This window comes from Nycticebus coucang, chromosome 20 (genome assembly GCF_027406575.1).
Source record: "Nycticebus coucang isolate mNycCou1 chromosome 20, mNycCou1.pri, whole genome shotgun sequence".
Classification (NCBI taxonomy): Eukaryota; Metazoa; Chordata; class Mammalia; order Primates; family Lorisidae; genus Nycticebus; species Nycticebus coucang.
Genome location: NC_069799.1, coordinates 13,778,176 through 13,850,264, shown reverse-complemented (window position 1 = coordinate 13,850,264; position 72,089 = coordinate 13,778,176). Strand labels below are relative to the sequence as shown.

General features: G+C 39.4%; 2 protein-coding genes and 2 pseudogenes across 3 annotated transcripts in view; 1 reads left to right on the top strand and 3 right to left on the bottom strand.

Moving 5' to 3' along the window:
- Nucleotides 1–6,371, bottom strand: part of LOC128572921 (zinc finger protein 729-like) — a 25,922-nt gene extending 19,551 nt beyond the window's left edge. The window contains exons 1-2 of one of the 2 annotated variants that reach the window (XM_053573079.1): nt 6,250–6,371; nt 1,781–1,985 (exon numbers count right to left, since the gene is read on the bottom strand). In XM_053573079.1, the coding sequence (XP_053429054.1) occupies nt 1,781–1,783 (3 nt within the window). In that variant the 5' untranslated portion in view covers nt 1,784–1,985; nt 6,250–6,371. Of the gene's footprint in view, nt 1–1,780; nt 2,215–6,249 lie in introns of those variants that run through there. The other variant, XM_053573078.1, reaches the window with a different exon arrangement.
- A 4,627-nt stretch (nt 6,372–10,998) lies between these two features.
- LOC128572941 (ribosomal protein L18-like) lies at nt 10,999–11,565 on the bottom strand (annotated as a pseudogene).
- A 33,185-nt stretch (nt 11,566–44,750) lies between these two features.
- LOC128572460 (olfactory receptor 2G2-like) lies at nt 44,751–45,716 on the bottom strand. Its single transcript, XM_053572522.1, is given in 1 exon segment — nt 44,751–45,716. A coding segment is annotated over 1 exon segment (966 nt).
- A 95-nt stretch (nt 45,717–45,811) lies between these two features.
- Nucleotides 45,812–61,620, top strand: LOC128572459 (tyrosine-protein phosphatase non-receptor type 2-like; annotated as a pseudogene).
- Nucleotides 61,621–72,089: the final 10,469 nt, after the last annotated feature.

Sequence of the window (72,089 nt, the reverse complement as noted above, 5' to 3'; positions counted from 1 at the left end):
AAAAAAGTGTCTTAATATGTTACAAAATGCAATCATACCATTCATATGTACCTGCCGTTTCACAAATTTCCTCCTTTATTTTATTTTATTTTATTTTAGACAGAGTCTCACTTCGTCATCATTTGTGGAGTGCCTGGCATCACAGCTCACAGTAGCCTCAAACTCTTGGGCTTATGGGATTCTCTTACTTCAGACACCAAAGTAGTTGGTACTACAGGTGCTGGCTACAATGCGGGCTTTTTTTTATTTTTAGAAATTAGGTGTCTCTCCGGCTAAGGATGGTCTTAAACTCATGAGCTCAGGCAATCAGACTGCCTCGGCCTGCCAGAGTGCTAGCATTACAGGCCTGAGCCACCATGCTCAGCTATGTTTCACAAATGTCAGAAACAAAAGTAACCAACACAGCCCACATATCAATTTAACTAACCATAACTAAGTTAAAATTATGTAAAATTATTTTCATTTTAAATCAATTTCATAGATGTGAAAATAAAATAAATAAAAGTAGAGAATGTGGTAGACAGAGACAACCCCACAGCCTTTCTTAGCTATTTCTGAAGTGCGAATTCACCTTAAAACATAGGAAGAGTAAGTCAATCAAACTGGCCAAACCAGAAATAGGAAATAAAGATAATAATCTTGAAAAAAAAACAACAAGAAAATGCTTGTGAAATTATTCCCTATATAAATTATTAAAATTTGTTACACAGAAAAAACAGCATTTAAAAAATTAACTCTTGGGTGGCACCTGTGGCTCTGGGAGCAGGGCGCCTGCCCCATATACAAAGAGTGGCGGGTTCAAACCTGGCCCAGGCCAAACTGCAACAAAAAAAACAGCCAGGTCTTGTGGCGGGCACCTATAGTCCCAGCTACCCGGGAGGCTGAGGCAAGGGAATCGCCTAAGCCAGGAGGTGGAGGTTGCTGTGAGCTGTATGATGCCACGGCACTGTACTGTGAGCGATAAAGTGAAACTCTGTCTCTAAAAAAAAAAAATAACTCTCTAGATGTTCTCCAGAATTGCTAGCCTGTCTTATAATGAAGTCCTTTTGCGCATCAACTCCCGGTGTTTAACTTCAACAGGCAACTAAGCCACCTCCAGTTCTGCAACAGAGTGAGCTACCAAGTGCAGACTTCAGTTTGTTTAACAAAAGAATAGAGGGAAGGTCCCACACACCATAGCCCATCTCAGTAACAAGCCCCACACACTCAATTGAGATTCTTCCCTGAGGACCTTTTTTTTTTTTTTTTTTTTTGTAGGGACAGAGTCTCACTTTACCACCTTCGGTAGGGTGCCATGACATCACAGGACTCACAGCAACCTCCAGCTCTTGGGCTTCCAGGATTCTCCTGCCTCAGCCTCCAGAGCAGCTGGGACTACAGGCGCCTGCTACAACACCCGGCTATTTTTTCGTTGCAGTTCGGCGGGGCTGGATTTGAACCCGCCACCTTCAGTATATGGAGCCGACGCCCTACTCACTGAGCCACAGGTGCCACCCAACATCACAAGGGAGGGATGCCAGGTACAGCAGGCACACAGCTGCTCAGAGAGCTCTGGGGTGTGGTGCAAGTAACAGCTTCAGAAACGCTTGGAGCAACAGGGTCCCAACTCGCTGCCCCACTCCACCTTTTGCCAAGTGGGGTCTGTGGGCCAAGGGGTACCAGTGGCAAACTTTAGTCTGAAGACTCTAAAACTGAAGGGAAATTGCTTGTCCCGCCACAGCCACTTCTGGCTCCAACCACGCCCCTCCCCCTCTCAGGATACCCAGTCTCTTATACTCACCATTTTTCAGCTCTAGGATGTCCTGATATCCTCCTCACAGATCTCTCAGTACAAGCAGGTCGCAGGATGACAGAGTCTGCTGTAGAGACACATGAGATCTAGAGGAATGAAACCGGTGGAGAGGAGTCCTCTGTTCCCAGTCCAGCTCCAGAGACAAATGCTTCTCAGAATCCCCGGTGTTGCGTTCTTCTTTCTGACTGTGCGTCTGATTGAACACAGTTCATATTGGAGCATCCCTGATTGGATAGGACCTAAGAGCCCACCTCTCTGACTTTGAGTGACAGGAATGCAATCCAACAAGAGGCTGGAAGAGGCCAGAATGCTAATAGTTTCTTCCCCACAACACTTTTTTCATTTTTTTTTTTTTTTTTTTTAATTTAAGGGCCGGGATCATGACTATATCTTGATATTCCAGGGCCACTGTGCTTGCCAATTTCGACAAAAGGAATGAAACTATTTACTGAGTAAAAAAATTTATGCAAGGCTTGGGGACCTATTATTTAAATAGGAGTTACACTCTGCTGTGAAGGTGTTTTCAATTCACCATGTGATGTCTAGGTAAAAACATTCACATAAAGCACTCAGGAACTGGGCGGCGCCTGTGGCTCAGTAGGTTGGGCACCGGGTGACAGTTCCATCCCACCCAGCCAGGCCAGCTAAAAAAGCAGTGATAACTGCAACAAAAAAATGACCCATCTCACCTGTTCTAGTGGGTGAGGCAAGAGAATCGCCTAAGCCCCAGAATTAGGAGGGTGCTGTGAGCTGGGACGTCATGACACTCTATGGAGAAGGTTAAAGTGAGATTCTGTCTCAAAAAAATAAAAAAGAATTCAGTAACCTTACATACAGATGAACATCACTGGGTGTGGCAAAGCTGTCTATGCCAGTTGAGAGAAGGGTGAAATTAACCTGTCATCTCCAGGGCCTTGGCATTGCAGGAAGGTTCATGCAGGAGGTGGTGTTTAAGCTCCCAACTAACAGTCACTACATAGGATTATGTTGTACAACTCTTGAGTGGAAGGGCTGAGCTACAACATGGACTTTTCCTAAAAAACTCTGTAGATCTTTTTACACAGGGCTTTGCTCCTTCCCTGGCACGCAGCTCTGCCTGAGCGATATTTGTATTTAGTGCTGAATAGAAATTATATCATTTTATTAATTTCAGTTATAGATGCATACATATGTGTTTATATATCAACAGAAAGTAAATACATGTTTTCCACTCAGGGAAACGACAGGTTAACAATTTTATATATATATATATATATATATATGTAATGGTAAAAAGATATATAAAGAGTGGATATAAAGCTCGTGTGCAATTTACTATAGTTTACTATTTAAACTTAAAATTTCAGAGTGGGCTGGGCACCCATAGCTCAGAGGTTAGGGCGTGGTCCACAGGCACTGAGGCTGGTGGGTTCAAACTGGAACAGGACCTGCTAAACAAAACAAACAAAAAAATAGCCCAGTGTTTGGAGGACGAGGGGGGGCTGTAGTCCCAACTACTAGGTAGGCTGAAGCAAGAGAATTTTTTGAGCCCAGGAGGTTGATGTTCCTGTGATCTGTTGATACAGGATTCCATCACTCAGGGCTAGACAGGGAGCCCCCCATTCTCTAGGCCCAGGTCAGCACAGAAGTCAGACCCCCATCTCCAGGCACAAGCAGACTGCCTTTTTTCAGGACACACCCTCTGGGCTCTGATAAGATCATGAACAAAGCAGCCTGTGATGGTTTTTTGGGTGGTTCCACCTTGGATAAGAGCACATACCCTAATCCCTTCAAAGGGACAAATACAGTAAAGAACCAACTGCCAGCCTTGTGTAATCCTCTGGACTTAAGACTCCTAGATTAAAGAGCCCACGTGGAGACTCCCTAGAGAGTTCTTCAGTTCTTTCCCCCTTCTAGAGGCTCTGGTGCTTTTCTGTATTCCTTTCTAACTTCTAATAAAAGTCCTATCTTACCATTGATCTCTGGTCCGTGGGTTCATTCTTCCAATCCCCGAGACCAAGGACCTACTGAAGAGTGAAATTCCGGTATCACTGTGACACCACAGCACAGTACTGAGTGTGACAAAGTGAGGCTCTGTCTCCAAAAAATAAATAAATAAATCAACTTGAAACTTCACTATTTCAATTTTAATTAAAATACTTTACTACTTCTATTGCACACATACTTTATATCCACACGACATTTCAATTAGCCACCTGGACTTTGTATTTTATTTGAGGGGACAACCTGAGCTTTAAAACGGGAGGCAGTCCTCTGACTCAGCTTGTCCAATAGAAATAAAATGTAAGCTGTATGTATCGCTTCCACTTTTCTAGTGGTCACGTAGCAAAAAAGGATACTGAAATACACAGCCATGCTGAATATTCAAACATTAAAACATATGCCCAGCCTGATGTACATAATTCTTTCAGTAACCAGCACCACAACCAATCTGAGTAAATTTAAAAAACGACCTATTTTTTAAAATAAAACTCACACCTACCTTAGAAGAAAAGTCTCCCTGTTTCAGCCTATAGAATAGTTTATAAAGATGAACCAAGCGGTAATCACATAAGTCTCAAAGATCAGAAGATGAGTTTCTGTTCCAGAAAGCTTTGTATTCCAAGTATGCTTCAAAGTCTTTATTTGAAGCAGAGCTCCAAATGTGTAATGGGAACTATATAAAATCACTGCTTGAGGGTGGCGCCTGTGGCTAAAACGGGTAGGGCACCAGCCCCACATGCCTGAGATCGCGGGTTCAAACCCAGCCCTGGGCCAAAAATGCAAAAAAAAAAAAAAAATCACTCCTTCAGTCTCTCAATTTTGTTATGAGATATTTACGCCTTTTAAAAGACAAGTTCTAAGGTAGTTTAAAGAACATTATGTGTCACTTCCTGGTCTGTAGTATCAGCACTCTTCCCAAGGTTGTAGATCAGAATGCAGAATTGGAAGTTACACCTCACTCTACAGGTTTCTAAGCCACTCCTATAAGAGGAGGACAGGTAAACAGCCTTTACTTAAAGGGACAGTTCTCAATTTTTTACTGTTCTACACACAGATTAGAAACAACAAAATGAAAATGAAGATGCCTTACTTATGCTCAGTTAAAGTGAAACACCTATTGCAAATATTATTTTAATCTCCTTATTCAAATGAACTAGATTAGGGTTAAATTACCTTCTCTGTGCCAGTACTTTGTATTCGGTTCTGGCAAGGTCATTTCGACTTCTTTACATGCCATTTCCCTAAAACGGATGCAGCACCCCCCTCAGACTCCTGCACTAACCACCAAGGATTCTCTTTGTAGATGGAACAGCAGGAAACAGCAGGAAGAGCCAGATGTTCAGGTAAAGCAATTCCAACAAACACTGGGCAGATCTTTCATCACTTAAAATCTTAAGCTGGTAACATCATGGTTACCCCAAAATTCTTGTTTTTGAAAATATTTCTGACTTTATAGCCGGGCGTTGTGGTGGGCGCCTGTAGTCCCAGCTACTCGGGAGTCTGAGGCAAGAGAATCGCTTAAGCCCAGGAGTTGGAGGTTGCTGTGAGCTGTGTGAGGCCACGGCACTCTACCAAGGGCCATAAAGTGAAACTCTGTCTCTTAAAAAAAAAAAAAAAAAAAAGGGGAAAAAAGAAAATATTTCTGACTTTAGTTTGATCGGAATAATTTCCTGGAGACCGCGCCTGTGGCTCAGTGGGTAGGGCGCCGGCTCTATACACGGAGAGTGGTGGGTTCAAACCCGCCCCGGCCAAACTGCAACAAAAACACGGCCTAGCGTTGTGTCGGGCCCCTGTAGTCCCAACTACTCCGGAGGCTGAGGCAAGGGAATCGCCTAAGCCCAGGAAGTGGAGGTTGCTGTGAGCTGTGTGACGCCGCAGCACTCTACCGTGGGTGATAATGTGAAACTCTGTCTCAAAAAAAAAAAAAAAATTACTCTCTCGACATTCTCCAGAATTGCTAGCCTGTCTTACAATAAAGTCTTTTTGCACATCAACTCCCTGTCCTGGTGTTTATCTACAACAGGCTACTGAGCCACTTCCGGTTCAGCAACCGAGTGAGCTACTGCGTCCAGACTTCAGTTTGTTTAACAAAAGAATGGAGGGTTGAGGGCCTCACTGACCACAGCCCCTCTCAATAACAAGCGCCACACACCAGTTGGGATTCTTCCCTGAGGACCTTTCTAAGGTCACCACGACGGAGGGATGCCGGGCGCTGCAGGCGTACAGCTGCTCAGAGAGCTCTGGGGTGTGGTGCAAGTAACAGCCTCAGAAACGCTTAGAGCAACAGGGTCCCAACTCCCTGCCCCACTCCACCTTTTGCCAAGTGGGGTCCGTGGTCCAAAGGGTGCCAGCTGCAAACTATGGTCTGAAGACTTTAAAACTGAAGGGAAATTGCCGGTTCTGGCAAAGCCAAAGCCACTTCTGGCTCCAACCACGCCCCTCCCCCTCTCAGGACACCCGGTTTCTATACTCACCATTTCCCAGGTCCGGGAATGTCCCGGTGTCCTCCCTACAGATGTCCCAGTTCCTGCAGGTCACATAGTGACAGACGGTGCTGCACAGACACTTGGAATCTCCAGGAGATGGAACAGCTGAAGAGGAGGCCGCAGCTCTGAGCCCAACTCAAGAGACAAACGCTGCTCAGAATCCCGGGTGCCGCCTTCTTCTTTCTGGCTGTGCATATGATTGGATAGTTCATATTGGAGCATCCCTGATTGGATAGGGCCTAAGGCTGTGAGAGGGCGGAATGCTAATAGTTTCATCCCCACAGCACTTATTTCTTTCTTTTTTTTTAATTTAAGGGCAGGGATCATGACTTTATTCCAGGGGCAGCATGCTTGCCAGACAGTTAACTGTTTAACAAATTTCTTCAAAAGGAATGAAACTATTTACTGAGTGTTTAGTCTGTGCGAGGCTTGGGCACCTATTATTTAAAGAGGTGTTAGACTTTGCTGTGAAGGTGTTTTCAATTTACATGGTGATGTCTAAGTAGAAATAAGCAAGTAAGGAACTCAGGAACCGGCGGGGCCTGTGACTCAGTGAGTAGGGCACCGGCCCCATATAAGGAGGGTGATGGGTTCCAACTCGCCCCGCCAGCTAAAACAGCCGTGCCACCGGCAACAAAAAATGGCCCAGCGTTCTGGAGGGGGAGGGAAAGAGAAGCGCCTAAGCCCCAGAGTTGGAGGGTTGCTGTGAGCTGGGACGTCATCGCACTCGATGGAGGGGGACAAAGTGAGATTCTGTCTCAAAATAAGTAACTCAGTAACCTTACAGACAGATGAACGCCATTGGGAGTTAAAGCAAAGACTGTCTATGCCAGTTCAGAGAAGAGTGAAATCACCTGTCATCTCCAGGGCCTTGGCATTGCAGGAGGCTTGATGCAGGAGGTGGTATTTAAGTTCTCAACTAACATAGGACTATGCGGTACAGCTCTTGGGGGGAAGGGCTGAGCTACAACGTGGACTTTTCCTAACAAACTCGGTAGCTCTTTTTACACAGGGCTTTGTTCCTGCTCTGACATGCAGCTCTGCCTGAGTGATATTTGTATTGACCCCTGAATAGAAATTGCATCCTTTTATTAATTTCAATTATAGATGCATACATATGTGTTTATATATAAACAGAAAGTAAATATATGTTTTCCACTCAGGGAAACAACAAGTTAACAATTACATATATATTGGGCGGCGCCTGTGGCTCAGTGAGCAGGGCGCCGGCCCCATATACCAAGGGTGGCGGGTTCAAACCTAGCCCCGGCCAAACTGCAATAAAAAAATAGCCGGGCGTTATGGCGGGCGCCTGTAGTCCCAGCTACTCGGGAGGCTGAGGCAGGAGAATCGCCTAAGCCCAGGAGTTGGAGGTTGCTGTGAGCTGTGTGACGCCACCGCACTCTACCAAGGGCAATAAAGTGAAACTCTGTCTCTACAAAAAAAAAAAAAAAATTACATATATATTATGGTGAAAAGTTATATAAAGGGTGGACACAAAGCTTGTGTGCAATTTACTATAGTTTACTATTTAAACTTAAAATTTCAGGTGGGCTGGGCACCCATAACTCAGTGGTTAGGGCACCGGCCACATGCAATGAGGCTGGAGGGTTCCAACTGGAACAGGGCCTGCTAAACCAAACAAACAAATGAAAAAAATAGCCCAGTGTTGGGGGGTGGGCTGTAGTCCCAGCTACTAGGTAGGCTGAAGCAAGAGAATCTTTTGAGGCTAGGAGGTTGATGTTCCTGTGAGCTGTTGATACAGGATTCCACCACTCAGGGCTAGACAGGGAGCCCCCCATTCTCTAGGCCCAGGTCAGCTCAGAAGTCAGACCCCCATCTCCAGGCACAAGCAGACTGCCTTTTTCGGGACACACCCTCTGGGCTCTGATAAGGTCATGAGCAAAGCAGCCTGTGATGGTTCTTTGGGTGATTCCACCTTGGGTAAGAGCACACACCCTAATCCCTTCAAAGAGATAAATACAATAAAGGATCAACTGCCAGCCATGTGTAATCTTCAGACTTAAGACTCCTAGATAAAAAAGCCCATTTGGAAACTCCTGAGAGTTCTTCAGTTCTTTCCCCCTTCCAGAAGCTCTGGTGCTTTTCTGCATTCCTTTCTAACTTCTAAAAAAAGTCCTATCTTACCACTGATCTCTGGTCCGTGGGTTCATTCTTCCAATCCCCGAGACCAAGGACCTACTGAAGAGTGAAATTCCAGTATCACTGTGACACCACAGTACAGTACTGAGTATGACAAAGTGAAGCTCTGTCTCCAAAAAATAAATGAATAAATAAACTTGAAACTTCATTATTTCAATTTTAATTAAAATACTTTACTACTTCTATTGCACACATACTTCATATCCACGCGACATTTACAATTAGCCACCTGGACTTTGTATTTTATTTGAGGGGGCAACCAGAGCTTTAAAACTGGAGGCAGTCCTCTGTGTCAGCTAGTTCAATAGAAATAAAATGAGAGGTATATGTATCACTTCCACTTTTCTAGGGGCCACATCACAAGAAAAGATAATGAAATATACAGCCATGTGCAATATTGAAACATTAAAACATATGCCCAAAAGGAATGTTCCTTTTGGAAGGATGTTTGGAGAATACTTAGAAATCTAAAAATAGACCTGCCATTCGATCCCATAATTCCTTTACTAGGTTTATACCCAGAAGACCAAAAATCACAATATAACAAAGACATCTGTACCAGAATGTTTATTGCAGCCCAATTCATAATTGCTAAGTCATGGAAGAAGCCCAAGTGCCCATCGACCCACAAATGGGCTAGCAAATTATGGTACATGTATACCGTGGAATATTATGCAGCCTTAAAGAATGATAGAGACTTTACCTCTTTCATGCTTACATGGATGGAGCTGGAACATATTCTTCTTAGCAAAGTATCTAAAGAATGGAAGAAAAAGTATTTAGTGTACTCAGCCCTACTGTGAAGCTAATTTATAGCTTTCATATGAAGCTATAAGCCAACTATAGCACAAGAATATGGAGAAATGGCCAAGGGAGGGGAAGGGAGGGGGAAGTTAGGGTGGAGGGAGGGTAATGGGTGGGGTCACACCTACAGTGAATCTTAGAATGGGTACAGGCGAAACCTACTAATTGCAGAATACAAATGTCTACATACAATAACTAAGAAAATGCCACAAAAGCTACGTTGAACAGTTTGATGAGAATATTTCAGATTGTATATGAAACCTGCAAATTGTACACCTTGATTGCACAAATGTACACAGCTATGATTTAACAATAAAAACATTAATTAATTAAAACAAATAAATAAATAAAAACATATGCCCAGCCTGATGTTCATAATTCTTTCAATAATCAGCACCACAACCAATCTGTCCGCGTAAATTTATTTTATTTATTTTTTATTGTTGTTGCAGTTTGGCCGGGGACAGGGCCTGAATCTGCCACTCTCAGCATATGGGGCTGGCACTCTACTCCCTGAGCCACAGGCGTAGCCTAAACAACCTATTTTTTAAAACAAAAACTGACACCTATCTGAAAAGAAAAAAAGTCTCTCTGTTTCAGCCTACAGAGTAGTTTAACAAAATAAAGATAAACCAAGTCATAATCAGACAAGGCTCTAAAGTCAGAAGATCAGTTTCAAACCCAGAAAGCTCTGTATTCCAAGTATGCTTCAAAGTCTTTATTTGAAGCAGAGCTCCAGATGTGTAATGACAACTATGTAAAATCACTGCTTTGGTCTCTCAAGTTTGTTATGAAAAAATTGTGCCTTATAAAAGACAAGCTGTAAGGTAGTTTAAAGCACATTATTTGTCACTTCCTGGCTGTAGTATCAGCACTCTTCCCAAGGTTGCAGCTAAGAATGCAGAATTGGAAATTATACCTCACTCTACAGGTTCCTAAGCCACTCCTACAGGAGGAGGACAGGTAAACAGTGTTTTATTAAAGGGATAGTTCTCAATTTTTACTGTTCTACACACAGATTAGAAACAACAAAATGAAAATGAAGATGCCTTACTTATGCTTCGTTAATGTGAAACACCTATTGCAATATTATTTTAATCTCCTTTTTCAAATGAACTGGATTAAGGGTTAAATTATCTTCTCTGTGCCAGTACTTTCTATTCGGTTCTGGCAAGGTTATTTCCACTTCTTTACATGCCACTTTCCTAATATGGATGCAGCACCCCCCTCATATAGATGGAACAGCAGGAAACAGCAGGAAGAGCCAAATGTTCAAGTAAAGCAATTCCAACAAACACCAGGAAAATCTTTCACCATTGAAAAGCTTAAGCTGATAACATCATGATTACCTCACAATTCTTGCTTTTGAAAATATTTCTGACTTTAGTTTGATCAGAATAATTTCCTGGGGACGATTTCTGTGGCTCAGTGGGTAGGGTGCCGGTGCCATATACTGAGGGTAGCAAGTTTGAACTGAGGCCTGGCCAGATAAAACAGCAGATACAACTAAAACGAAAATAGCCAGGCATTATGGCAGGCACCTGTAGTCCCAATTACTCAGGAGGCTGAGGCAAGAGAATCACCTCAACCCAAGGACTGCGAATTTTAAATCTTTCTTTTTCTCGTTCTCTTGTAAGTTATTTTCAAAAAACTGTGTAGCCGCTTCTACTATAACACTTAGAGGTTGAGCAGTCCAGTCAAGTACACTGCTGTTGTTTTTTGGTTGTTTTTGCATCCAAAATCTTTTTAATAAGATGCTAGTTTCCAGAGTTAGTTTTTGTAGCCTCTGCTAGCCTGTTGGCCTCTGGCACTCTTGAATTTGCAGCCCTTCCAGTGGACATAGTGTTTAGTGTGGCTATGTGGGGTTCATGCGTCCTTGCCAAAATGCTGGTACACCTCCCGGCCCTTGTGAGGACCAGAAAGAAGAATGGTGCCGCAGCCCTCGTGGGAGTCCAGGGCCAGCTGGTTGAAGGTGAGGATCTTGTTCCCAGCCTTGAGGATGAGGGTGCAGGTCCAGCTGCCCAGGCACAAGGAACATTCCCTCAGGTTGGGCACTTCCTGAACCAACACAACATCAGTTATGGTCCCCACAAACACAGCTGTTTTGTTTTCCTGGCCAGGAAGTTTCATCTTCCAGATCATTCATAAAAGAAAGAGTGGTGACCGATTGGTGCAACTCATAAACAACATCTTCAGGACCACCTGTTTGAGGGTAGAGTTGGTCTGTCTGGTCAGAAACCTGTACAGCTTGACCAGCAGCCTTAGGTAAATGACCTAGATTTGGGGCTCCTTGTGACAAAACTTTTGGTTCTTGTGGTGGTGAATATCAGCTCACATGATGGCGACTCCTGCTTGGTCAGGTCCAGAAAGAGCAACTCTACTGTTTTGAATCTGTTTTTGTTGTTGTTGTTTGTTTGTTTGTTTTAATTTCTGGAAGAAAATATCCAAGCAGGGCAGATGTTTAAAGATTTCTATGCTCTGACACTTCAGAAGTAAATGATGTATGTCTCTGGAAAACTTTAATAAATCTTTTAATGAAGGCTTTAGGATTTTCTCCCTCCTTCCGACTATATAAATCAACTTTAGACCAATTTACTTTAGGAGGGAAAGCCTCTAATATTGCTTCCAATAGACTCTGAATGTCAGTGTTTACATGAGTAATTTCTTGGTCATTAGTAGGGGATCCAGGAAAAGGATCTGGCCATCTGTTTCCTCTATGGATAGGTTGCTCTTAGAAGCCTTCTGTTTTGTCTAATGACTGCAGTATAATCATGTGTGGGAAGACATCCATTAGCAACCAGTCAAGATCCCTGTGAGTGGGATTATGAATGGCTACAAGCCTCTCTAATTTATCTTTAAATTTGGTGGGATCCTCTGAAATCATGGGGAAAGTGTTTTGTAATTCAGAAGATCTGCTGCAGTCCAGGGGACATGAATTCTCTGGGGGGAGTGGGTGAAAACCCTGGATGCATTCTTAAAGGGCACTGTATAGGGAGGTCTGGGGCTGATGGAGTTCAATTACACAATCCTGGGGAATAAGAGGCATTGTATGGGACAGAAAACCAAGCTTTGCTTTGGCTCTGTAACAGGCCTACTTCTTGCTTCTCAGCTTTTATGCAATCAACCTGTGTATTTTGAGATTTTTAAATCAGGCATGAGTGCCTTCTGTAAATATTGGAGAGATATAGATATTAAGGCAGGCAACCAGTTATTAAAAAAGTTAACTAAAAAAGTTTTCTGAAAAAGTTGGAGTCAACATAATTTTAATAGCTCTTAAGTATGATTATTGTGGGGATATAGTTGGTTTTTGAAGTTGGTTGTGACCAGGAACCCAGTGATCCAAAAGTGCTTGAGGTATCAGGGACAGGTAATTGAGGATAGAGAGGAATATAAATTGAAGGGCAGCTTAAGGTGCAAGCAGATTTTAATTTTTGTTCCACTTTAGATTTCTGCTCTTGAGTTTCTTTTTTTTTTTTTTTAAGGGAGTTTTGAAGGCAAGCCACAACAATCATATATTTTTTTCTAGTTGATTTTTCTATAAATACAAATAAATCTTAATTGCTTAAGATGAGAGCTCTCTAAATTTTTTTTAAATAAAGGAGTTTTTCTAGCTCAAAGGATCCATCTTCAGTCAGAATTTCCTATGGTATATTTATTCCAAAAGTGACTCAATCCAATAAGTCACTTTGTAGAAAGCCCAGGTGGTAGTCTTCTAGGTTTAGAGGAATTTTTAACCGTAGAACCTAGAGGTATTCTTGGAGAGGGCTTAGAGGAGACAGTTCCCGTGATTTCTAAAATTCACTCTGAGAAATAGATTGATAATAGACAGTGACAAAAAGACTCACTGCTCAGAGCTTGACATGTTTGATACACACAGTGTGCTGCTGAGAATTTCATGTGTCTTGGACTCCTACTCTTTCTAGATTGGTCACCTGATGGGTTTCCAATGAAACAGCACCCCCCATAACTAGATTACAGAGACTAAGGAGAGAATTTCCACTCAGTCCCAGAATCAAGCTCAGAGACATAAAGCAGAATGAGAAGGAAACCTCATATATATACATACATATATATGTACATATGTGTGCATATATATATATATACACATATATATATATATATATTTTTTTTTTTTTTTGAGGCAGAGTTTCAAGCTATCACACTGGGTAGAGTATCTTGACATCACAGCTCAAGGCAACTCAAATTCTTGGGCTTAAGCAATTCTCTTCCCTCAGCCTCCTAAGTAGTTGGGACTATAGGTACCAGCCACAACACCTGGCTATTTTATTTGTTGTTGCAGTTGTCATTTTTTTAGCTGGCCCAGGTGGGTTCAAACTCTCCACCCTTGGTGTTCATGGCCCGTACCCCACCCATTGAGTTATGGAAATATAGGTTGATCCCTCTAGCTTGGGGCAAAATGTCAGGGTTTGCTCTTCATGAAATTGCCCAGGTCTAGGAAACTGGGGTCCATTGTTCAGGCTTGAATGGGGGAACCCTGTATCAACAGAGTTTCTCCAGATGAAGGGTGATCTAAGGGTCTGCAACAGAATCACATCTTGGGCTAGAACCCCTTTCATTCTTTATGATCTGATGATCTCATCTCTGGAAGATGTAAATCTGATTAGCTCATTATCTGACTAAAGTTTGCCTTTTGAATTTAAAAGTCCAGAAAGTTCATAAAAAGTATAAACAATTAAGTCTCTTCCACTTCATTGCCTCTGGGCTTAAGAGGGCAATGGCCGCTACCACCAGTAGATAGTGTGGTTATACTTTAGCCATGGTGTTAATTTCTTTCTTTCCTTTTTTTTTTCTTATTTTTGTAGAGACAGAGTCTCACTTTATCACCCGCAGTAGAGTGCCGTGGTGTCACAGCTCACAGCAACCTTCAGTTCCTGGGCTTAGGTGATTCTCTTGCCTCAGCCTCCCAAGTAGCTGGGACTACAGGCACCCACCAGCCATGGTGTAAATTTCTTTACTAAGATAAGCTACAGGTTGTAAAACTGGACCCCAGTGTTGGGTCAAGACTCCTAGGATAGGAGGCTTCTGTAGCTCAGTTGGCAGGGCGCTGGTGACATACACCTAGGGTGGCGGGTTTGAATGCGGCCTGGGTCTGCTAAGCAACAATGACAATTGCAACTGAAAAATAGCTGGGCATTGTGGCTGGTGTCTGCAGTCCAAACTACTTGGAAGACTGAGGCAAGAGATTTGCTTAAGCCCAAGAGTTTGAGGTTTCTGTGAGCTGTGATGCCAGGGTACTCTACCCAGGGCAATCGCTTGAGACTCTGTCTAAAAAAAAAAAAAAAAACAACTCAGGATGATCTGTAACACAGAGATTAAATTGTTGTCTGGTAGGAAGACTTAAAGCAGGGGCCTGTAAAAGACCATTTTTCAGCTGTTGGAATGCCTTACCTGCCTGCAGTTCCCATTCTAGAGTGACCAGGCACGCTTTAAACATTTTTAGTTAAAGAATAGATTGGTCTAGCTAAATCCAGGAATACAGAGTCTGAAACAGCCTGTAATTCCTAAGAAGCCTGTAGAGTTCAAGGTTTGGTTTAAGCCAAAATTGATTCTATTCTTTCTTTGCTGAAGGCTCTCTTACTGTGTGAAAGTTGAAGGCCCAAACAGTGTACTTCAGGTACATAGAATTGGGCTTTAGCCTTGGAAACCTGTACCCACAATTGGCTAGAAAGTTTAATAGAGCTTGGGTAGCTTTGTGGTATTCCTCTGCATCTGGTTCTCCCAAAAGAATGTCATTTATGTACTGAACAAGAGTCACTATGGGATGAGAAATGACTCAAGTGTTAGCCTGTCTTGTCCAAACAAGAGAGGGCTTTCTCTAAATCCCTGAGGTTAATTTGGACCAATTGAGCTTACTTTGCTGTTCCCATCTGTCCCTCAGTAGCCCATACTTCTGGGTTAATTTGTGTCTCTAATAAGGGAAAGCACAGTAGAAGTACTTGTCCTATATTCATAAATGGCTGTTCCCGCTTTAGTATTTCCCTCCCCAGAAGGGGAGCAGGACTTTCAGGCATGATTAGAAAGGCAGGAGAGAACAGCCAGTTGTCCCAATTGCAGATTGAAGGCTGAGAGGAGAATTTGGTAACCGTCTTTCAAAACACCCTCTGTATACTTCTTTTATTTTTATTATCCTTATTTTTTGAGACAGAGTCTCACACTGTTGCCCTCAGTAGAGTGATGTGAAGTCACAGCTCACAGCAACCTGAAACTCTTGGGCTCAAATGACTCTTTTGCCTTAGCCTTCCTAGTAATTGGGATTACAGGTCCCTGCCACAATGCCTGGCATTTTTTTTTTTTTTTTTTAGGAGGCCCTTGTTGGGTTTGAACCCACCAGACCCAGTGCACATAGCCGGCAGCCTAACCACTGAGCTAACAGGTGCCCAGTCCCCCTGTATAGTTACTTTAAAATAATCTGGCCCCCTAAGGAGTCAGGCAATATAAATTGGGTGTGTTTGCTCACCACCTCCTCAAGCCACTGAAGACAGGCTGAGGGACTTTCTTTTTGTAAATGGTAGACAACTTCAAATAACTCATAGACTTTTTTTTGGATCAATGTCAACCTTCCAGGATACATGATAGAAAATGTTTACACCACCAGTCACCTTGTTTCTCAGGTCTCATTAAGGATCATCAAAGGGAAAGGTCTTCTCGTGGGGTATCTGTTTTTCCCATAAAGGAAATACTACTATCAGTATTGGACATAAACCACAAATCACCCCACTTTCTAGCCTCATCCAAGCCTTCATTTTTCTCATCTAAAGTTAAAGATTGTTTAGTGTAGCATTACATCTTTCCAAGACAGGCCAAGCTTTGTCCTGCACCTCTCTAATAGTGAGGGCATAGTCGCAGCAGAGGTCCCTTTCTGAGCCATTTCTTACTCCAGGAATCCAGACATAGTAGAGAACGGTTCAGGCCTGGCGTCTTCTTGCTTGAGCCTCCAGGGGAACTCAGTGCCTGACAACCTTCTTCCCTACTGATAGCAACCATTTCAAAAGCTTCCTTAACATCTGCTGATAGCCTGGCTTTCTCTCACTATTTCCTTATCCCCATTCTGGTTATAAAGACTGTAAAAATCTGGTTTAAGATTCAGATGTGCTTGTGGGGCCTGAGACTTCTTTTTCAGCTTTTGAATATCAGCACTAACTGGGAGATGAAGTGCACTGTCAAGGCGAAGAAGAAAAAAGCAGATGAAGCAGAGGCAGGTGAGGAGCTACATTACCTGGAAGTGAAGAGAGTGAGAGAGATGTAGGAGTAGTAAGTAATATCCAACAGGCAGAGGGAATTCAGAATGTCTATTGTTCCATTAGCTTATCTTACTCAAGATGTATATTTACCTCCCAGATAGTGGCACCAAAATGTCAGATATTAGGGGACTAGAGGTATGTTTTCCATTTTTTTGTTCCAGGTGTCAAAGAGTGGCTATTACAGCTAAGACAGTGAAACAAATGAGCAGAACAAGCAGCCGGAAGTGTTTAAAAGGGTAAAGTTCATAAAGAACTGTGCACTCCAGAGAAGGAACACATCTACATTCTCAAGTGGAGAAGACCCTGGGATTACTAAGATGTTTCCCCTTACACAGATTTTCCAATTCTATGTTAAGTGATGTGGTGGTAAAATATTCATGATTATTCTTGAAAATGGGGAAACCTTCGAGAATGGAGAGTCCTCCCATTTCTATCCCAGTAATCAATGACACATTTGTCATTGTAATTGTAGAGTATAATAGAATTGGTGTAAATTGTACTATGTTAATGAAAATAGATCACTTGAGCTTACTGTCCTCTTACTTCTATGCCCACTCCAAGGTGCCTTTTTTGTGGCCTTGGCCATATCTCCACATTGTGGCATCTCTAACTCTGAGACTCATTTTTGTAGAACAAACATCAGTTCAGTTTTGGGAAGCCTTCAAATGTCAGCTTTTGTTTCTTGGAAGCCCCCTCTGCTCAATTTGTTCCACTAAGTATGGACAAAGGATCTCCTAGTATCTTCTGCCTGCCCTATCTCTTCTTAGCCCTACCTAACAGGATAAACACAACTTTAAGGCTGTGAGACATGACTGACATTTGTAGAGTAGTTCTTCCATTTGAATTATGATTAGAAAAGCATGAAATACCTAGGAGTATACCTAACAAAGGAGGTGAAGGAACTCTATAAAGAAAACTATGAAATCCTCAGAAAGGAAATAGCAGAGGATACTAACAAATGGAAGAACATACCATGCTCGTGGATGGGAAGAATCAACATTGTTAAAATGTCTATACTTCCCAAAGCAATCTACCTATTCAATGCCATTCCTATCAAAATAACAACATCATACTTTCAAGATTTGGAAAAAATGATTCTGCGTTTTGTATGGAACGTTTTGTATGAAAAAAACCCGTATAGCTAAGGCAGTTCTCTGTAACAAAAATAAAGCTGGGGGCATCAGCATACCAGATTTTAGTCTGTACTACAAAGCCATAGTGCTCAAGACAGCATGGTACTGGCACAAAAACAGAGACATAGACACTTGGAATCGAATTGAAAACCAAGAAATGAAACTAACATTTTACAACCACCTAATCTTTGATAAACCAAACAAGAACATACCTTGGGGGAAAGACTCCCTATTCAATAAATGGTGTTGGGAGAACTGGATGTCTACATGTAAAAGACTGAAACTGGACCCACACCTTTCCCCACTCACAAAAATTGATTCAAGATGGATAAAGGACTTAAATTTAAGGCATGAAACAATAAAAATCCTCCAAGAAAGCATAGGAAAAACACTGGAAGATATTGGCCTGGGGAAAGACTTCATGAAGAAGACTGCCATGGCAATTGCGACAACAACAAAAATAAACAAATGGGACTTCATTAAACTGAAAAGCTTCTGTACAGCTAAGGAGACAATAACCAAAGCAAAGAGACAACCTACACAATGGGAAAGGATATTTGCATATTTTCAATCAGACAAAAGCTTGATAACTAGGATCTATAGAGAACTCAAATTAATCCACATGAAAAAAGCCAACAACCCCATATATCAATGGGCAAGAGACATGAATAGAACTTTCTCTAAAGACGACAGACGAATGGCTAACAAACACATGAAAAAATGTTCCTCATCTCTATATATTAGAGAAATGCAAATCAAAACAACCCTGAGATAGCCTCTAACCCCAGTGAGAATGGCCCACATCACAAAATCTCAAAACTGCAGATGCTGGCGTGGATGTGGAGAGAAGGGAACACTTTTACACTGCTGGTGGGACTGCAAACTAGTACAACTTTTCTGGAAGGAAGTATGGAGAAACCTCAAAGCACTCAAGCTAGACCTCCCATTTGATCCTGCAATCCCATTACTGGGCATCTACCCAGAAGGAAAGAAATCCTTTTATCATAAGGACACTTGTACTAGACTGTTTATTGCAGCTCAATTTACAATCGCCAAAATGTGGAAACAGCCTAAATGCCCACCAACCCAGGAATGGATTAACAAGCTGTGGTATATGTATACCATGGAATACTATTCAGCCATTAAAAAAAATGGAGACTTTACATCCTTCGTATTAACCTGGATGGACGTGGAAGACATTATTCTTAGTAAAGCATCACAAGAATGGAGAAGCATGAATCCTATGTACTCAATTTTGATATGAGGACAATTAATGACAATTATGGTTATGGGGGGGGAAAGAAAGAGGGAAGGAGGGAGGGGGGTGGGGCCTTGGTGTGTGTCACACTTTATGGGGGCAAGACATGATTGGAAGAGGGACTTTACCTAACAATTGCAATCAGTGTAACCTGGCTTATTGTACCCTCAATGAATCCCCAACAATAAAAAAAAAAAAAAAAAAAAGCATGAAATATGTTTAAAGATATTGTCATACTCTTCACATATGTAGAATTTCTGTATGAATTCTTTTATGTACTGAAATGAATAATGGTTATAGGATTTGACACTTTCCTCTCATTTGTAGGTGATTTCTATGTTATAAATATTTTATTTATACAATGATTTAAGCCCTAGTTGAACAGTTGTAAAGCTCTTCACATTGTAAACTTTCTCTCCAACGTGAATTTTATTGTTTACAGAAAACAGTGCATACTGGCATAAGACTCTGCCACATCTTCACATTGTTTCCATTTTTCCTCCTATAGTTTCTCTAATGTTTACTAAGACTGAGGACCAATGAAAACCTTTGCCCCATTACTGACATTTGGAAGATTTCTCTCCAATATGAATGTTCTTATGCTAAGGTTTGAGCTCTCATTAAGGTCGTTTCCACACTGTTCACATTTGTAGGATTTCTCTCCAGTTTGAATTCTTCTATGCTTAGCATGTTATGAACACCAGCTCAAGGCACTGCCACAGTCTTCAAATGGAGGGTTTCACTCCTGTGTGATTTCTTCTATGTACAGTGAGGATTGAGTGTGAGTTAGAGTTTGCCACACTGTCCATATTTATAAGGTTTCTCTCCAGAATAAATTCTTAAATTCTAGAAATGTTCACAAACTAATGCAACTCTATGCCACATTTTGACCCCTGTAGAGTTTCTTTCAAGAATGAATACTTCGATGTACGGAAAGGGTTGAGTACAGTGTAAATGCCTTACCACATTCTTCACATTTGTAGAGTTTCTCTCCACAAGAAATTCCGTGTTGTTCACTATGAGTTTAACTAAGGAAAAAAGCTTTAGTGCATTCTTTAGATTTGTAAGTTTTATGTTCAGAGTGAATTGTTAGATGTACAGAAAGGTTTGAGTCACAGTTAAAGGCTTTGCCACACTCTTCACATTTGTAGAGTTTTCCTCCAGAGTCAATTCTTTGATGTCTAGAAAAGCTTGTGTAGGACTTAAAGGCTTTTATACATTCTTGACATTTGCAGGGTTTCTCTCCAGAGTGACTTCTTTGATGTTTAGAAAAGCTTGCTTAGTATTTAAAGGATATTCTACATTCTTGACATTTGTAGGGTTTCTCTCCAGAGTGAATTCTTTGATGTCTAAAAAAACTTGTGTGATTGTTAAAGGCTTTGCCACATTCTTAACATTTGTAGGGTTGCTCTCCAGAGTAAATTCTTTGATGTCTAGAAATGTGTGACTGTCGTTTAAAGGCTTTGCCACATTCTACACATTTGTAGAGTTTCCCACCAGAGTGAATTCTTTGATGTCTAAAAAAGTTTGTGTGATTGTTAAAGGCTTTGCCACATTCTTGACATTTGTAAGGTTTCTATCCAGAAACCTTACATTATGAATTCTTGCAAAACCTTACAAAATGAATTCTTTTATGTCTATAGAGGGATGCGTAAGCACTAAAGGCTTTGCCACATTAGTGACATTTGTAGGGTTTGTCTCCAGAGTGAATTCTTTGATGTACAGAAAAGTGTGAGTAATGGTTAAAGGCTTTGCCACATTAGTGACATTTGTAGGGTTTGTCTCCAGAGTGAATTCTTTGATGTACAGAAAAGCATGAGTAATGGTTAAAGGCTTTGCCACATTCTTGACATTTGTAGGGTTTCTCTCCAGAATGAATTCTTTGATGTTGAGAAAGGCGTGAGTACACATTAAAGCAGGGTCTTCAAACTTTTTAAACAGGGGGCCAGTTCACTGTCCCTCAGACTGTTGGAGGGCCAGACTATAGTTTAAAAAAAACAAACTATGAACAAATTCCTATGTACATTGCACGTACCTTATTTTGAAGTAAAAAAACAAAACAGGAACAAATACAATATTTAAAATGAACAACAAGTAAAGTTACATCAACAAACTTACCAGTATTTCAATGGAAACTATGGGCCTTCTTTTGGCTAATGAGATTGTCAATGTCCAGTTCCATATTTGTCACTACTAGTTGTAACAAGTGATGCAAGTGTGAATCGGTTAGTTTAGATCTGGTTGGAGATTTCAGATGTTTCATTCTGGAAAAAGTCTGTTCACAGACATAAGTGCTGCCAAAGATGGTTGCCATTTTGAGTGCATGGTTCCTGAGATTAGGATATGTCTCAGAGGGGAGAGATGCATAGAAATGAGGAAGGCTGCTTGACTTGAATGTGTCTTCAAGAGAGTCACAATTCTGCAGTTCAGCCAGTTCCATTTAGTAATGTCAATAGAAAATGGTCTATTTTCTTTTTTTTTGTAGAGACAGAGTCTCACTGTACCGCCCTCGGGTAGAGTGCCATGGGGTCACACGGCTCACAGCAACCTCTAACTCTTGGGCTTACGCGATTCTCTTGCCTCAGCCTCCCGAGTAGCTGGGACTACAGGCACCCGCCACAACGCCCGGCTATTTTTTCTTTTTGTTGCAGTTTTTTTTTGGCCGGGGCCGGGTATGAACCCGCTACCCTCGGCATATGGGGCCGGCGCCCTACTCACTGAGCCACAGGCGCCGCCCAAAAATGGTCTATTTTCAATGTCAATAGAAAATGGGTTACAGAAAAGCTGTATGTCTGTTCATGGACATGAAGCTCTTTAAAACTAAATTGGAACGCCTTTTGCAACTTTTCCAGTGAATCCACACATGTTTTATTTGGGAATGCAACCAGTGGATTTTCTGCTAACAGATTTTGAGCTGTGGGGAGACAGCAGAAATTTTCCTCCTTCATTTGTTTGAGGAGGAGGCCTAATTTTACTTCAAATGCTTTCACATGTGATTGCATATCACAGGTGAGTTCCCCTTTCCTTGAAGTTGCACATTGAAACTGTTGAGTAACTCTGTTACATCTGTCAGAAAGACAAGGTGCCATTTCCATTCTGCATCACTGAGCTCTGGTACTTCTTTGTTTTTTGAAAGCAGAAAAGCTGTAATAGGTGGAAGTAACTCATAGAAATGTTTAAAACTCTCCCTTGAGTCAGCCAACAGACTTCTGTGTGGTACGGAACATTTTCACAGGCAACATTTAGCTCAGACACAAATTGCTGAAATTGTCTGTGGTTTAGTGCATTAGCTCTAATGAAGTTAACACAGCATACCACAATTTTCATAACAGTTCCACTTCAGTGATTTACTACACAGTGCTTGTTGGTGGATGAGGCAGTGTATGACTATTGGATGAGAACAGTTATGTTTGTCCATCTCTTGTTTAATGCTAGCAATTACTCCTTTCTTAGACCCCACCATGCTAGGAGCACCATCAGTTGTCAGACTGGCTAGTTTTGCCCAGTCCAGGTCCAAACTATTCAGTTTGGCAAACCTTTTCATAAATATCCTCTCCTATAGTTGTTCCTTTGATGCTTTGCAGTGCAGCAAGCTCTTCTGTGACTTTGAAAAAGTCATTTGTCCCACGAATAAAAATTAGAAGTTGTGCAGAATCACGAACATCATTACTTTCATCGAGTGCCAAGGAAAAATAGGAAAGTTTTTTTGTGGAGTTTTGCAAATGCTGATGCAAATTGCCTCCCATTTCTTCAATCCTTCATGTAATTGAGGGTCCTGAAAGACTCGCTGTACTAAATAAATCGGCCTTCTCAGGACACATCTCTTTGGCAACAGAAAGAAGGCATTCTTTAACAAATTCTCCCTCCACAAATGGTCTGCCAGTGCACTCTATCTGCTTGACAACTTGAAACTTGCTGGCAGTGATGAAATATTTAGCTGTTTCTGCTTCACAAAAGTATTTTGCTGAGTTGTCAATGTATATTTCATTTTTAACATTTTATCTTTTCTCACTTCTCCGACCAAATAATCATATTTATCTTTATGTTGAGTTTGATCGTGTCGATGCAAATTGTATTCTTTGAACAGAGACACTATATTCTGACATATCAAACACACAGCTTTTTTCTTGTATGGTATGAAAAAGTAATCATAAGTCCGCTGTTCCTTGAATATCCTACAGTCCAAGTCAATTTTTCTCTTTCTTTCTTTTTTTTTTTTTTTTTGTGGTTTTTGTCCTGGGCTGGGTTTGAACCTGCCACCTCCGGCATATGGGACCGGCGCCCTACTCCTTGAGTTACAAGCGCTGCCCCATTTTTTCTCTTTCTTGATGTCATTATTTCCTAGGAATTCCAAATTGCTATTAGTATAATACCAATATATATATATACAGCGCTCCAAAAACAATATACCAGCAATAACTTTGCCCACACAGAGACATATAGATTGCACTGCCCATCAATGCAGTCTGATCAGTGCCCATGAATGCAGCCTTGCCAGTCCATATCATTTCAGCCTCGCCAGTTCCCATATGGTGAAACTCTGCTTTTACCTCAGGCTCACACTGGTGCGATGTGGGGACAGGCACGATTACAGAGCCAGTTCCTCCACCACCTTTCCAGTTCATACTACCCTGTGCGAACTACACTGCAATCTGTGAACTTGCATAGGAATCTGATAGCATGGGTGAGAAGACCCATGTGATCAGATTCCACTGCAGGAAAAAAGAAGGCACGTATGCCTTTTTTCTTCTGAATCTAATGCGAGTTTTGCCATACAAGCATATGGCTGAACTCGTACTGCTAAGAGATCGCAACAGTGTGAATGGGGGCTTACACAGCACACATCATACAACATCATACACAACTGAATAGCAATCAGAATATAAATGCACTTACTGGCAATTAAATTGGGTTTCTACTCCTTGGCTATCTGCAGAGCCGGATTAAGTTCCCATGGGGCCCTAGGCAGATTACCAGTTTGGGACCCCCCTGTGATAACACTGAGCACTGACCATTTGCATTAACACTGACTGCTGACCATTTGTGATAACACTGACTGCTGACAATTTGCATTAATACTGAGCACTAATAATTTGCATTAACACTGAGCACTTACAATTATCGTTACCACTGAGCACTGACTATTTGCATTAGCACTGAGCACTATTTCTATTATCACTGTGATGCAATCCCCCTAGAAACCACCTCCAACCAACTTAAAAAAAAAAGGCTCTCCTAACTTCAAAAAAAGGCTCTTCTAACTTCAAAAGAAGGTGCCCCCTATCTGCAAAAAAAAAAAGACCTCCTAACTTCAGAAAAAAAAAGCCCCCCTTAACCACAAAAAAAAAAAAGGCTCTAGTAACCGCAAAATAAAAAAAAAATAGACCTCCTAACTTCAAAAAAAAAATAAATCCTAACTTGTTCTTACCTCAGTCCTTAGGCAGCAGCAGGCTCTGCACAGGCAACCTGGTGACTCCTCCGATTACACCAGAGACTGAGAGGAGGAGTTGAGAGATGGCGAGAAGGAGGGGAGTTGAAGAGTAGGAGGAGAGTTGAAGAGTGGGGGGCACATTCCACACATGTGCACTGCGGGTAGGATGAGTGGGCTGATAAGCAGGAGAGCAAAACACCCAGTGGGGAGAAAACAGAGAGAAGGAGGGGCAGGGAGAGACAGAGAGAAGGAACAGAGTCAGAGAGTTGGCGCACATTCCACACATGCCCACTGCGGGCTGGGACAAGTGGGCTGCTAATGGTGGGGAGAGACAGAGAGAAGGAGGGGTGGGGAGAGACAGAGAGAAGGAGGGGTGGGGAGAGACAGAGAGAAGGAGTGGAGTCAGAGAGCTATCGCACATTCCACACATGCGCACTGTGGCCTGGGACAAGTCGGCTGCTAAGCAGGACAGGCAGCTGTGGCAAAAACACCCAGTGGGCTGGATAAATGTCCTCAGCGGCCGCATGTGGCCAGAGGGCTGTAGTTTGAGGACCCCTGCATTAAAGGCTCTGCCACGCTCTTGAAATTTGTAGGGTTTTTCTCCAGAGTGAATTCTTCAATGTTCAGAAAGGTTTGAGTAGCAGTTGAAGGCTTTTCCACATTCTTGACATTTGTAGGGTTTCTCTCCAGAATGATTTCTTTGATGTACATAAAGGTTTGAGTACTTGTTAAAGGCTTTGCCACTCTCCTGACATTTGTAGGGTTTATCTCCAGAATGAATTCTTTGATGTCTACAAAAGAAAGAGTGCTGGTTAAAGGTTTTGCCACATTCTTCATATTTGAAGGGTTTCTCTGCAGAATCAATTCTTTTTTGTCCAGAAATGTGTGAGTACTGCTTGGTAAGTTTGTCACATTCCTTATAGTTGCAGATTTTTTCCCCAATATCAAAATTCTCATGGTTACAATATTTTGAACTGTCGCTAAGACATTTGCCATCATTTTCACACTTGTCCAGTTTCTCTTCAGTATGGAATCTTGAGCAAGACTGTAAAACGTGGCTAGCTTCTTTGCATTTGGACTGTTTTTTTTCCAATATGATTTGGTATCTTATGTTCTGTAACATGGGAGCAGAAGTTATAGGCTTTCCCATACCTTTTACAATTAAAAGTTGTCTCTAAGGTATATATCACTGTTTGTCTATTGAGATTTGACAATTGTCTGAAGGTGTTCAAAGAGTTACTACATTGGAAGACTTTGTATAGGCAGCTGTTAAACATTGGTCAAGTCCACTGTAACATACTTTCTGCTCATGACAGTCGTACAAACTTTCACAATTTTTTGTTAAGTTTAAATTCTCAGAGTCACAGCTTTGATATCTGCTCAGGATCATCTCTGGAAATAAAATATTTGTGTCCCACTCTTGAAAACGGTCTTCAGTAGAATGATTATATAGACCTGAAGGAAATTTAAGCAATAACAATTTTAGCCACTGGGTTTTTCTCAGAATCCAGTAAATATACATTGCACATTTGATCTGCAAAATCAGGTCAAAAACATTAAGAACATGCCATAATACAGTAGAGAGGTGCTAATTATCTTAAAGATAAATAAATGTTGTATGTATACACTTCATTTTGGGGAATTCTCAAAACCAGATAGGAATTTGCAGCACAACAGGTAAGCAGAAGATGTAGAGGTAAAGTAGAGGCTGAGCATCGGCTCATGTTTTTAATCCTAGAACTCAGGGGCACTGAGGTGAATGGATCACTTGAGCACAGGTGTTTGAGATCAACCTGGGCAAGAGTGAGACCCCATTTCTACCACAATTAGAAAAATTTAGTCCAGCACTGTGGCACATGCCTCTAGTCCCAGCAACTCATGAGGCTAAGGCAAGAAGATCTCTTGCACCTAGAAGATTGAGCCTGTGAGCCCTGACAACAGACCACTCATTCCAGGGTGACAATTACTCAGCCTAAAATAAATAAATGCATACATACATAAATTTGTGTGTGTGTGTGTGTATAAAGGAAAATATCATCAATAATAATAGGAAATAATAAAGAAAAAATACCATCAATAATAATAATAACAGAGCCAAACAGAAGAAAAAGAAAAGTTGTTCATATTTACCCCATCACAGAATTTATGCCATCTTAATACAGAATGGTGAAAATGGAAGTAAACTTCCAAATCCCAGCTTTGTCCTCAAAAGGAAAAGAGTGACACCTGTGTTAAACTTTTTTGCTTTTGAGGGTGTTTTCAAAGAAAGGTTGCTGACTCCCATCAGTGAGTGTGCTGGAAGGAATAGTGCAATAGTGTGTAAGACAGACTGGGGGTGCTTAATTCAAAGGGATAATATTATTATAGCAGCAAAGAGACTCCAATGTAACAGACAAATTCAGTTCTAGCAAGTGATGAAAAACTCTAAAGAGGACATGTAGAAAAATGCTTCCATGAAAAAATAACCATATTTTTCCACAGACAAAACACTGTCTAAATGTACAGTTCTCGCTTTTTTGTACAATGTGTGTCAGAGTCTTGCAGGATACAGCCATATCACAAAGTTTGTGAAAGGTGGCTTTTCTAATCCTCAAAAATCAATGAAAGCTTATAACATACAAAATGTTAGGGGAACATAACCCAAAGAACTAAAAAAATGATCTGGAATTAACCATAAAAAATAGAGATGTCTAAATTGACCTACACATTTAACTGAATAATGCTAAATGCATCAAATAGGAATGATACTAAGTAAAATCAGAAAAATGAGGGTATCAAACACAATGAAAATGACTGACTGAGCAGTCTCAAATGTAAAAAAAAGGTATAAAGACTGAAGAAAGCTCACCATACTTCAGCTAGGAGAAACAAAGAGTCCCATAAAAAGACAGATGAAGATAAGGATTTGAAAGTCACACACAAGAAGAGAATCTTGAAAGCAGCAAGAGAAAATAGATATGTTGTCGCTAAGGATGCTCCGTCAGATTACTAGTGGATTAATCAACATGAACCTTCCACACAAAAAAAGATTTGGTGAGACTTGGTGCCTGTATCTCAAGTGGCTCTGGCGCCAGCCACATACACCAGACCTGGAGAGTTTGAATCCAGCCCGGGCCTGCCAGACAGCAATGACAAATACAACCAAAAAATAGCCGGGCATTGTGGCAGGAGCCTGTAGTACCAGCTACTTGGGAGGCTGAGGCAAGAGAATCGCTTAAGCCCAAGAGTGGAGGTTGCTATGAGCTGTGATGCCACAGCAGTCTACCCAGGGAGACAGCTTGAGACTTTGTCGCAAATGAAAAAAAACAAAGAAAAAGGGCAGCACCTGTGGTTCAAAGTAGTGAGGTGCCAGCCCTATATACCAGAGGGGGCAAGTTCAAACTTGGCCTTGGTTAAAAATTGCAAAAAAAACAAAGAAAAAAACCTCTTTTTTTCAGATACAGTGTCATTCTGCTGTTCAGGCTACACTGTTATAAAATCAGCCTAACTCACAGCAACCTCAAACTCCTGGGTGCAAGCAATTCTCTAGCCTCATCCCCACCACCAGCCCTCAGTAGGTGGGACGAAACACAATCACTACCGTGCCTGGCTAATTTTTCTATTTTTGGTAGAAACAGGGTCTCACTCTTTTTTTTTGTAGAGACAGAGTCTCACTTTATTACCCTTGGTAGAGTGCCGTGGCCTCACACAGCTCACAGCAACCTCCAACTCCTGGGCCCAAGCGATTCTCCTGCTTCAGCCTCCCGAGTAGCTGGGACTACAGGTGCCCGCCACAAAGCCCGGCTATTTTTCGGTTGAAGTTCAGCTGGGGCCGGGTTTGAACCCGCCACCCTCTGTATATGGGGCCGGCGCCTTACCAACTGAGCCACAGGCACCGCCCCAGGGTCTCACTCTTATTTAGGTTGGTCTCACACTTCTAAGCTCAAGCTATCATTTCACCCTGGGTCCCACAGTGCTAGGATTAGAGGGGTCAGCCACCACACCCAGCCTAAAGAATATTAAAAATCATTCCATAGGTATACTAAAAAATACACACATATTTAATGTCCTTAAAAGCAATGGAAGAACAGTCAGATCCTGCACTCACATGTAAGCCATAGAAAGTTCTTTCATTCTCACTGTATCCTAAAAGGAATATTAGTGAAAAGTAAGGTCCTTCTGGAAATTAAAACCAAGAACAGGCATAGTGGCTCACAACTATATGCCTATCACTCTGGAAGCCAAGTTCAGGTCACAAGTTCCAGACTAGCCTGAGTAAGGATGAGAACTCCCCTGTACCAAAAAAATAGAAAAACTGTAAGCCAGCCAATGTGGAGAAACCTGTAGTCCCGGCTATTTGGGAACTGAGATAGAAAAATCACTTAACACCAGTAGTTTAAGGTTGCTCTGAGCTAGGCTGATGTCACAGCACTCTAGTGTGAGGGAAGAGAGTGAGACTCTGTATTAAGAACAATAAAAATAAAAACTTATAAAAACAAGAACAGAGATGCCTTTATGTAAGAACAAGGGAAAAAACCCTGTGTCCTTGTCCTTTCTTTAGAAGTTGGCTGTCTTTAACTGGCACTAAGTCAACTTCAATAAGCACTTGCTGCTTCCGTGCCATTTCACTCTGCACGTTAGACTTTCCCTTTTTATCTTTTCAGAGAGATTTTTTGGGAATTGGTTTCATGTGAAAAGTGGGTTCTATGGTTGGAGGCAGTTCCATCCAAGTCTTCTTCTGAACCACTTCAATGGGAGGAGGCCCCAGCTCAGCAGACTCCTTCTGAACAGCGTCCATGGGAGGACACATCTGCACTTGAGCACAGTCCTCCTCAACAACCTCCAGAGAAGCAGACCCTTTCTATGCAGACCCCATATGAGCAGACTCCACATGAGCAGAACTTTTCTAACCAGACTCCCTCAGAGCAGACTCCATCTGAGCAGGCCCTTTCTGAACAACCTCCATAGAAGCGAGGCCTTCCTAAACTTGTTCCTTCTGAGCAGGCTCGCTGCTTCTTTTACTTGACTTATATTTTAGGGATTTTCTTGTACTTTTTTTCATGCAGGCATTTTGCGTCCTACTCTCCTCCACTTTGTTGTCACCCTTTGGCACTTCCTGACTACTGTATTCTCTGTTTTCTTTTTCTTTTTGTCACAGACTCCTCATCATTCACAGGATCACATAAGGATTGGGCTTCAGCTTCCATCTTCCTTTTGCTTTTCTTGGTTTTACAGTACTTTTCTGAATTACTTCCTATAGATCCATCCATCTCTTTACTTTCTGCTGCTAATTTGCGAGTTTTGGTAGTTACTTGGGTCATTGAGACACTACTGCAAGGCTTTTTCTTTCCTTTTTTTTGAGACAGAGTTTTACTTTATCACCCTAGGTAGAGAGCTGTGGCATCACAGCTCACAGCAACCTCCAAGTCCTGCACTTAGGCAATTCTCTTGCTTCAGCCTCCCGAGTAGCTGGGACTACAGATGCCTGCCACTACACTTGGCTATTTTTGGTTACAGTTTGCCTGGGGCTGGGTTTGAACCTGCCACTCATGGTATATAGGGCCAGTTCCCTACCCACTGAGCCACAGGCACCGCCTGGCTTTTTCTTTTTTGAAACCTTTTTTTTTCTACTTTTACAGACTTCTCATTTTTCTTTCTAGCCACATTGCCCTTTATTTTTGTCTGCTCTGTTTCTGGTTTTTCATTGGTAGTATTGTTATTAGGTAAGTCAGCCTTTCGCTTTTTTGTTTTCTTTAGTTTCACTTTTGAGACATCCATTTTTTTTTAGAACTAGTAGGATGCTTAGATTTGAAGTCATATTGTAATTACACTTCTTGGAAGCTGTGTAGTCACATACAAGGCAATTGAACTGTGGGCTAACAAGGAGCTCCATGTGTTTTTTGAAGTTGCTTCTGTCTTCTGTTTTGTAGTCACAGTGTGGGCAGTTAAGAGGTCTAGGCCCATTGTGAATCTGTCTTGGATAGTGAGTTACTTCACTTTGATTAGAGGCCATGTTACTTCACATCTAAATGGCTTCTCATCTGAATGAGTAGGCTTATGTCTAGCTACATGAGTCTTCTGAGAACTTGAATAAGGACAAAATTTACATTTATATAGATGTTCTCCTGTATGAGTTCTAAGATGCTGAACATAATTGTTTTTTCTTCTTTTTTTCTTTTTTGTAGAGACAGAGTCTCACTTTATGGCCCTCAGTAGAGTGCCATGGCATCACACAGCTCACAGCAACCTCCAACTCCTGGGCTTAAGCAATCTGGGACTACAGGAGCCCGCCACAATGCCCAGCTATTTTTTGGTTGCAGTTTGGCTGGGGCCGGGTTTGAACCCGCCACCCTCGGTATATGGGGCTGGCGCCTTACCAACTGAGCCACATGCGCCGCCCCATAATTGTTTTTTCTGTCTGAAAAATGTTGCATTTCCCACACGTGTATACTTCCCTTGGAAAATGGTTTCTCCAGTGTTTCCTCCAGTGATACTCACTAACTGTTATATATGTACAAATGATGCACTTGTAGACTCGCTTGTTATCCCCAGCTCTGGTGTGGTGTTTCAGATGTGCAGTAGAGTGATCATATCGATTGGTATTGTAGCCACAGTGGTCACAGTTAATGGGGCCCTTGGAGGAACCTCCCACTTCTGAAGTGGAAGTGCCAGAGTCCCTGGCTTTTGCTTGTTTCTCTGCACTTTCTTCAACAAAATATTTCTTGGCACTGTGTACTCTGATGTGATGTACAAACTGTTCTTCAGGTTCTGCTTCATACTGGCATGGCTTAAAGCGAAAGGGTTCTTCAACTTCTTGCATTTGTCCTCAGCTACTGGTGTTTCTGAAGGAAGATCTTTATTTGAGCTGTAAACTTCTGGGGCAGGTGATGCCTCAAATACAGGCTGAGATTGTACAACACTGAGTTCTGAATTTCTCAGTTCCATGTTTTCCAGTCCTCCTTCCTCAGCGAGGTGAGGCAGGCCACCCAGGGTGGCAGCTCTTTCTCCCCACTACTTTTCTTTGTTGGAGTTGCAGGGGATAGAAGGGGGACAGTGGATGTGTTGGGCACAGGAGCCTTGGAGGCCCAGGAAGGCCCAGGAGTGCAACTGCCAAGGGTGCTCAGACGACTGCCCCTCAGCCATCCCCCAGCTGGCAGAGCAGCCATCACTACAGCCATTGTCTGAGGCTAGTTTTTGTTGCAGTCGTCACTGCTGTTTTAGCTGGCCAGGGCCGGGTTCAAACCCTACCCACTGAGCCACAAGCACTGCCCTGCCATATACCTTTACATTGTGCCTCTTAGGTTAGAAGACACCAGTCTCCCTCCCACTTCACATCTAATTTTTGTATGATTTCACTCTTCAAAGACCAATGATTGTTGCAATTTATAAGAATAAATTGGAGTTGGATTTTGCTTTCGTAACCTAGGAATGCAAGGCTCTGGATCTCTTTCAGCCTAATTCCCTCCCATATATTTTAACACTCTACAGGAAAATTGGTTTCCCCCTACATTTTTCAAAAGTATGGCAGGCTCAGTGTAAATGTTCCCCATTTGTTTCCTCAGCCTAACTCTTCTAGGTCTTGCAGCCAAATCTTAAATTTTCCTTTTATTTCTCATTTTTCCAAATGCTAACTTTCCATCCAATTTACATTATTGATAGAGTCAAACTCCCCCAAATAGGGTGGACCCGCTTAAAACAATGAACCCCTTACCCTCTCCCACTGGATGACCCACCTAAGAAAGGTGAATGGGTCAACCCCCTAACCTACTTCATTGGATGTCACACCTGGGAAATGTAAATGGGCCAACCCCCAACCTTACAACAAATATTCACCCTTCCTGGTTAGGTTAGCTAAAGGTTTATCTATTTTAGTGACCTTTTCAAAAAACCAACTTTTTGATTTATTTATCTGTTGTATAATTCTTTTGTTTTTAATTTCATTTAATTCTGCTCTAATTTTGGTTATTTCTTTTCTTCTGCTGGGTTTGGGGTTGGAATGTTCTTTCTTTTCCAGTTGCTTAAGATGTCCCATTGAGTTGTTAATTTCCTCTCTTTTCATTCTCTTGAGGAAGGCTTGCAGTGCTATAAATTTCCCTCTTACGATTGCCTTTGCGGTGTCCCAGAGGTTCTGATAGTTTTTGTCTTCATTGTCATTTTGTTCCAAAAAATTGGCGATTTCTTTCTTAATCTCATCTCTGACCCAGCTATCATTCAGCATAAGGTTATTTAACTTCCATGTTTTTGTATGAGTGTGCAGATTCCTGTTGTTACTCAATTCAAGTTTTATTCCATGATGGTCCGAGAAGATGCATGGAATAATTTCTATTCCTTTAAATTTACTGAGGTTAGACTTGTGACCTGTGAATATTTTATGAGGAGGACCCTCTGGGCAATTGAAAAAATACACTACTGGGACCTGATGAAACTAAAAGTCTTCTGCACAGTCAAGAACACAGTAAGTAAAGCAAGCAGACAGTCTTCAGAATGGGAGAAGATATTTTCAGGCTATGTCTCCGACAAAGGTTTAATAACCAGAATCCACAGTGAATTCAAACGTATTAGCAAGAAAAGAACAAGCGATCCCATCTCAGGCTGGGCAAGGGACTTGAAGAGAAACTTTTCTGAAGAAGACAGGCATGGGGCCTACAGACACATGAAAAAATGCCCATCATCCTTAATCATCAGAGAAATGCAAATCAAAACTACTTTGAGATTATCATCTAACTCTAGTAAGATTAGTCCATATCACAAAATCCCAAAACCAGACATGTTGGCATGGATGTGGAGAAAAGGGAACACTTCTACACTGCTGGTGGGAATGCAAACTAATATATTCCTTTTGGAAAGATATTTGGAGAATACTTAGAGACCTAAAAATAGACCTGCCATTCAATCCTATAATTCCTCTATTAGGTATATATCCAGAAGACCAAAAATCACATCATAACAAAAATACTTGTACCAGAATGTTTATTGCAGCCCAATTCATAATTGCTAAGTCATGCAAAAAACCCAAGTGCCCATCGACTCCTGAATGGATTAATAAATTGTGGTATTTTTACACCATGGAATATTATGCAGCCATAAAGAAAGATGGAGACTATACCTCTTTTCTGTTTACATGGATGGAGCTGGAAAATATTTTTCTTAGCAAGATATCCCAGAAACAGAAGAAAAAGTACCCAATGTACTCAGCCCTACTATGAAACTAATTTATAGCTTTCCTACGAAAGGTATAACACAATCTCAGCACAGGAATATGGGGAAAGGGGCAAGGGCGGGGAGGGTACAGAGAAGGAAGGGTGGAAGGAGGGTGATTAGTGTGTCCACACCTATGGTGCATCTTGGAAAGGTACAGGTGAAATTTACTAAGTGTACAGTATAAGAGTTTGAACACAATAATTAAGAAAATGCCATGAAGGCTATGTTAACCAGTTCAATGAAAATATTTCAAACTGTATATAAAACAGCATATTGTACCTCATGATTGCGTTATTGTACACAGCTATGATTTAATAATAATAATAAAAAGATTTTAGCAAACAGAATACAATGACACATTTAAAAAGTTATACACCATGATCAAGTGAATTTTATCCCAGAGTTACAAGGTTGGTTCAACATGTATAAATCTATAAATATAATACACCACATAAATAAAATAAAAAACAAAGACTGTATCATTCTCTCAATTGATGAAGAAAAGGCTTTAAGGATATCCAGCATCCTTTCATGATTAGAGCAGTTAAGAAAATAGGCTTAGATGGGACATTTCTTAAACTGATAGAGGCCATCTACAGCAAACCCACAGCCAATATCATATTGAATGGAGTAAAATTGAAAGAATTTCCACTCACATATGGAACTAGAGAAGGATGCCTATTGTCAGCACTGCTATTCAACATAGTGCCGGAAGTCCTAGCCATCACAATCAGGCAAGATAAGGGGATCAAGGGTATTCAAATGGGGTCAGAGGAGGTCAAATTCTCACACTTTGCAGATGACAAGTTCTTATACCTGAAAACCCCAGGGACTCAAATGCAATGGTCTTAAAAGTGATTAAGAAAATATATTAGTGTCTCAGAATACAAAATCAATACCTACAAATCAGTAGCCTTTATATATACCAACAATAGCTAGGCCAAGAATATAATCAAAGACTCTATTACTTTTACAGTAGTGCCAAAGAAGTTGAATAACCTGGGAATATATTTAACAAAGGATGCAAAAGATCTCTATAAAGAGAACTATGAATCTCTGAGAAAAGAAATAGTAGAAAGATGTTAACAAATGAAAGAACGTCCATGCTCATGGTTGTGAAGAATCAACATCGTTAAAATTTCCATACTATGCAAAGAAACCTATAGATTTAATGCAATCCCCATCAAAGCACCAATGTCATACTTTAAAGAACTTAAAAAAATAGTACTTTGTTTTATATGGATCAGGAAAAAACCTGAATAGCCAATATAATTCTGAGAAATAAAACAAACCTGGAGGTATCACGTTACCAGACTTCAGATTATACTAAGAAGTTATAGTGATCAAAACAGCATGACACTGGCACAAAAATAGAGTTTCAGATCTGTAGAATAGAATAGAGAACCTAGAAATGAACTAAGCTATATATCATCATTTGATCTTTGATAAGCCTAACAAAAACATGCATTGGGAAAAAGAATCTCTATTTAATAAATGGTGCTAGAAAAACTGGTCAGCCATTTCTAGAAGACTGAAACTAGACCCACATCTCTCACCAATAACAAAAAATGGATTCTCATGGGATAAAGTATTTAAATTTAAGATATGAAACTATAAAAGTACTAGAAGAGAGTGCAGGGGAAATGCTTGAAGATATTGGTTTGGGAAAATATTTATGAGGAAGACCCCTCCCCCCAGGGGCAATTGTAGCAACACCAAAAATAAATAACTGGGATTTGATCAAGCTAAAAATCTTCTGCACATTTAAGGGTACTACAACCAAAGCAAACAGACAGCCTTCACAATGGGAGGAGATTTTTGCATGTTATGAATCTGAAAAGAGCTGTTAACTAGAATTTACAGAGGACTCAAATTAATCAATAAGAAAAGAGCAAACAACCCCATTTCTTTGTGGGCAAGAGAAATGAACAGAAATTTCTCTGAAGACAACAAATGAATGGCCAAAAAATATATGAAAAAAAGTTCATCGCCTTTAATCATCAGAGAAATGCAAATCAAAACCATTTTATTTATTTTTTATTATTTTTTTTTATTTTTTTTTTTTTGTAGAGGCAGAGTCTCACTGTACCGCCCTCGGGTAGAGTGCTGTGGCATCACACGGCTCACAGCAACCTCTAACTCTTGGGCTTACGCGATTCTCCTGCCTCAGCCTCCCGAGCAGCTGGGACTACAGGCGCCCGCCACAACGCCCGGCTATTTTTCTGTTGCAGTTTGGCCGGGGCTGGGTTTGAACCCGCCACCCTCGGTATATGGGGCCGGCGCCCTACTCACTGAGCCACAGGCGCCGCCCCAAAACCATTTTAAAATATCTCATTACTCTGGTAAGATTAGCCCAGACCACAAAGTCTCAAAACTGCAGATGTTGGCATGAATGTGGAAAGAAGGAATGTTGGCATGAATGTGGAACACTTCACACTGTTGGTTAGGTTGCAAACTAATATAACCTTTATGGAAAGAAGTAGGGAGAATCCTCAAAGAACCGAAAGTTGACCTTCCATTTGACCATGCAATCCCATTACTAGGTATCTATCCAGAAGAACAAAAATCATTTTGCCACAAAGACATTTGCACCAGAATATTTATTGCAGTCCAATTCATAATTGCCAAGTCATGGAAGCAATCCAAATGCCCATCAACCCATGAATGGATCAACAAACTGTGGCATATGCATACCACAGAATACTACTCAGACTTTACATCTTTTATGTTTACCTGGATGAAGTTAGAATGCACTCTTCTTAGTAAAGTATCTTAAGAATGGGGAAAAAGGTATCCAATGTACTCAATACTATTATGAAACCAATATATGAACACACACTCATACAAATGATAAAGCACAAATATAATATAGCAAGGGGGAAGAATGAGAAGGGAGAAGAGAGGGGAGGGGAAGGGCAATTGGTGGGAGGAGGGAGGGCATTTGGTTGGATCTCATCTAATGTGCACAATGCAAGGGTATATTTCAAAATGACTAAGAGTAAAATTTAAACATCTTACTGCAAAAAGTAAGTAAACTGATGGTGTGTTAATCAGTTTGATTTAAGCATTCCACATTGTATATCAAATCATCACATTGTACCCAATAAATGTATACAATTATGATTTTAATTAAAAATTAATTTTAAAGGGGAATTGTGAGAAGATGTCTGGTTAGAAGCAGCTTTCCCCAGAGGCTCATGCCCAAAGGGAGAAATATTGGACTCCGGAGAAGTGGATGGAAGTCAAATGTGAGGATCTCTGCACTGAAAGGACTGTGTGAGGTACTTATCACCCAGGCTGAATCAAGTGGCAGAAAAAAGAAAGTGGATGAAAAACAACAGCGACACTGCCTGAAGCTGCAGATTCACCTCTTGTCTGCCTTTGTGAGCAGTGCACTCATCAAGGTAAACCTATCAATTCAACTAAAGAAGGCTAATTAACATACTGAAAAAGAGGAAGAAGCTGAAAATACTCATGAAGAGGAATCAGCTGAAGAACTCTGGCAACATGAAAAATCAGAGCAGATCAATGCCTCTTGGGGACATCAAAGAAAATCCAACAGAGAAGCCCATCCACAGAGAAATTGCTGAAATTTCAGAAATACAATTTAGAATATGGATGGCAAATAAGATGATTGGAATGGAGGAAAAGATGGAAACAGAGAACCAAAAAATAGTTCAGAAATTGTCTCAAGAAATTAAGAAATCTGGTAAGATTAGCCCAGACCACAAAGAGAAAGTCACCAAGGATATGGACATAATACAGAAAGATATAGTAGAGCTTAAGGAATTGAGAAAGGTATTTGAGGAGCTTCAAAATATAGTAGAGTCCCTCAGAAATAGAGTTGAGCAGTGTGAAGAAAGAATTTCAGATAAAGAAGACAAGGCCTTTGAAATATCCCAAGCATTCAAAGAGGTAGAAAAATGGAGAAAAGAACAGAATATTCCCTGAGAGAATTATGGGATCATTCCATGAAATTAAGCATTCGAGTTATAGGGATTCGTGAAGGAGAAGAGGATGGTCCCAAAAGCACAAATTTTCTGCTCCAAGACATTATGGTGGAGAATTTCCCAAGAATTCACAAGAGAGACAGAAATTCAGATAGTAGTTTCAGAACCCCAGCATGACTCAATCCAAACAAAGCATCTCCTGGACACATTGTAATTAATTCTGCCAATGTTAATATGAAGGAGAAACTTCTGTAAGCAACCAGGTGTAAGAACAGTATTATTTACAAAGGGAAAAGTATAAGGATTGCTGCAGGTCTTTCAGCCAAAACATTCCAAGCCAGAAAAGGGTGGTCATCAAACTTCAACTTTCTTAAACATAACAATTTCCGGTGCAGGATACTATACCCTGCTAAACTGGGTTTCATTTGTGATGGAGAAATCAAATACATCACTCACAACCACATGCTGAGGAAATTTGCTATGATTCGACTGGCTCTATTGGTCCAGGAAATTCTCAGACCCATTCTTCATAACAAGCAACAGGAAGGTACACCACCAAAGTAAACCTACCCAGAAATTAAAGAACAAAGCCTAACTTCCACAATGGTGAGAGGCATAAAACTAGTTCTGGACTCCTGAAAACCAAGATGACCAAAACTCTGCCACATCTATCAATTCTCTCAATTAATGTGAATGGCTTGAACTCTCCTTTAAAGGGGCATAGGCTGGCTGACTGGATACAAAACCTCAAACACTTAGGCCAGATGTCTGTTGCCTACAAGAAATTCACCTTACTTCAAAAGATAAATCAAGACTCAGGGTGAAGGGATGGGTAATGGTATTCCAGGCAAATGGAAAACAAAAAAGCTGGGGTTGCAATCTTGTATACAGTTACAATGGGATTCAAGCCACAAAAATAATGAAAGACAAAGATGGACACTACCTACTGGTCAAGGGAAACACAACATGAAGAGATTTCAATAGTTAACATCTGTGCACCCTATCTGAATGTTCCTCAATATATAAAACAAACCCTAACTGATCTGAACAATGTGATATCTTCCCACACCATAATAGTTGGAGATATTAACATCTTATTGGCAGTACTAGACAGATTCTTCAAGTAGAAACTAAAAAAAGAAATAATGGACGTAAATAAGACCCTAGAAGTAATGGACTTAACAGACATTTATAGAACCCTTTATCCTAACAAAACCAAATACACATTCCATTCTTCTCATCAGCCCATGGATCATCTTCCAAAATTGATCATATCTCAGGTCACGAGGCTAACCTCAACAAATTCAAAATAATGGAAATTATCCCCTGTGTCTTCTGAGGCCATCATGGAATAAAAGTTGAACTCAACAGCAACAGAAATCTTCATACTCAAAGTCATGAAAACTAAATAAGCTTATGCTCAATGACAGCTGGGTAATGGATGAGATAAGAAGGATGCCATTAGATTTCTGGAACAAAACGATAATGAAGACACAAACTATCAAAACCTGTGGAATACTACAAAAGCAGTCTTAAAAGGAAATTTACAGCGTTAGAACCCTTCATCAAGAGAACAGAAAAAAAGCATGTCAGCCACCTAATGGATCATCTCAAGCAACTGAAAAAGGAAGAACAATCTAATCCCAAATTCAGCAGCAGAAGAAAAGAAATAACCAAAATTAGAGCAGAATTAAATGAAATTGAAAACAAAAGAATTATTCAGATCAGTGAAACAAAAAGTTGGTTCTTTGAAAAGATTAATAAAATTGATAAACCTTTGGCTAGACTAACCAGAAACAGAAAACATGATCTTTAACAACTACAATCAGAAATGATAAAGGGGAAATTACAAAAGATGCCTCTGAAACACAAAAGATTCTTAACACTTATTACAAACAACTCTATTCCCAGAAATATGAAAATGTAGAGGAGATGGATTGATATCTAGAATCACAATGCCTTCCAAAACTCAGGCAGAAAGATTTAGAAATCTTGAATAGACTGATATCAAGTACTGAAATAGCATTGATTGTACAAAATCTCCCCAAAAAGAAAAGCCCTGGATCAGATACTTTCACACCAGAATTCTATCCAACCTTCAAAGAGGAACTAGTTCCTATAATGCATAAACTTTTCCAAAATATAAAGAAAGAAGGAATTCTCCCTAACACATTCTATGAAGCAAATATCACCCTGATCCCCAAACAAGGAAAGGACCCAACAACCACAAAAAACTATAGATTAATATCATTAATGAATATTGATGCAAAAATATTCAACACAATATTAACAAACAGGATACAACAACACTTTAATGTGTTTTATACACCGTGATCAAGTGGGTTTTATCCAAGACACACAAGGTTAGTTCAACACATGCAAATCTATAAATATAATACACCACATAAATAAAATAAAAAACAAAGACCATATGACTCTTTCAATTGATGCAGAAAAGGCTTTTGACAATATCTAACATCATGACAAAACATTCAAGAAAATAGGCTTAGAAGAAACATTCCTTAAGCTGATAGAGGCTATCTACAGCAAACCCACAGACAGTATCCTATTGAATGGAGTTTGCACCAAAACTGAAAGCATTCCTGCTCAAATCTGGAACCAGACAAGGATGCCCACTGCCTCCACTGCAATTTAACATAGTGTTGGAAGTCCTAGCCATCACAATCAGGCAAGAGAAGGAGATCAAAGGGATACAAATGGGGACAGAAGAGGTCAAACTCTCCCTCTTCACAAATGACATGAACTTATACCTGGATAACTCCAGAGATTCAACTACAAAGCTCTTAGAAGTGATCAAGGAATATAGCAGAGTCTCAGGTTACAAAATTAATATCTACAAATCAGTAGCCTTCATCAGTAGCCAGTAGCCAAATCAGTAGCCTTCATCTCTAGATTCTCTATCCTATTCCATAGATAGGAGTGCCAACAATTAAGCCCAGAACAAAATCAAACACTCTATTCCTTTTACAATAGCACCAAAGATGAAATACCTGGGAATATATATAACAAAAGATGTGAAAAATCTCTATAAAGAGAATTATGAAACTTTGAGAAAGAAAGAGAGATAGTAGAAGATGACAACAAATGGAAGAACATACCATGTTCATGGCTGGGAAGAATCAACATCATTAAAATGTCCATACTACCCAAAGCAATCTATAAATTTAATGCAATCCCCTTCAAAACACCAATGTCATACTTTAAAGATCTTGAAAAATAGTACTTTGATTCATATGGAACCAGAAAAAAACCCCTGAATAGCAAATACAGTTCTTAGAAATAAAAACAAAACTTTTCTATTGTCTTTAAGATTTGGCATGATCTTTTTTTTGAAATTATTTTCTATTTTTATTTATAAATATTTGTTGTATATTTTTTGAGATGTTGGGGAAAAAAAGTTAACTGATGATTCCATACTGAACCTCAGAGTCAAAGCAGTCTATGATAGACATACTATTATCTGATAATATAAATGTTACTTTTTTGCATTATTATTATTATTGCTCAATAAAAGAAGAAATAGAAACAAATCTGAAGGCACCACATTGCCAGACTTCAGGTTATATTACAAGGCTATCGTGATCAAAACAGCATGGTACTGGCACAAAAATGGAGACATAGATCTATGGAATAGGATAGAGAATCTAGAGATGAACCCAGCCACATATCATCATTTATTCTGTGATAAGCCTAACAAAAACATGAAATGGGGAAAAGATTCCTTATTTAACAAATTATGCTGGGAGAACCAGTTATCCACATGCAAAAGACTGAAACTGGACCCACACCTCTCATCTTTGACAAAAATTGATTCTTGTTTGATAAAAGATTTAAATCAAAGCACAAAACAATAAACATTCTAGAAGAGAGTGTGGGGAAAACATTTGAAAATATTGGCTTGGGAAAAAACTTTATAATGAAGACCACCCCGCCCCCCCAGGAGCAACATCCAAAATAAATAACTGGTACTTGATCAAGCTAAAAAGCTTTTGCACAGCTAAGAGTACCACAAACATAGCCAACAGCCATCAGAGTGGGAGAAGATTTTTGTGTGTTATGAATCTGACAACGTCCCAATAACTAGAATCTACAGAGAACGCAAATTAAACATTAAGAAAAGTGCAAACAACCCTCTCTATAAGCAGGCAAAAGATTTGAACCAAAACTTCTTTGAGGATGACAGACAAATGGCCAATCACATGAAAAAATGCTTATCATCTTTAATCATCAGAGAAATGCAAATCAAAACCACTCTAAGATATCACCTAACCCCAGCAAGATTAGCCCATATCACAAAGTCCCAAAACACCAGGTGCTGGCATGGATGTGAAGAGAAGGGAACACTTCTACTCTTCTGGTGGGACTGCTAACTAATACACCCTTTTTGGAGAGAAATATGGAGAATCCTTAAAGAACTAAAAGTAGATCTTCCATTTGACTCTGCAATCCCATTACTAGGTATCTACCCAGAAGTACAAAAAACACTTTACCACAAAGATGTTTGCACCAGAATGTTTATTGCAGCTCAATTAATAATTGCCAAGTTATGGAAGCAACCAAGCTGCCCATCAACTCATGAATGAATCAACAAACGGTGGTATTTGTATACCCTGGAATATTATTCAGCCATTAAAAAAGATGGATACTTCACATCCTTTACATTTACCTGGATGGAGTTGAAATATAGTCTTCTTAGTAAAGTATCTCAAGAATGGAAAAATAAGCATCCAATGTACTCCATACTAATATGAAATCAATAAATAAACAATTAATGTTCCTAAGAACACTAAAACACTATTATGGTCCAGTTCAGGGGTAGTGGGGGGACATTTGGCAGAAGAAGGAAGGGCATGAGGCCTGATCTCACTTAATGTGCACATTGTGAGGATGCATAATACACCCCCCTAGGTGAGAGGCTCTTCTACAAAAGGAACTTTACCCTGGAAGTGAGAACAATGTAACCTAAATACTGCACTCATGTTAATTTGAATAAAGTTAAAATAAAAAAAATTAATTTTAAAAACTAAAAGAAATAGAATAGAGCCCTAAGCTGTAGTCCTAGCTACTTGGGAGGCTGAGGCAAGAGGATTGCTCAAGCCCTAGAGTTTGAGGTTGCTGTGATCTATGACTCCACGGTACTCTACCCAGGGAGACAGAGTAAGACTCTGCCCACCCCCCCCAAAGAAAGATAGAATAGATCTCTCAGGGAATTTGTAGAAAATTGAAGGAGTTTTGGAAAATAGAGGCCATATAAATGGTTAGGTATACATTGTATTACCCAGATTTGGAACCTCAGGACAAAACTCCAACTAATAGTTTGACTGCATTGCCTTACGCAAAGTCTTCTCCTAGAAACTCTTCCCTTTCCTAATTCATCCTGTCCTCTGTAGTTTTCCAGTCTTAGATTTTCTGAGATTAAATGCCACATTCTTGGGAAGTCCTTAGTGAGTTTCTTGATATTCAGTTGCATAAATGCCATTATTTTTCCCTTCATGGACTTTATCCCAATTTCATTTCCCTGGTTATCTTATAGTTTTCCTAATGACAATGAGTCCAATGTGGTCATGTATCATTTATTTCTGTTTTTCTTCTTATATTTAGCAACTAGCACAGTAGGTGGCATTCAGCATTTGCTCACCAAAAATGGAATGAATGAGTAAGATGGAAGTCAGGCAAAATGTTATCTTCCCAATTGTGCCACTGCTTCTCAACAATTATAAATTAACATTCCCTTCCTCACCTTTTTAAGTTTTATTTAAAATATTCCCATATTTGGAATATAAAACTCTTGCACAATATTATTCCTCATCTCAATTAATTTTATTTACTTATTTTCATGTAAGTTTGAAGACAAAGCATCGTTTCCTGTGCAATTCAACACTTGCTACAATGTAATGAATTAGAAAGTATATCATGGGTTCACACAAACTTTCCTAGAATCAAGATGCAAAAATTCCTCATTTCCAGGAAAGGAATGGTATGGGCAAAGGCCATTTAGAGTCAAGCCTAGGGAAATGAAAATCTGTATTTTAGGGCAAATAATTAAAAGTTCAATTAAGCTTTTATCTTGAAGATAAATCTCTCAATTTGAAAATATGTTTTATATAAAGAAATGTCAAATTATAAAAATAATGTGTCATTATTTATATGTCTGTGTAAGCCCGTGTGTCTTCCAGAGACTTAGACTTCAGTGGTAGGCAATTTAAAATGATTCAGTGGTTCAGCCATAAAATCAGAACCAGGCTCTTTTAAAAAATCTCTATCCCTTACCTTTAATGTGTGCCTTTTGTTATTATGTTATTTTTGTACTTCTACACATACCTTTCACATTTTATTACTTTTATTATTATTTTTTTTTTTATTGAGACAGAGTCTCACTTTGTGGCCCTCTGTAGGGTGCTGTGGCATCATAGTTCACAGCAACCTCAAACTCTTGGGCTTAAGCGATTCTCTTCCTTGAGCCTCCCAAGTAGCTGGGATTACAGGCACCTGCCGTAACACCTGGCTTCTTTTTTTTTATTTTTTTAATAGAGACAGGGTCTCACTCTGGCTCAGGCTGGTCTCAAACCTCTGAGCTCAGGGCAATCCACCCACCTTGGTCTCTCAGAGTACTAGGATTACAGGTGTGAGCCACCACGCCCAGCCTATCTTTTACATTTTAAATGGCTGGCATATAGGTTTCCTGTTGCCTGACACTTTGCCCAACATGCACCATCAAGCTCAGCTACATTCCTAGAAACAAATAGTCCACATGTCCATCCGACAGGAAGGCTTGGAGATGAATGTGTTATTTGCAACTGAAGAAAAAAGAAGTTAACATTTTAACTTTTGGTCTTAATTTCCATGCTAGTCTTTTTTTTTTTTTTTATTTTGGTTGCAGCCATCATTGTTATTTGGCAGGCCCAAGCTGGATTCGAACCCACCAGCTCAGGTGTATGTGGCTGGCACTTTAGTGGCTTGAGCCACAGGTGCCGAGCCTCCATGCTAGTCTTAATCTGGTAAAGTATTTAAAAGAAGTTTCTTGTGTGCTACATAAATAATATATCCAGTAGCAAAGATACTAAAGCATAGATTGACTAAAAGACTCACTTTGTACTGTTACTAGACAATGGGAAAGTTGAAACTTTATAGACATATATTCCATGGTATTTTACATAACACAAAATACTGTATCTTTATTTAACCAAAACAAAATGGGAAAAATGATCCCCAAAGCCTCTTATTCCATGTTATTGTTTTGCCACAAAAAAATGTTTATCTCAGAGTCACTTTAAAAAATTTTTATAATCATGTATAATTTGTATCCAGAATTTTCCCTAGCATTTTCTTTAGTGCCCCTTTAACCTCTTTATTCCTCAGAGTATAAATAAGAGGATTAAGCATGGGAGTCACGACGGTGTAAAAGAGGGAAACAAACTTCCCCTGGTCCTTGGATCTACTCTTGGCTGGCTGCAGATACATGAAGATTATGGTTCCATAAAAGATGATGATGACCATCAAGTGGGAGGAGCAGGTCGCAAATGCCTTCTGTCTCCCAGTCGCTGACTTGATCCTCAACACTGCTTGGGTAATGTAGCCGTAGGAGACCAGGATGAATGAGACAGTCACTATAAGGAAGAGGATACCAGCCACAAACAGTTTAGCCTCACTGAAAGTGGTATCCACACAAGCCAATTTGATGAGTGCAGGGACCTCACAGATGAAATGGTCCACTTGGCAATGACCACAGAAGGGCAGTTGCAGGGTGAGAGTGGACTGTACCAGGGTGGTGGCCACACCATTGAGCCATGACATAGATGTCAGGGCCATGCAGAGACGGGGATGCATTAAGACAGTGTAATGGAGGGGACAGCAGACAGCCACATAGTGATCACAGGCCAGCCAGAAGGACATCACAGCCAGGAGGACACACTCAGTGGATCCCAGGGCATGAGAGACATAGAGCTAAACCACACAGCCACCATAGCTGATAGTTTTCATGGGAACCCACAAGTTTACCAGGAGCTGGGGAATAACACTGCTGGTGGAGCAAAGGTCCAGAAGGGAGAGATGAGAAAGAAAGAAATACATTGGTGTGTGAAGCTTGGGTTCCAGACGAGATACCAGAATGATGGTGGTGTTCCCCAAAAGAGCTACTACATACAGGATCAATATAACCACAAATAGAACCTTCTGTAACTGAGGATGATCAGAAAACCCCAACAGAATGAAGTCTGCTAAGTTGCTCTCGTTGGTACTCATCACCATCCTCATATGCAAAGTATGTTCCCAAAGGCAGAGACGTAGCTCAGAAAGACAACACATCACATGAGGTCAAATGAGTGACAATGTTATTCCCAACCCCCAAAATGTTGTATGGTGAGTGCTTAGAAGGTATGCATTAACATCTAGTGATCTCTTTATTTTCTTAATGGGTGCATTCAGAGTCAATGCAATATACATCCCCTTAATGTCTCAGCTGTCCTCTGATGCTCTCTAAAGCAGAGAAGAACAGACATATTAAGACACACCATCATCCTTTGTAGGAAATAAGTTATACTATCCTTTCTGTTGAACCAATTTTGTACATTTATAATAATATCTTTCTATTTACAGAAAGGGGGAAACTCAGATAATTCTAACTAGAGATAGAAATCTGGGGTTTTATTTCAACAATTTTCAATTAAGAGAGAAAAGTAATTTTCATCATTCCCAAAGTATAGAAATTAGTTATAAGGTTAAATATACTGGCTATGATCGGCATTAATTAAAAACCAACTCCTGAGAGCTTATGTGACCTTGCCGAAGGTATATGCTTAATAAGTCATAAAAGCAACACTTAAATCTATTTCTTCTGAATTCACCTCTGTTCATTCTACACTTTGTCATTCCTCTTCTTTCCTTCAGTTCTTGTTTGTTTGCTTTATTTATTTTTTGGTTGCTTCTTTTTACATGGACCCAGAATGCTCCTGTCCCCAAAATTAGCTTTTAATAAATAAGGTTTCTTTATGATTTTAGATATTTTCTTTCTGAATCATTTGCAATCCCATTGCTAAAAGCATATAATTAAGGAGATGTTTTATTTCCAAAAAAATTATATCTGATTTTATTCCCAAATAAACATTATATCTGAAGTATGAAGTAGTACTCCTTAGGAAGATGCTAATTAATTCTTCACGATACAAAGGCCAGTTCTTCCATTATACCCACAGTTACCAAGGCATCTTCTGTTAGTAAAAAGTAGTTCCTTACTATTGTACACTCCTATAACTTTTATTCTTAATTATATAGAAAACTTGCTAAGAGACTAGTTTTGTTTTTTAGTTTGTTTTGTTTTGTCTTGTTTGTATTTGACTAAGGTGTCTATTCAATAGTTTGTGAGATTCAGGAAGCCAGGGGCTATGTATGACATGAGTTTGCTGCCCCAGCCCTTCAAGTGCTCAGCACCAAGTAACCATTCAGAAGTCACCTGTCAGTTTATACCTCTTGTTTTCCCGAGAGACAGTTATATGGATTTAGTCCACTAGTAGATAGTTGACATCATTATCAAATGAATAAATGAATAGGGCTAATTCAAATAATAAATGAATAGAAGCCTTGCCAATTTTCCTTCTTAATATTATTAATAGCATTAATGTGAGTAGGAGAGACTTCAAATGTGGCAACTAGGCCTCATAGTCACACTACTCTCATCTTGATTTTCATGAACACAACAATGGCAAAATGGAAATACCCTATAATATCCTCATTAATATCTTGTCCTTTTTCTCCCACTCTTTCTCAGTGGGAAGCTTCACATATGCTGTCTGTAACTAAGCAAATGTCTGTCTATCACTAAAGCAAATGTGTCCTCCTCATTTTCTTCAAGTAAATGTTATGCAGCATTAACTCTTATTAGTCCTCTCTTTGTCCTCAGTGCTCTGCAAAATGTCCCCCTGACGTTGCATTCATGAGCTCCTAAGTCACTGCCTTTTTTATATCTCTAGTAAGAACTGCTGCCTCAGATCGCCATCCTTTTCATTCTGAACCCTTCACAACTTCATGGTAAACACCTTTGAATGAACTCAGAGAGAACAACAGAGTCCAGGGGCCTTCCAAAAGTGCACAGCAGGTTTAAGGGAAGTAATTCATTTCCCTTATAGTTAACACCACCATGAGGCCCACTTAACGACAGTAATTTTTCTAAGCAAGAAAATCATCCTCATTACTCATAAAGAACATCATACATTGCTAAGCATGAAAAGTAAGTTCTGAGAAACAGTTTTTTTAAGATGTAAATGTTGCTAGAACGAATGCAACATTTCTATAAATTCTCTTTTAACCTAATAACTTTAACAAAAATAAGAGAAAATAGAAAACAATCAATATGAACAGAAGTCAGTATGAACAGCTCTAAAATTTTGGAATGCCAATAAGCTTATATCACACAGTCCACATAGTGTATGCCTGATACGTTAAAACTTAACACACTCGCGTGGCCACAGAGCCATGTGTTCTTTCTCTCCACACCACTGGGCTGTGGTAAATAAAACATCCTCCTGGAGTTGTTGGCCAACATAAAGACTGCTCATTGCTGGGAAAATTAAGACATTCATAACTGAGTGACAGAGCTGCAGGCCAAGTAGAGCTGGGTGTGACTCTAAGTAGAGATTTCATTGATTGGGGGGAAAGAGATTGAAAAATTATATAGGATATATATTAGTAAACCTTCCAGATGTCCACTAGCACTTTCCCACCAAGTGACTGAAGGACTGCACATAAATGAAAAAGTATTAATATTTAATCCTCCAGGAGACACTCTAAAAATTCAAGTAAAAGAGCACCTAGGTGAAAATAGAAAGAAAGACAAAAAGGCCAACTCAAGTTCTCCCGGTATGTTTGGGAAACGAGCCAGCCTGGTGACTGTCCATATTCAAAAACAATGAATATCCAAGAAACATCACAATGGGTCTATATTTTAAACACTAAAAATCATTCTATAAAAACATGAGACCCCCCCCACACACGTGCACACCCACAAAAGAAGAAAGTCTTAAGAAACAGAAGCTACGTGTAGAATAGCAAGAAGTAGTCACTAGCAAGAAGAATTGCTCCAAGAAAAGAGCAAGTGATCCTCCACTATGTCAAGAGATGTACTATAACCTGCAATTGGTAAAACTAGTTGGTTGAAACAAGGATAGAATTACAAGGTGGGGTTGGCTGAGCTACATTTAAAAAATACAGAAACATATATAATGCTAATAAATTATATAAAGGAAATGAAAGACAGAACATAACTAAGATATGCTTGAGTAAATGCAATGGAAATAAATAAGGAAAATGAAGTTCCAGCTGTGCACAGTGGCTCACATCTGAAATCCTAGCATTCTGGGAGGCTGAGGAATGTGGATTGCCTGAGCTCATAAGTCAGAGCAAGACCTTGTCTCTGAAAAAAAAAAAAAAAATAGCTGGGCGTTGTGTCGAGGCCTGTAATCCCAGCTACTTGGGGAGGCTGAGGCAAGAGAATCACTTAAGCCCAAGAGTTTGAAGTTGCTGTTAGCTGTGACACCACGTAACTCTACATAAGGTGACAAAGTGAGACTCTGTCTCGAAAAAAAACAAAAAAAAGAAAGGAAAGAAAATGAAGTTCCTAGGAAAGGAGACATGAAAACGTTAAGCAGCAAAACTACAGTACATCCTATAGTTCTCACAGTAATTTTCTCAACATGAGTAACTCACTTTATATCTCCATGAAACTGTATCCAAACTAACATGGTAATTTTTAGGGCTTATTTATGACTATAGATACATTAAAGACATATGATTATAGGTACATTAAAGACATATCACCGATAGGGCAGTGCCTGTGGCTCAGTGGGTAGGGCGCTGGCCCCATATACTGAGGGTGGCAGGTTCAAACCCGGCCCTGGCCAAACCTCAACAAAAAAAATGGCTTGGCGTTGTGGCGGGTGCCTGTGGTCTCAGCTACTCGGGAGGCTGAGGCAAGAGAATCACCTAAGCCCGGGAGTTGGAGGTTGCTGTGAGCTGAGATGCCACGGCACTCTACCGAGGGCAATAAAGTGAGACTCCGTCGATACAAAAAAAAAAAAAAGACATGTCACTGATAAATTTTATGCACCAAATTAATGCAACATAAATATATAAAACCCAAAAATGATAGTGATAAAAAGTTTATGTCCTTGACCTGGTATGAAGCCTTCACAAACATTCTGATTATGACTAGAGTAGAAATTTTGCTCCTTGTATTTTCTAATCCATTGCTGTAAAACTGGAATGAATAATAAAAAGTTTGATAACAAGAGATGCCAGAATTTCAACAGAGATTATTAGAATATGTCATTAAAAAGAAACCTGAATATCAAAAGAATATTCACAGTTTTAATAGTTTTATGAAGCAAGATAAAATAAGGAAATAAGTTAAATAAGCTTAATAAGACACCAGAAAATAAAACTTAGCAAAAGCAAAAACATCTTAAAAAATTAACAAAAGCAGTCATAAATAATGATGAAAAATTCCTAAATAAAGCCTTGGGGGAAAAAGAGGACTATTAGCACATTAAACATAATAATAAAAAATAATAAATGTCTATGGTAAATTATGGCAAGTTTCAAAAACATTCTTTTTTTTTTTTTTTTTGAAACAGAGTCTCATTTTGTCATCCTCCTCAGCTTAAACAATCCTCATACCTCAGACTCCTGAGGTGCTGGGACTATAGGTGCCCACCACCATGCCCAGATAGTTTTTCTATTTTTAGTAGAGACAGGATCTCGGTCTTCCTCAGGCTGGTGTCAAACTCCTGAGCTCAAGCAATCCACCTGCCTCCATCTTCCAGACTGCTAGGATACAGGCGGGAGCCTCCGTCCCCAGCCTCAGAAACATTTTAATAGAATTTACTTCATATAGAGATTGCCATACAAGACAGCAAATTAATATGTATATTGTAAACAATTTATAGTTTGGTTACAAAATTGAAATATCTATAATTGCAAAATAAAAGCACTAACTTTTTAGTTAAAGTAGAAAAATTTTAGTGAAATATATGTATCAGTACATTTGGGAAAAGAGCAAGCATGATGACTATATTTTAAAATGATAGATATCTAAGAAACATCAAAGTGGGCCTAGTTTTTACACACTTTCTTAATTTTTAAAGTTTTTTTTTGCTTTTTCTGAGCTTTATTTTCTGGTAGTTTAAAAAAATTATTTAACTTAACTATTTCCTTTATTTTCTGGTAGTTTTAAAAAATTATTTAACTTAATAATTATTGCTTCATAATTATTTTATCTTGTTTAACAAGATATTAAAATTGTGAAGATTCTTATTTGGATATGCAGGTTTCTTCTGAATTCAAGTAGAAAAAACATTTGCAGTCAAAGATTAATTTCCCTATATATCTGAATATATCTTGTAAAGGATCAGGTTGTCTAACTGAGAGAAAATTAATCCTGCTGACAATCGCCCTTTCCACGAATACTTAAGGAGTCCCTTCCAAGATTTAAACATTTTCCTTTCCAGCCTTTCCCAAGAGCTGTCTGTGCCCCATGTTTGTTTTTCTTCTTTTTGTACAACCTGTTCTTCTGTCAACCTATCCACACCATGACATTGGCCTAAGCTGCCATGTGAAGTAGACTTTTGGATTCGGCAGCTGAAAAGACTTCCTAACATGTGTACATTCGGACTCTGTCTAGAACTAATCCATAATGGCTCTGGGGCATTCCACAAGATAAGGTTCCCTAAAATCTTGTCCCATGAAGATGCTGTTTTCTGTGTCCTCATAACACCACTGATTACTATGTCATCCTTAGAAGACGAGATATTCATAATAAATCTCATGTTGGGTCTATCTCCAAAGCATCTATCTATTTTTGTATCACACGGTATCCTGCCTGATTATAACATACCCACTGATAATACCCCTCACTTTGCTTGCACAGGAGGTCACCCTTACTTCCTTACACCCACCAGTGCCCATGTCTCCCTCATCAACCTGCTGAGATTGTGTATTCATGAGATTTGGGCTCTAGTGTCAGCTCTCCCATTCATTTCTCTCAGTCATCCACCATCAGGAATGCCACATGAATCAACAAATGATTAACTCTCTTATTATACTTTGATTCTTTTTCAATCTAGATCCATAGTGAATGTTATTATAGGGTGCAGTCCAAAGTGCTGCCATAGCTCTGAACCCATAAATTATTATTCTTCATAAAATGCTTTTGCTCATAAACTTTGTTTTCTATTTTCTCTGACTTTCGATATTCACATAGATACATATATTTTAAAATTTGAATTGTTTTATATATAATTTGGTATACTATTATATAGTCCTATAACACACTATAGTAATTCATACATGTTGTAAGCATTTTCTCATTATTTCATTGCATTTGCTTCAATTCCTCAGAATTTTATTTTTTGTATTTTTAAAATTTCAGAATGTTAGGGAATACACATGTTTTATTTATATACTTTGTTTTTGTACAGAATAAAATACTTTTTAAGGATACAAAATTACTGTGAGCCATTCATTTATCCTTCTTCTTTGGGAGAGTCTTCTACTTTCAATTTCTCAAATCCAAAACCAGAATACAAATGTGAAAGGTTATTTAAAAAAATTAAACAATACAACATTTTCATCCAAACAGAATAGAAATCTAGGCTAAAGACAGTAAATATTATTAGTTAATTTATTTTGTGTATTAGAAATTAAAAAAGGTTATATCAAAGCTATATTTAAATTGATCCCAGATGTCCTTTCATTAGGATGTGGAGATTATAGGATGCAGCATGACAAGGAGGAAGATTGATGTGAAAGTTAGATGACAAGAATTATAACTGTTGTTAAGGATAATTAAAGCACAGAGCAGACTGGGAGGCTGATGCTTAAATTTAATACAGAGACAGAAAGTATCTTCTGGAAGTAAATTTCTGGGAATTTATTTATTGTCAAACATAGAATAAATTGGCTGAGCAGATAGTATATATCTTGACTTAATTCCTTTTTAACTTAACGAGATTGTTTCTAGAATCTGATGAGATGTTTTACAAACATGTATCTCATGAAGAAAGCTCTGAATTGGAAGATTTTATTGTTATTGTTCTGAAGAATGTAGAAATCTCAGTGCTAATTAATTTATTTTTACATATATGCACAATATTATGTATACTCCTTAATTTTTGGAGTAGGTATTTGGCAACTAAAACTTGAGTTATAGTAGATAAGTGCCAGTGTGTGGTGTAAAAATTTGCTCTCTAATTAAATATGACTTTTTGCACTTGGACTTTTGGGGAGAATGAATCTACTTAGAATTTTTTTCAGTGCTAATTAATTTAAACCCAATTTTTTCTGGCTTTGAGTAGATGTTATATTGGGCATTAAAAGAAAAGGAAGGAAGGGAGGGAGGAAAGACAGGAGGGAGGGAGAGAGGAAGGAAAGAAAGAGAAATTGAAATCGGAACAATTTTATGAGAATAAAGATTCTGCAACTGCAATAGGAAAGGACTAATTTGAATTACACAGACTACACAGGTCCACTTAGTTGCTTTAATGTCATAGTTTAATACAATGAAATGTACAACCTGACCGTCACAACTAGACCTGATCATCCCTGTCTACCTACCTACTTCTGGCCAGGAATATACTTTCTGGACTTGAGATTACTTCCTTGTCCACAGTATCTTCAGCTGCCTGTGTCCCGAAAGGAAAACAAGCTTTCCCAAGGTCAGGTTCCAGAGCCACAGGAACTGTTCAAGAAAACATAAACTAGGAAACAAATGTGAGGTCCCAAGAAAGTGAAGCAGTGCAGAGCCCTGTCACTGGCTACTGCATAAACTGGCTGTTAGTATGCACAGGATGATGATAACTAATCTTTCTCCCCTACCTGGAAGAATATGAGTAGATATCAAAAGCATCTTGTGGGGATTTTGTGCATAGGTGAAGTTTGATTCTCAGTTATGATTAAGAGGTCTCATGATGAGTAGAAGAGAAGCCACTTCTCTGGGGATCTCCGCAAAAGTACAAAAAGATATCATTTCAGGTCCATGTACTCTGTGGTATAACATGAAAATGTCCATTTCAAATAATGGAAAAAACTAAATGACTTCTAATCTAAGAGTTGTGGATTGCTTGGAATGTGTCAAAAGATAGTAAGCTATTCCCAGTACTCCCACTCCTAAGAAAAAGAGTGTCAGGGGTGGGGGTGGGGCAGAGACAAGATGGCTGACTGAAGCCAGTTTTCTACAGAGTTTCCCATCCAGAAGGAGAGTTAAAGGACAGAAATTTAGCAAGTAACCTGGTGGATTAGAGTTGCACCAAGAGAGAAGGCTGAAGAACACACATCAACCCCACTGAGGCAAGCTGTGACCACAATGATACAAATAAAAGGTACAAAATCCATCACCAAGCAAACAGGAGTCCCCTCCCTCATGAGAATGGCTCTGAGTGCCCCACAAAAAAATGAGCAGAATTCAAAGGTCCTCCCACTACACTCCACGCGAGAGACCCTCTAAAAACTGGACCTACCTCCCCTATTAGGGTGCCATGGCATTCTCCTGCCAGGCATAAAACTGTATATATTCTCTACCTGCAACTCTGAGCTCCCAGCACTCCCTTCCACTCTCACTCTGAGGTCTGGAGGCCTGTTCTTCAGGAGTCCAGATTCTTGGGTGATTTCTCAAGGGGTGTGGACAGTGCCTAAATGCAGCTGGTCAGTGCTGATTCTGGGGCACAGGAGTGAGGAGAGGACGGTAGGATGAGAGGGAACCACACTGGAGCAGCAGTGCCCCAAGGCACAGAGCAGCAGCCATCTTTTAGCAATAATAGGGCTTACCCCCGGATATTCTGAAGCCACACCCCCTGTCTCCCTGGAGGAGGAGGCCAGGCATCTACTCAAGTGGCAACCACCACAAACAGATCTGGGATGAAAACGCAGACACCATGAGTAAAGGGTTTGCCTGAGGCAGTACCGGCCTGGGTGGAGCGCAGGGATTAGAAATGCACTCACAGACCCGGGAAGTTCCCAGGGCAGGGTTGACCCAGAGGACCACTTTATTGCGCCTAAGACATACCTGGTCCTCAGGGGATTGTCAGCCTATAGACAAAGGAAGATAGGAGGCTAGAACTGACAGGTAACCAAATATAAACCTGAAGACTAAATACAGGGCCTGAGGCACAGGCTCTGGGAACTCAAAACAGCTTCTCTTCTGCAGGAGAATTTATCAGAGACAGAAACAAATTCCCGCAAAGTTGTTCTGTTCTCAGTAACATCAATCAGGGGCGGGGCTGGAACTGAGTGAACACCCCCCAGCCTCCATCAAGCACCTGAGGTTGTCAGGCCTCACCTCCCCCTGCTAGATAGAGGCAGAGCACACCAGCCCGGCTGAGCAGAAAAAGATTTCTTTGTGATTCAGGCAGGTGAAAACGCCTGGAGTATCTGTTCACTAGAGGTAACTGGGTCAAAGGCCTGCGGGACTATCAGTGACTGGGTGTGACAGAGGTGCAAGGTGGGGAAGTAGGCATCAACCTTCCCAGACTGATCTATTTGCTGGGTGGGTCCTCCTGACTCCATGCAGCACTGGAGCAAGTCATATCAGAGTAGTAAACAGACCCCTGTGATCCAGTTGCCAGAGACCTTTTAAACCCTCCCACCTGAGACAGGTGCTGACTGAAATAATTGATTTGGACCTTTTAAACTGAGCCAATCGCCCGAGGACAATTCAGGTGGTGCCCTGGGTGTGTGGTTGTAGGAAAGTTTGATTTTCCTTTTCCAATTTTTGCCTGTGGGGGGAGGGGTGACTTAATTGCTGGTATTTCCCCACAGCTGAGACTTCAACACAGAGTAACTGTTTCACTAGGGTGTAACAGAAACCAACTGAAAACAAGACAGAACCACTTAGTCCCACCACACCAAACTGGGCCAAAAGTTCTCAGGCCATAGCACTGTACAGGTCCTCGACAAAGTTCCAGGGGAAAAATCAAATGGTATAAAACAATCGTGGGGTGGAATCAGTGGAAAAACTCTGGTAACATGAATAACCAGAATAAATCAACCCCCTCCCCACCAAGGAAAGATATGGCAGATGTAACTGAAGATCCCATTCATAAACAGCTGGCGGAGATGTTAGAAATCAAATTCAGAATTTGGATTGCAAACAAGATTAATAAAATGGAGGAAAATTTGGAATTAGAAATTCGAGCAGCAATTCAAAAGTCAGAATTAGAAATTCGAGGAGAAATTCAAAAGTTGTCTCAAGAATTTAACAAATTTAAAGACAAAACTACCAAAGATTTTGATGCACTGAAGCAAGACTTTGCAGCCCTCAAAGATCTGAAAAATGCAGTAGAATCCCTCAGTAACAGAGTGGAGCAAGCAGAAGAAAGGATTTCTGACATTGAAGACAAAGCCTTTGAACGCTCCCAAACTCGCAAAGAGGAGGAGAGATGGAGAGCAAAAACAATCATTCTCTCAGAGAGCTCTGGGATAATTTGAAGAAGGCTAATATCCGCCTCACTGGAATCCCTAAAAGTGATGAAGTGTCCTCGCTGGGCACAGAGGCACTTCTCCATGAAATTATGAAAGAGAATTTTCCAGACATGCCAAGAGATTCTGAAATTCAGACAGCAGACAGTTTCAGAACCCCAGCACAACTCAATCCCAATAAGACATTGCCCAGGCATATCATAATTAACATTACTAAAGTTAATATGAAGGAGAAAATTCTCAAAGCAGCCAGACGTAAGAAATCCATTACCTACAAAGGGAAGAATATTAGAATGACTGCAGATCCTTCTGCTACAACTTTTTAAGCCAGAAGAGGGTGGTCATTGAATTTTAATCCCCTAAAGCAAAATAACTTTCAACCCCGGATCCTGTATCCAGCTAAACTGAGTTTCAATTATGATAGAGAAATTAAATACTTAAATGACATTCATATGTTGAAGAAATTTGCCATAACCAAATCAGCTCTTCAGGATATTCTTACACCTATCCTCCATAATGACCAACCCAATCCTCTACCACAAAAGTAAACTCACTCAGAAACTTTTGATCAAACTCCAACTTCCACACTGGCAAAAGGATTAAAAATGTCCACTGGACTTTCGAGAAACTCAATACCCAAAATTTTACCAGACTTATCAATATTCTCCATTAATGTGAACCGCTTAAACTGTCCTCGAAAGAGGCACAGGTTAGGTGACTGGATACAAAAACTCAGGCCAGATATTTGCTACATACAAGAATCACTTCTTACATTAAAAGACAAATATAGATTCACAGTGAAAAGATGGTCATCCATATTTCAGGCAGATGGTAATCAGAAAAAAGCAGGTGTTGCAATTTTATTTGCAGATACAATAGGCTTTAAACCAACAAAAGTAAGGAAGGATAAGAATGGTCACTTCATATTAGCTAAGGGTAATACTCAATATGATGAGATTTCAATTATTAATATCTATGCACCCAACCAGAATGCACCTCAATTTATAAGAGAAACTCTAACAGACATGAGCAACCTGATTTCCTCCAGCTCCATAATAGATGGAGATTTCAACACTCCTTTGGCAGAGTTGGATCGATCCTCCAATAAGAAGCTGAGCAAAAAAATTTTAGATTTAAACCTAACCATCCAACATTTGGATTTAGCAGACATCTACAGAACATTTCATCCCAACAAAACTGAATACACATACTTCTCATCCGCCCACAGAACATATTCCAAAATTGATCCCATCTTAGGTCACAAGTCTAACCTCAGTAAATTTAAAGGAATAGAAATTATTCCTTGCATCTTCTCAGACCACCATGGAATAAAAGTTGAGCTCAGTAACAACAGGAATCTGCATACTCAGACAAAAACTTGGAACTTAAATAACCTTATGCTGAATGATAGCTGAGTCAGAGATTAGATTAAGAAGGAAATTGTCAAATATTTGGAACAAAACAACAATGAAGACATGAATTACCAGAACCTCTGGGATACTGCAAAGGCAGTCCTAAGAGGGAAATTTATGGCACTGCAAGCATTCCTCAAGAGAACGGAAAGAGAGGAAGTTAACAACTTAATGGGACATCTCAAGCAACTGGAAAAGGAAGAACTTTCCAATCCCAAACCCAGTAGAAGAAAAGAAATATCCAAAATTGGAGCAGAATTAAATGAACTTGAAAACAAAGGATTATGCAACAGATCAAAAAATCAAAGAGTTGGTTTTTTGAAAAGGTCAATAAAATAGATAAACCTTTGGCTAACCTAACCAGGAAAAAAAGAGTAAAATCTCTAATCTCACCAATCAGAAATGACAAAGATGAAATAACAACAGACTCCTCAGAAATTAAAAAAATCCTTAATGAATATTACAAGAAACTTTATTCTCAAAAATATGAAAATCTGAAGGAAATTGACTGATACTTGGAAGCACGTCACCTTCCAAGACTTAGCCAGAATCAAGTGGAAATGTGAACAGGCCCATATCAAGTTCTGAAATAGCATTAACCATACAAAACCTCCCTAAAAAGAAAAGCCCGGGACCAGATACCTTCACGTCAGAATTCTACCAAACCTTTAAAGAGGAATTAGTACCTATATTACTCAACCTGTTCCAAAATGTAGAAAAGCAAAGACTACCTAACACTTTCTATGAAGCAAACATCACCCTGATCCCCAAACCAGGAAAAGACCCAACAAGAAAAGAAAATTATAGACTAATATCACTAAAGAATAGAGATGCAAAAATATTCAACAAGATCCTAACAAACAGAATACAGCAACACATCAAACAAATTATACATCATGATCAAGTTGGTTTCATCCAAGGGTCTCAAGGCTGGTTCAATATCTGTAAATCTATAAGTATAATTCAGCACATAAACAAATTAAAAAACAAAGACCATATGATTCTCTCAATCGATGCAGAAAAAGCTTTTGATAATATCCAGCATCCATTCATGATCAGAACACTTAAGAAAATTGGTATAGAAGGGACATTTCTTAAACTGATAGAGGCCATCTACAGCAAACCCACAGCCAATATCATATTGAATGGAGTTAAATTGAATTCATTTCCACTCAGATCAGGAACCAGACAGGCTGCCCATTGTCTCCACTGCTCTTTAACATTGTAATGGAAGTTTTAGCCACCGCAATTAGGGAAGAAAAGGCTACTAAGGTTATCCATATAGGGTCAGAAGAGATCAAACTTTTGCTCTTCGCAGATGATATGATTGTATATCTGGAAAACACCAGGGATTCTACTACAAAACTCTTAGAATCGATCAAGAAATACAGCAGCGTCTCAGGTTACAAAATCAACATTCATAAATCGGTAGCCTTTATATGTACCAACAATAGTGAAGCTGAAAAAACAGTTAAGGACTCTATTCCATTCACAGTAGTGCCAAAGAAGATGAAATATTTGGGAGTTTATCTAACAAAGGACGTGAAAGATCTCTATAAAGAGAATTATAAAACTCTAAGAAAAGAAATAGCTGAAAATCTTAACAAATGGAAAAACATACCATGCTCATGGCTGTGAAGAATCAACATTGTTAAAAGATCCTTACTACCCAAAGCAATATGCAATTTTAATGCAATAACTATTAAAGCTCTACTGTCATACTTTAAAGATCTTGAAAAAATAATAAAAATAATACTTTGTTTTATATGGAATCAGAAAAAAACTTCAATAGCCAAGACATTACTCAGAAATAAAAACAAGGCAGGAGGAATCACGCTACCAGACCTCAGACTATACTACAAGTCGATAGTGATAAAAACAGCATGGTACTGGCACAAAAACAGAGAAGTAGATGTATGGAAAGGAATAGAGAACCAAAAGATGAATTCAGCTACTTACCGCTATTTGATCTTTGACAAGCCAATTAAAAACATTCAGTGGGGAAAAGATTCCCTATTTAACAAATGGTGCTGGGTGAATTGGCTGGTGACCTGTAGAAGACTGAAACTGAACCCGCACCTTTCACCATTAACTAAGATAGACTCTCACTGGATTAAAGATTTAAACTTAAGAATGAAACTACAAAAATACTAGAAGAGAGTGCATAAGAGAGAACATTCGGTTTCCAACCATATCCAACTATATTGTGTGTATACCGCCTCTGACTCTGATAAATTTAAAGGAAATATTCTTTCTGTTTCCTAAAATGGATTGTACCGCTTGAAGACTATCTGATTGCCATCGCCAATGTAAGCACCCCTTCAAAACTCACCCATGGATTCTTCCCTTACAAATATTGACATATTTGTAATTTAGAAAATAATATGAATTCCTCCTTTTTTAATGTGAAGAGTAACTACTTCTATTATATAAAGTTGCTTTGTAACCATATGAATGTAATACCAAAAAATCCAAATAAAATAAAAACATGTAGAAATTAATTGTAGCTGGATTGGTATAGATTTGATTTAGCAAATAATTTGCTGAAATGAGTCTTTTCCATGACATTGACTTCTATTGTTTGATAATAATACCATCATATACAAAAAATCTATCAGAAATCAAACTGGATTGCCCCCCACCCCTGCACTGCGTGGCCCAGGGTGGGGTGCCATGGGGAACCTGCCAAGGCACTAGGAGGCAGGGCCATGGTCTGAGCTCGTGTGGGGACCGGTAGGAGCAGGCAGGCCTTGGGCATCTGAGCCCTCATTCCCAAAGGAAATTTGAAATAAGTTCCAAACTACCCTCATATAATGGCCAAGTTTCCAGAAAACAGAAACTGAAGCCCATATGATCACAGTTACATTAAACTGCAAAATACTGCAAATGATTATATTAATGTCCCTGAGTTGACATAGAAGAGGTACAAAGGAGTTACGTCTTGACACAGGGTCTATTTCCTCACGCATGCTGCCACTTCTACCTCATGGTTTTGGCAACAAAAGATGCAAGCTGCCAGTCGTGCTAAACCACCTTGTGCAGAAAGACTCGGTAAATTTGCACAGTACTGGCCAACAGACTGCCGAGAGTCACTGTTCAAAGAAACAGGATTCAGTGTGTGAAGTTTTTGTCCAATGATATGAAGTCATCTTAAACGGTACACCTACTACAATTAGAAAACATCGGTAGTGGTAAAACTAGAACATTAGCTCGTTTCATTATACGACATGGCCTGATTTTGGAGTCCCTAAATCACCAGCTTCATTTCTCAATTTCTTGTCTGAAGTGAAAGAATCTGGCTCCTTGAGCCAGACTACTGGCCTGCGGTGATCCACTGTAGTGCGGGTATTGGGCACTTAGGAACCTTCTTTTTGGTAGATACCTGCCTTGTCCTGATGAAAAATGAAGGAGATATTAACACCTCAATGTGAGGTTTGAAGAAGCTTTCCCAGAGTCCATATGAAGGGATGTTCCTTTAAAACCCTCCAAAGTGATTAGAAAGCTAATCATGTAGGAGGCAGGCCCTGAAGGCAGAGTCTGGCTGTCTGTGGAATGTCCTGGAATGGACCTTGGAAGTGGAAAACAGGATAAGTTAATGTGCATGTCAGTTACAGGTTGCACCTGTTTTCACAGACAAATGGCTGAGTAAGTTTTTGTGGTTGCTTTGTATGGTTTCTTTGTATTCTATAAACCATTTGCTGCCAATTAGTTTTATTATTAGAATGTGCACCTGCAGAACTTAGTGTTGTTAAGAGTATATAAGCTTGCAAAAAATAAAATTAAGGGCTGCATGCCTGAGTGAGCTACAGCCCTCTGCTTCTCCAGAATTCTGACTGCTGGTCTTATTTCTGTGACTCCGGCCAGACCGTTTACAGCAACAGTTACTGAGTATGAGAAAATATCAAGTAGGACTTATTCGGACACCAGATCAACTTATATTCTTACACATGGCTATCATAGAAGGAGCAAGGTATATAAGGGGAGATTCTAATATAAAGAAATGATGGAAAGAGCTATCTAAGGAAGACTTTACCTCCTGCTTTTGATCAGTCACCCAACAAAATAATGACTGGAAAACACATTGGTTACAGAATAAGTCTAGAAGAAGGAAAACTGACAGGCGACCAATTTACAAAACTTTCCTCTAACATGCAGGATGCTATGGAAGAGAACAGTGAGAGTGTTCTACAGAAACATATTCGAGTCAGCTCAGAAGGTGCAGCAGATGAAACAGGCTACATGAGACTGAACAAAAAAGAAAAAGGCCAACATTAACCAACACCTAAATAGTCATGACCTGAAAATATTCTGCAGATGTCAATTTTGAATCATTGATGTGCAAAGTACGACCTGAAGCCCACTCCTGCACTTATGTGGCTTGCTAACCCCGTGGATTCCCTCCCTCACAGTTGTCTGTTACAAAGTACACTTTATGTCCAGGGAATGAAGAATACCCACCAGCAGAAGACTTTGAAGAACCTTTAATTTGATGTATTGCTTTTTTTTTTTTTTTTTTTTTTTGAGACAGAGCAGACTCAAGCTGTTGCCCTGGGTAGAGTGCCATGGCGTCCACAGTTCACAGCAACCTCCAACTCCTGGGCTTAAGTGATTCTCTTGCCTCAGCCTCCCAAGTAGCTGGGACTGCAGGTGCCTGCCATGATGCCTGGCTATTTTTTGTTTCTAATTGTTGTTGTTTGGCAGGCCTGGGCTGGATTCGAATCCACCAGTTCTGGTGTATGTGGCTGGCGCCTTAGCCACTTGAGCTATAGGCACCAAACCAATTTGGTGTATTGCCAGCGGTGCATCTTACAAGGGTATATGCGAAACTTGGTAAACGGTCTGTGAAGCTAGTGAATGATGCCCCATGATTATATCAATGTACACAGCTATGATTTAATAAAAATAAATAAATAAATAATAAAAAAAACAATTTGGTGTATTGCTGAGTGATTATTAATACATGTATGAAATGCAGACAGATGCATGAGAAATAAGAGAGACTACTTTGTATTGTATAGCCATTCCTATTATATTTTTTATAATTTTGGCAGGATCAAATGTTTTTATTAAATAGACACACACACACACACAAAAAACATCAAGTAGGACCATTAGCCTATAAACTCTTCAAAAGTATAGGTACCATTTTTTTTGACATCTGTGCCCTCAATACTTCCAATAATTGTTGAATAAATGAATTTATTTCTTAAAAGAGATAAGACAAACATAAATTCCATGATGCATTAAAAAATTATATGAACCCAGTAATGTATCAAAGGACAGAGGGTATATGGAAGAGGTAAGCCATTTACTAAGTGTCCCTCATGCAGTAGGGAGGCTATTTCACCAGTCTACATGACAGGAGGCAGAAGGTTAAAATTAAAAGGAGTAAAGAGATAATGAAAAGGTAAAATTCACTGGATAGTGCATAGGTTACATTCAGCAGTCGAGAGGGAAGGCAGGTTGTAGGATGGAGTATGTTCCATTTTCTAATATTGAGAATAGTTAACAAGAACCAGAATGTCCTAGAGTTCAATTGTGGATCCCAGATAGGGCAATTAAGTTCACAAATTCATCTGAGAAAAAGTACTACATACCTCATTGCTGAATGTCACCAATACTGTGGTCACTTTTGAAGTACTCCCCTTGGGAAGCTATGCACAGACACCAGTGCCTAGTCTACCTTCAAAGCAATTTTGGAACTCTTTTTCTGGAATGGCCATCAGAGTTGTGTTACCTCCCTCACTGCTGAATATCACTGCAATAGTGATATTGCAAGTATATTGCAAAGTCTCAATAGTGACTTTGAGAGTGACCATAGTGATATTCAGCAATGAGATATATAGCACTTTTCATGGGATGAATTTGTGAACTTAGTTGTCCAACCTTGTAACTCCGAAGGAGGTTGGAGAATATAACATAGTGTATGTGCAGAAGAAATAAAAAATATTTTTTTGCATATTCTTGTACATTCCTTCTCCATGTTATACACAAATAAACAAATATCTCTTTGTATGTTCCATGGAGTCTCTGCTCTTGCATTCCCAGCTTCTTCACCTCAATATTGCTCAGTAATTCTACGTCAAATATCTCTTTGAATGTTCCAGGGAGTCTCTGCTCTTGCATTCTCAGCTTCTTCACATCAATATTGCTCAGTAATTCTATGTCATGCATATCACAAGATTTGGAAGTAGGAGGGAAATGAAAGTTTCCATCCTCATCTACACTACAGCCATTACCAGAGCAGCCTAAGTAATGCTGTTAATTTGACCCATTTGACCCAGGTGGGGGAGGTGACCACAATGCCTAAAGAAATAAATGAGTGACTCCAAGAACTGCAGAACCACTGTCGCTGCTGGCAAACCCTACTCAAATATCTCCATCTGTTACTTCAACGTCCTCGGTATATTCTGGATCTGCCTATTTCTCTTTATCCTATTATTGTCATCTTAAAGCATTTTTTGAATGGACCAGAGCAATGCTTCCTAACTGGTCTACCCATTTCTATTCTTGACTCCAGTGCATGCCATAATGTACATAACAACAAACAAATAAATGATTTAAGTGAAAGGCTAAATTAATCAATCAGCCAGCAAAAACACAGAAGAATATAGAGATCAAATTAATTTATTTCACAGCTCAATTTTTTTTTTATTATTTCCTATTTATTGATAGTAAAATTTGACCTCAGACAGGTTACATGACTTGTCCAAGGTCATACAGGTTGTAAGGTTCAGACCAAGATCCAAAATTTAATGGGCCTGATTTGAAAGTAAAGACTCCTTCCATCATACACAATAGCTTTCCCATTGTGGCCTCATGGGATTTGTCCCCCCACATTCTTGAAGGATATGGACTTTGAATAAACTTCTGATACTAGCCTTTCCAGCTGTCCTGGAGCAGTGGCTGCAGGGACTTTCAGCTGTCACAAGTCTCAGTATGGGTAGTCTCTGATTTTGTTACTTCTCACTTTTGAAATGTGTTTCTGGAGAGCTATATGTTCCCATTGTTGGCATACATAAATGAATCGAATCTGCAGTCTCTCTGACCCCTTAAAAGAACTTGGGTAGTTAAGTCTAGTCTAATTTCTTCCCTGAGAAGCCATGTGGTCTTCCACAGACAGAGAATACTTAATCTCTGGCTCATCATAACCCTTTACAGATAGTCCAGCCATCCATGAATGGATTAATAAATTGTGGTATATGTACACCATGGAATACTATGCAGCCTTAAAGAAAGATGGAGACTTCACCTCCTTCATGTCTACATGGATGGAGCTGGAACATATTCTTCCCAGCAAAGTATCTCAAGAATGGAAGAAAAAGTAACCAATGTACTCAGCCCCACTATGAAAATAATTTTTGGCTTTCATATGAAAGCTACAACCCAGCCATAACCCAAGAATATGGGGAAGGGGAAGAGGGAGGGGAGGGAGGGGGGAGGATGGGCAGAGGGAGGGTGATTGGTGGGATTACACAGCTCAGTTTTGTTTACAAACACAAAAACTTCAAGTTTTGTAAATTTAAAAATGTGATTTTTCTCTCTATATATCTAGATCTCTGTCTATCTATGCATTTTCTTTAGCATTCCCAAGTAGAACTGTGAATTTTGGTAATACCTTTATTACAGTATTTCAGGGTAAGAAAGTATTTCTCAGACACAAAACAAAAGGGAAAATCATAAAGACAGTGGTAAATTCATGAAATTAAAATCTTCTATACAACAAAAGTTACCATAACTAAAGTAATATGTAAACCATGACCTGCTAAATTTTATATATATATGTGTGTGTATATATATGTATATATATATTTTATTTATTTATTTATTTATTTTTCAGTTTTTGGCAGGGGCTGGGTTTGATCCGCACCACTTCCGGCATATGGGGCTGGCACCCTACTCCTTGACCCATAGGTGCCACCAAATTATATTTTTAATTGAACACTAAACATCAATTATGGAGTTGGTCCAGCAAATATAAAAATCACATTCAAATCAATACAAAAAACTAATCAATAGTAATATGTGCAAAGAATACTGAAGGGTAATTTACAGAACAGGAAATGTAAACTTCTAATAACTACATAAAAAGGTACTTAGCCTCACTAAGAACCAGGGAAATACAAATTAAGGTAATAAATGTCTGATTAGTGAAAATGCAGAAGAGGAGTAACAGAAACTCTCTTACATTGCTTGGTCTCCTTTGAAAATGGTTTGGCAATCACAAATAAAGATGAAGAAACACATTTAAAAAACCCAACAATCTCATTCCCAGGAGTAGACTTTACTGAAACATCTGTACATGTCTATAAGGAAATACCTACACATGTAGTCACTGCAACACTGTTTTCAATTAGGAAACATTGGAAACCGCCCAAGTGTCTATCCCAGGAGCATGAATAAATTGAGGCTTATTCAAACATAATACGGGTTTAGTTAAGATCTATGAACTAGAGACTCATTAACCTATCATCCAGTCATCTTTCTCTCTTAACCACCAGTTCAATTATCTTCTCTCCTTTCACCTTTCTCTGCTAAATTCAGAACTGGCTTCCTATGTTAGGATTCTCTAGAGAATCGGAAACAATATAACTGGAATTGGCTCACGTGATTACAGTGGCCAAGACATCTGTAAACTGGAGAACCAAGGAAGTTGGTCTGAATGCCAAGGCCTAAGAACCTGGAGTACTGATGTCTGAGGACAGAAGATGTAATGCTTTCAAACAGAAAACCAATTCTCTCTTCTTCTGCCTTTTTGTTCTGTTGGGCTTCTCAATATGCCTGCCCATATTGGTGAGGGTGGAGCCTTACATTCCAATGTCTCTTTCAGAAACACCCTCACAGACAAACCTAGAAAGAATGTTTTACCTGCCATCAGCCCAATCCAGTTGACACAGAAAACTAACCATCACACTTCCAGTTCATGTACTATCTCTTCAGTGGCATCTGAGCACTGTGTAATCCATTCATAGATTTTATAATTTCAATGAATATGTAGAGAAGTTTTATGGATATTTTTTGTAGAGCACTGTGTTTTTCTTTCCACTTTTCATTCTGTCTTACTCTCTGTTCATAATCATTTTTTTTTTTTTTATTTGTGGTTTTTGGCCCGGGCTGGGTTTGAACCCGCCACCTCCGGCATATGGGACCGGCGCCCTACTCCTTGAGCCACAGGCGCCACCCTGTTCATAATCATTTTAAACATAGTTTGTAATAGTTTCTCAGTGTTAGGAAGGAACATCCATGGGACTTGGTGACTGATTTTGGTATGAAACATGAGAAAGAAGAGGAATAAAGATACATTTATGGTAGAAACAACCAAGTAGAGGAAAGAAACACCAATATTCATATGTTTATTATTTTTCTCATTTTTTTTGTCAATTTTACACAGACGTGATATAGTAATTTTCATACTGTATAAAGAATACTGGGTGGGAAAATGATGCCTGCAGTGGTATGAGGAGTCTTCCAAGCTATATGAATGGTCTTAATAGTATTACTGCAATGCAGTGGGAATGTAATTCATAATGACCATTGCTTGTTTCCCTAAGATGCAGAATCTTATTACCCATCAATAAGACAATGGCTGTTTTCCTTTCTACACAATCAGAGAGGGAATGCCTATGGTAATTAATTGGAAAGTAATCTCCTGATTTTAAATACAGGGTGGTTTTTAACAAAAGATTTTCATGAAATTTAAAAGAAATCCAGCCAACTTCATTACGTTCCATATAAATCAACTTGATCAAAATTAATTTGTGAAATCTAGTTTAAAAATATTGTAATTAAATTTAGAAAAATACCAGGATTTTGTGGATAGTTAATATCACGTTACCTAAAAATTAGTTTAAAAAAGTATGTATTAATTCACAGAAGTTGTAAGTGGTAATCTATTTCATGTGTTGAAAATATTTAGGCCAAGGCCAAAACCAACATGGTTGAAATAATAAATAGGCAGATTTCCAGCTTAATCTAAGAAAAAACTCTAATAAACATATCTGTTCAAATGTGAAATATTCACCTTGGGGAAAATAGGTTGCTTTGTTATGGGAATATTCAAATATATTTGAATGACTGCTATACAGTATTGCATGGGGATTCTTATAATGAATGTAATGAGCCAGATGATCTCTAAAATGCCTCACAACTTGGGGAATCCTACCAAAATTGTACATGAAAATTGTTTATGCAGTATTTTCCTTTGCAGATTACAAAACACTACTTTATCTAACTCTACCTTCCCAATAATCTCCTGTAGTGTAGGGTGGCTGTTTACATCAGCATTTTTGTTAATCTACTGGCAATAAGCAAAAGCACATGAGTTGGTCATTGTTATGTACCTAGCTATCTGTTAGTAGAATCAAGATAAGTGAAATTCAACCAATCTCTCTTCTATAGTCCTTGTAAATAAGATTAATAGATTCTCACACATAAGCTAGGCTACTCAGAAATAAAAGAGACATTATCTTTTTTTTCCTTTGAAATTAAAAATATCCCATAGGCAGGGTACAGCGGCTCACACCTGTAATCCATCACTCTGGGAGGCCGAAATGGGTAGAATGCTTGAGTTCATGAGTTCAAGACCAGCCTGATTGAGCAAGAGTGAGACCCTGTCTCTACCAAAAAATAAAAATCTAAGCAGGCATTGTGGTAGGCATGTGTAGTCCCAGCTACTCAGGAGGCTGAGGCAAGAGGATGACTTGAACCCAAGAGTTCAAGGTTGCTGTGAGGCCATGGCACTCTATCTAAGGTGACAAAGTGAGACTCTGTCTCAAAAAAAAAAAGCATCCCATGGTTTGCTTCCATTAAGCAATTCTCCATTCATCAGTTTCCATCATCTTTTCAAACTTCTTTTTATTTACCCTTTTCCCATCATCTTCCACAGGGCCCCTTTCATATCTTTATTACGTAATGTGTATATGAAAGGATTTAGAGTTGGAGTGACAATTCCATAAAGTAAGGCCATAATCTTGTTCTGGTCCTGGGAAGTACCTGAAGAGGGCTGCAAATATGTGGCCATAGCTGTGCCATAGAAGAGAAAAACCACCACCAAGTGGGAAGAACAAGTCCCCAGAGCCTTTTGACGTCCTTCAAATGACCTGATCTTCCACACGGCCTGTGAAATGCAGATGTAGGAAATAAGAATGAGAGTGAGGGGTACCAGTAGTAAACATGCACTGACCAGGAAGAGCTCCATCCAATTGAAGGTGGTATCGACACAAGCGAGTTTGAGGAGAACTGGCACTTCACAAAAGATATGGTCTATGACATTTCTTCCACAAAGGGGAACCCGCATGATGAGCACAGTCTGCACCAACGAGTTGGATAAGCCAGCCAGCCATGTCACAGCTATAAGCTGCAAACAGACATGTGGATGCATGAGAGTGGTGTAGTGCAAAGGCCTGCATACAGCAACATAACGATCAATGGCCATGATGGCAAGAAGGATGCATTCTGTGGAACCCATTGCCAAAGACACGTAGAGTTGGCCGACACAGCCACCATAAGTTATTGTCTTCTCTGGGCCCTGCAAATTGAACAGTAGCTGGGGCACTGTGCTGACAGTGTAGCAGAGGTCCATTAAAGACAAGTGGCTGAGGAAAAGGTACATTGGTGTATGGAGCTGGGGATCCAGACGTGTCAAAATAATAATGGTCATATTGCCAAGCAGAGTTAGCAAGTAGAAGATCACAATGATAACAAAGAGTGTCATCTCTAGTAGAGGCTGCTCTGAGAAACCCAGCAAGAAAAATCCTCCGAAGGAGCTGATGTTGGGAATGACCATTACCTTTCATTACATAGCTTCTAAGGTGGAGAACTATATTTGAATGGCAGATATGTGAGGTTGAACACAAATCTACACCTTCATCATCTTTCCTGAGAGTCAATCTGGAAGATACAACAAGAGCTCATTTGAACTGTAAACAATCACTTCCACTGTAAATCCTCACTCCTCTGTTATACCCACATTAGTGTCTTTTTCTTGCTTTTCCCAGGATTTTCACTTATTTTGTGTATTTACAACATCTAGAACCTTTAGTTCTCTTCCATTTCTTAATCTCTGCCTTCAAATATGCATATATCTCTCTTATTTTGAAAACTGACAATATTATTAGAATTAATTTGTCTCTGCTATACTCTGTACCTCCTGCTATCACATCCTAAACGAGACCATCAAATTATATGGCTTCACTATCACATATAACCTGAAAGACTTTCTTGCTGTGTGGGATTGTGGCTGAATGTACCTTTCTTCTCACAGCATTGCATTTCCTCACTAATGCATTTATGAACACAGTCTACTAGTAACGACCTTTTCTTTACTTGGTATTCTAAATCTGTTTTCCGTGCTTTTAGCTTGCTGAAAAAGAACATGTGAAGCTTAAAATGATCCCTTAACAGTTAATAGGGTGAATTTAACTCAATTCCATTCTCCTTCATTACTCTGAGCAATGAAGTATGTTAATTATCATACTTCAAATGGTAATTGAAGTCCTTAAAATTTCTTCATTATGAAATTCAAAACATGCTTTGATCTTCCTTCAAAACTTTTATTTTTCCCATACACAGTGTTTTCTTCCTCTTCCTCCCCATTGGGGTTGCTTCTCAATTTTTCATACTTGTTTTTTGCCGTTTTCTGTCAATAATTCTCTATATTTTTACCTGATCAGCTCACTTAAATATGCCAATTATTTATGATACCATAGCTATATCTTCTATTGGTTTTGTTAGTTATGACTTTAAAATCATAGGCCAGTGTGTATGCATCTTCTGTGTCTTACAATACCTCCTGTAATTCAACAAGTCTAACATTGTATTATGTTAGAGCCTAGGCACCCACCATGGAACATTTTAGTGATGCCTACCTTAATAATAGTAAATCCCACATCTTCACATAGTTTGATTGAAAATTCAGAATCATATTCAGAATCATGGGACAGATCTTACCTGTCACAACTGTCTCTAATAATTATGTCCCAGGACCATCACAGTGACATAGATCCTAATAATACATTGAAACATGGCTCTTATCACAATTCTTCCCAGATCAAAATCTGCGGAAGCTTCTCAGTTCATGAAAAGATTTAAATTAAAAATTGTTTTATGTGTGCTTTGCTCTGTAAGCATCTATTTTTTTGTTTTGTCTTTGCCAGTTATTTTGTATTTATCTCATAGAGGCTTGTATATTGAATATTTACATATATTCATGTTAGCCTCACCATAATGTATTATACACATCTGGGAGGAAAGAGCAATAAATGTGTTTCCAATGCCCCATAATCAAGTCCTGCATATGAAACAGAAATTCTATTGAAATGTGAGCTGATTAATTAACTAAAAACTAGTTATCAATGCCTATTATTTCTTACCTAAATATGCATGTTTTCCCATTTTCCTCCCTTTTGCTTTTCTTTTCCTTTCCTTTCCTTTTCTTTCTTTTTTCTTTCTTCTTTTTTTTTTTTGAGACAGAGTTTCATTATGTCACCCTCAGTAGAGTGCTCTGGCATCACAGCTCAAAGCAACTTCAAACACTTGGGCCCAAGCGATTCTCTTGCCTCAGCCTCCCAGTAGCTGGGACTACAGGCACCCACCACAACGCCTGGCTATTTTTTTGTTGCAGTTGTCATTGTTGTTTAGCTGGCCTGGGCCAGGTTTGAACCTGCCAGTCTCGGTGTATGTGGCCAGTGCCCCTCTTTGCTTTTTCTATAAAATTCTTCCTACTAATCTTATACACAGCAGCATCAACCATTATCTCCAATCAGACAATTCACAACTATATACAAGCACACACACACATACCCCTTGATCTTAACCTGCAATCTCAGACTTTCCTACACTTAATCAATTCAAAAAATGAAAAGCCTGTGTTCTCATTATTCTTACTCAACATCATGTTAACATTTAAACAGGTCTTAGTGAATGTCACGTGTTAACCTAGATATCTTGAAAGCCATTACTTACCTACAGAGATTTTCATTCTGAATGTAGGTAAGGGACAAAAAGATGTTGTATCATGTCTGTAGCTTTGTCAGAAGGTTCCAGTTTCTTATTGCCAAGGAGATTTCTTAAATAAGATTGTAATATAGAATAAGAAGGAGAATAAAAATACAATTGGCCACTCTAAAAATTAGTTATATTGTTATGTTCACAATGAACACATCCATAATTTACTTTCTTTCTCTCTCTTTTTTTTTTTTTTGAGACAGTCTCACTATGTCGCCCTGGGTAGAGTGCCATGGCATCACAGCTCACAGCTCACAGCAATCCCAAACTCTTGGACTTAAGTGATTCTTTTGCCTCAGCCTCCCAAGTACCTGGGACTACAGGTGCCCACCACAACACCTGGCTATTTTTTGATTATAGTTGTCATTGTTGTTTGGCAGGTCCAGGCTGGATTCAAACCCGTCAGCTCTGGTGTATGTGGCTGGCACCTTAGCTGCTGAGCTACAGGGGCTGAGCTCATATTTTACTTTGTTAACAATATTTTTTAAATGGTTTATACTTCCTGAAAATTTAATCTGTAGGTAAATTGGTAGTTTTCAATCTCTATGCAGATTATGTATTTAATTCACATAAAAGAAACATTTGTTTAGTAAAATACTGAAAAGCAATCATCTATTTCTTGTTTTAACCTGATTAATAACAGAATATTTTATATAATTAAAAAAGTATTTATTTATTGTAAATGAGCAATAAGTAAGCAATTGGCTTACTCTCCATAAAGCGTTTTGCTATGAGATTTATGGATACACAC